Below are 72,089 nucleotides of genomic sequence, written 5' to 3'. Positions count from 1 at the left end.
ATCTGTCCAAGAAAGTCAATGAGGGGCACGAGTCAGCAAGCAAAGCCAAGTTTCAAATCCCAGCAGAGGATCCAATGCATGAACAACTAAGAGAAGTAGCCCGCGCAATCAAAGATTTACAAGCCTAGGACAAAGGCAAAAAGATCTACACTGGTGCAGACTTTTATAACGGCTTAGAAGGGGATGACAATTGAGAGGATCTTCCTCGTAAATTTCTAAAGTTTGATAGGACCGGCAACCCCAAGGCTCATCTGGCTACATTTTTCGCCGAGTGCAACCGATTCAAAAAGAACAACAGAGCTTTATTCCTATGCTTTCTGCGCAGTCTAGAAAAAACTGCAGCAAGATGGTATGCTGAACACATCAACCCGATTGAGCTGCGAGACTTTGACAAAGTCATCAACCTATTCATCGAAAGGTTCCTTTTCAATACCGAGGCTCCACCCACCCTCAACCACTTATTCAACCTGAAGCAAAATGACAATGAGAGGGCAAAATATTTCATTCATAGGTGGAGATCTACCTGCAACAGGATGAAGGATCTGATATCAGAAGGGCATGCACTCTCAATAATTTTGAACAATTTCTCTCAACCTCTGAAGGGTCTGATCTTCACTTCTCCCTCTAAATCATTCATCAAGTTAATAGAGCGAGTTGAATGACTCGAAATGGGATTGAAGAACGGAACCTACCATGGCATCACCTTGGCAGGAGGCAGTCAGAATATGAAAAAGAGAACCAACTTCGCCTTTTCTACCAGTTCCTCCAACAACAAAGGCGACAAAAACAAAAGGGGTGGCAGAAAGAACCACACCAGCATATTAGGCAGAAATGATTGCTCCAGTCAAGAGAATGAGATCAGCAGGAAGAATAGCATCCCTCCCTCGAGCATCCAGTTAGAATCAAAGCCCCGAGGGAAACCAAAGCACGACGGTTGGGGATATGACCGTGAATTTACCCCCTTAGAGCAATCACTTGAGGAAGTTCTTGAGTATATGACAACAAAGGAGATGGTTAAACTTTCCAAGGTAGCAGATCCTCCTGTGACTATGGGAAGGTTCAAAGATTAGTTTTGCAAATTCCAGCGGGCGATGGGTCATGACACCGAGCACTGCTTTGTTTTCAAAAACATCGTCCAAGACTGCATCGATAAAAAGCTTCTGGTGGAAGATGAAGAAGAAGATTAACCATCCTGTTCTAGCCTTTCTGAACCATGCCCAAGTTTTTCTACTTTCTTTCAGTCACCTTATAGGGACAACTCAGTCCCACTCTTTTTGTGACCTTTGGTCAACAAACTTGTAAATATTTCAGTCGTTGTTATCAATATTTCCTATCAATGAAATGTCAATTTTTTTCGTATCTTTCGATATCAAATACTTATCTCCTTTGCCACAATGGGGCATTTATTTTTGAAAATTTGTATTTTCTTCATTGGCTTCTATTAAGCCGCATCAAATTTCTGTTCTTTTTCAAAATCAGGAACAATCCCGACATCATTCATGAGAGAAATGATATTACCTATGAGGGATTTTCAAAATCATAAAATCTTGAAAATTTCTGCAAAATCTTTGTCATGATCACCAAAAAGTTCAAAAATTTTGGTCAAATCTTTGATTTCCCTGTTCCAAAATGGGTTTTAAACCATTATCTTCAAAATCAACCCTCATGATGATCTCTCATGATGATTCCTCTTTTCAAGGATCAGCTCTCGCACTAATCATTCTTCTCGTGGTTCATTTTCTTCTCAAAATGATTTCTCAATTGTCTTTTAAAACATTCTCCTTTCAATTTAAAGATCCCACATGCAGGCATGATCAAATAAATTTTCTTTTCTTGTCTCAAATTTTTATCAATTTTCATTAATCTTTTGTCAATCTTGTCAATTTTTCATCTTTTATTAAATTTTATCAATTTTATTGATTTTCATCAATTTTATTTTGGTCAATTCTATTCTATTCTTTTACCCTTTCAGGTTAAGGGATAAACCTGACCCTCGTTGTCTGAGGTGTTTCCCATTCAGGATAAGGGATAATCCTGAGACCCCTCATAGGAGCGATATTGCTATCTATGAGAATTCTTTTTGCAAAACAATTTTTATCAATCTCTCTTTATTTTTGTAAATTTCTATCAAATTTCTCTTTTAATTTTCCCCAAAATTCTATTCTTTTACCCTTTCAGGTAAAGGGATAAACCTGATGCCTCTTTCTCATGAGGTATTTTCTTTTTCTTTCTTACTCCCCCTCAGGTTAAGGGATAAACCTGACCCTCGTTGTTCGAGGTGTTCTCATTCAGGATAAGGGATAATCCTGAAACCTCTTGTAGGAGCAATAATGCTACCTACGAGAATTCTTTTGCAAATACAAGTTTCATCAATCTTTATTGATTTTCTAAATTTATATCAATTTCTCTTCATTAATTCTCCTTAAATTCTATTCTTTTCCCATTCAGGATAAGAGATAATCCTGAGATCCCCTCACAGAAGCAACAAGGCTACCTGTGAGAATTCTTTTCAAAAGCAAAATTTTCATAAATTTATTTGATTTTTCCCCACTTTTTTTATTCTTTTCCCCTTTCAGGTTAAGGGATAAACCTGAACCTCGACATTCGAGATATTCTTTTTTTCACTCAGGATAAGGGATAATCCTGAGATCACTCATAGGAGCAACAATACTGCTTGTGAGAATTCTTTTTACAAAATAAATCAATTTCCTTAAATTTTCTCCGTTTTTATCAAATTTTCATCAAAATTCTATATCCTTTTGTCTTCTCAAATTTTATTCTTTCTATCTCCCCGTTCAGGATAAGGGGTTAATCCTGAAAATTAGACCGCATACAACTAACTTGCTGATCCATCTAAGCCATAAATCATAAATCATAAATCTTGTCATATCCCTTCTAAATTCAAATCTCAAGTATATCCTAAAAAATCTCTTTCCTCCCTTTTAGGTTGAGGGACAAAACTGAACCTCGGCCTTCAAGGTATTCTTTTCCCTTTCAGGTTAACGGATAAACTTGAATCATCGTTTATTATATCCTAAATTCTCATCAAATGTCCATCAATTTCATCAAATGTCTATCATTTTCAGCCTTTGGGTCACAATTTCATCAATATTCTCTCAATCTCAAGCCTTCGGGTTACAATTTCATCAATGTATATCCTTTTCAAGCCTTCGGGTTACAACTTCAGCAATATATATCAAATTCAAGCCTTCGGGTTACAATTTCATCAAATATCCATCATTCTCAAACCTTTGGGTCACAACTCTATCAATGTCAATCATTCTTACCATATCAAAATCCTGCTTTTGAGCTGGTCGGTCAAACAAATCCTGCTTTCGAGCTGGTACTTCAAAAAAAATCTGCTTTCGAGTTGGTCGGTCAACTAAAATCCTGCTTTCGAGCTGGTTGGTCAAAAAAATCCTACTTTCGAGCTGGTCGGTCAAACAAATCCTGCTTTCGAGCTGGTCGGTCAAACAAATCCTGCTTTCGAGTTGGTCGGTCAAAGAAATCCTGCTTTCGAGCTGGTCGGTCAAACAAATCCTGCTTTCGAGTTGGTCGGTCAAAAAAATCCTGCTTTCAAGCTGGTCGGTCAACAAATCCTGCTTTCGAGCTGGTCGGTCAAAAAAATCCTGCTTTCGAGCTGGTCGGTCAACAAATCCTACTTTCGAGCTGGTCGGTCAAAAAATTCTGCTTTCGTGCTGGTCGGTCAATCAAATCCTGCTTTCGAGCTGGTTGGTCAACAAATCCTGCTTTCGAGCTGGTCAGTAAAAAAATCCTGCTTTCGAGCTGGTCGGTCAATCAAATCCTACTTTCGAGCTGGTCGGTCAATAAAATCCTGCTTTCGAGCTGGTCGGTCAAACAAATCCTGCTTTCGAGTTGGTCGGTCAAACAAATCCTGCTTTCGAGCTGGTCAGTCAAACAAATCCTACTTTCGAGTTGGTCGGTCAAAACAAAAATCTAAATATTTCTTCTCAAGTTCAACTCGAGGTCTCATCAAAATTTATATTAAATGATTATTTCATAAAGGATTCTCGATAACTTTGCCAATTTACTAAAAATATTTGTTGATTCCAATATTCTTACTACACAAAAGAATTACCTCAGATTACCTCTAGTATTCTTTTAAAAAAGGTGAAACTTGTTGCGAAAAAAAGGTAAAATTCAAATCTTTTCCTGTTGATCAACCAAAAGGATGTAAGAAATGTCCTCGATATGATCAGTGAAAGAAATCTTCAATGATATTGAAAAGCCAGAAGTGAATTGATATTAATCATGGCTATGGTGCATGTTTAAAGATGACTATCTGGCAATTAGGCAGTGGAAATATCTTAAGCTATAAAAGAATCCACTCAATCCATGTCTTCACAACCATTTAAGTTGCAATCAAATATCTACAAAAGGGATTTCTCAATTGTCGTCAAGATGAAGACGAATAGGCGAGCTAGACCTCCGGGGCCAAACAAGATTTGCATCATCTCCAAGATGAAGGAGTTTGTGACGGATCCTTCCATGGAAAGTTCAGATCATCGTCGAGATGAAGGCGAATGTGGTGAACCTACCAACAAACCCTAAAAGATATTTGATTTCTGCTATCATCTAAAAACCTTTGAGCCTATATCATCAATATAATGCCTGAGATAAAAGAAGGATCAGAACATCTCCAAGATATGAGTTTGTGACATACCCTTTCCCTGAAAAAGAGAGAAAAGTCAGGACATCTCCAAAATAAAGGATGATGTAAAAGCCCAAAAAAGTTCAATGACTCAAAAAAGAGTGCAAAAGGATCATCATGGGAAAACACCTAGATATCAAACTGCCGAAATTGCCAGAAGTCATATTTCCTCATGCAAAATTCTTTTATTAATGTCTTTTCACTACTTGCTTTTATGAAATTGAGAATATTTCTTCTCTTCTCATGTCAGGGAAATAGATAGCTTCCTTGAAGAAAATCATCAGCGCTAAAATTTTTGAATTTAAGACCGAAAAAGTTAACCTCATTGGAGGAAATACTCTAGGTAAAAGAGGGAATGTCTTTTGCACATACATGCACATTTTCAAGCATTTGAGTCAACTATAATTTTATCTTATTGGCAAAAATTTCTCGCTATTTCAAGAATGAAATAAATATTCAATATCCATTTTGATGCAACTTAGCGTTGATTATATCTTCAGAAGAGTCGCCTCATTCAGTTGAAGTATCTCTCTTGTCTCATCACGGTTTCTTCATTCGAGAATTCCGTATGGTTGTTCCCACTCAGGTTAAGGGTCAAAACCTGTATTTTCTGCGAGAGGTCATCAATTTTAAAAGCTGAGTCAGTCTCAGCAATGAGACACCCAAGGTCGCCCCTTTTCTAGGCTTTAGGGAACCCCATCTTTCTCCTTTCACAAACCCCTTTCGGATTTGTTCGTCCAAACTCTGAAGGTCCCATCATGGTTTCTTCATTCGAGGATTCCATTTGGTCATCCCATTCAGGTTAAGGGTTAAGCCTGAACCTCGGGCATCGAGGTATCTTCCTTTTTCAGGTTTGGGTTAAACCTGAGTCTCGTTTCGACGAGGTTCCTTGTTTTGATGAGGTATTTTCTTTCAGTCCCATCACGGTTCTTCCCATCGAGGAGTCCATGCTTTGTATATCCATCCGGGATAGGATCCTACTTGAGCTTCATCTCGCAAGGCATTTTCCAAAAAGTCTCATCGAGGTCCTCATATATTCCTTTCCCCATCCAAATTATCTTGATATATCTTCGTCCCATCCAGGTTAAGGGCTAAACCTGAGTCATTCCAAAAGGCTGATATTGCCTCACCCATGAGATTTGATCAAAAATTTTACCTTTCATCATTTCGGGATCTTCGCCCAAAGTCCCATCATGATTTCCTCATTTTTCTACTCAATCATATCATTTTCGAGGATTTCGGCTTTCCAAGGCCATTCAGGATAAGGTTTTAAGCCTGAAATCATGTCTTTTCAAAATAATTCTTCCACACCCAATTTAGGTTTCCTAAACTGGGGCATTTTTTTCAAAATTTGGAGTGTTTTCTTTGCCACTAAGCTCGGCTTTCAACCAGCTTAGTAACAAAGAGGGGCATCTGTGAACACCCCAAATTTTTTAAAATCTTTTAAATATTCCCTTTTTGCCCCTGATTTCATTTTCTGAGCAATTGAGTCATTTTTAAATCTAAACTCCAGTTCATTTCTCAAGTTTTACTGAAATTAAATTTATTTTATATATCTGACTAGATTTCGGATCCGAATCCATTGTCAAGATCCAAATCTGAGTCTCGTTGTCCAAATTTTAAATTAAAATTTTACAAAATACAAAAAATAAATTCTAAAATGTTCATATAGTCGATCCAGTATCCACTTGGATTCGAGACTTTATATTCCTCTGTTCGAGGTTCAAAACTTCAAATATTTCTTCAAAACCCCGGAACTAAACCCATTTTTTGAAGAAAATTTCAAAAATAAACCCGAAATATTATAAAACCCTTCTTTTGTAAATATTTCTCAAAAATTATAAAATGTTTTTTTATTTTTCCCTAGTTTCATAGTTTTATTTCAAAAAAGTACCAAAAAATGAAAAATACGAAGAAAAATATATATATATATATATATATATATATATATATATATATATATATATATATATATATATATAATAAGAAAGAGACAAAATCAGTTTTTAAAAACTGTTTTTGAAAAAAAAAATATTTTAATTAAAACCAGTTTTTGCAAAAACTTTTTGAAAAGAACCGGCCTTTGAATTTTTTTTTTTCATAGAAACCACCTTTTAAACAAAAAAAAGTTGTTTTCTAGGGTTACGAAGTCGCCTCCCTCCATTCTCTCTCTCTATCTCCTCCTCCATCGCCCACTCAGAACCTTCTTCAACAAACCTTCCTTCTTCAACCCTCAGATCACCTTCCATCACCAACAACCTCGTTCTCCTCCTCCCTAAGCCCTTCATCGCCAACCAAACCCCTCTTTCTCGACCCTTCCTCTCATTCCTACATAAGCAACGACAGTTCTTCCTTCTTCCCATCGCTTTCACCCCTCCATCCTTCTGTGTATACGATTCTTCTTCATTCCCTCTTCTCCTCCCTCTTATTTTCCCTTTTGCTTTCTTTTCTCCACTATGTATTCGTTCAGCCTCAGCAATACAGGTTAGTCCTGCAATGAAGGGCCAAGGTAAGTGTCGTCTCTTTCATTTTTCTTTTTTTTTGTTTTTGTTGTTTCCTTCACCTTAACGCAATCATCGTGGTGTCGTTTTGTTTATTGCAAAACTGACCTACGTATATGCAATATTAACGGGATACATATTCTGACATCTCTCCATTTCTCCTTTACAGTTTATTCCTGAATCCTTTCTTCTTCCTTTTTTTCGCTTGTTTTGTTTCTTCTTTCCTATCTGTAATGTATTTCGCGTGTAGACTCTTATTTGCATCTGGTTTGTAGTGTTTTGTTTGATCCAGTATTTTATTTACTTGTTTTTTTTTATCTAACGACTCTGTTGCCCTCATTTTCAGTGGTTTCCTGTTTCAATGATGTTTAATAGCATCTTTTTTTTTATTTGCAATACATTCAGATTTCAGTGTCTGTCAACCATTGTTTTCATTGATCCCCTTTCCCTTTATCTTCCTCGGATTCTCCTCTTCACTAGTAGAGCTGATCGTTTGAGAGATCATCCTGATCAGAATTAAAGTGATTAAAATCCAAACTATGTGGAACGGTTGTCGACCAACTGATCGTGATGCTATTGGTGATGGGAGCAATCCATGTGCTTCAAAAATAGAGACTCGGCTGGAGTTTTCTTACTAAACTTACGAAGTATAGTGGAAAAGAGCTCATTATCTTCCTGTCTTGACCTGAACGGGCCTGCAAATCAGCACCTAATCAGTTCAATAGGAAGCATCGAGGAATCAACTTGTGTGCATTCCAATTCATCTAAGTCGATCAGGTAAGAAGCTATTCCTTCATCAGTTCGTTCTTTAGATCAGATCATTCGGTCCAATTTTATCTCTTGTTCGATTTGATTGCTGAAAATTAGTTAATATTTGTTTGATGTAATCTTATTCCATCACCTTTCTTTGCTTAATGGTACATTTAACTCTGATCTTTTGATCTATGTGCAATTAGAAGCCCAGATTAGATTGGGGATTCATAATGTCGTTGATTTCTCTGCTAATTCATTTTTTTAAAATTTCTGATTTCACGATGAAGCTATTTTCTTAGCCTCTGCCATGAAGACTTTCCATCAGAAATCAACAATGTCTGCACCTGATTAGCAAATTGACCTATTCTCTTTTTAATTCCAAGAAACTAAAGTCAGAGGTCGACTTGCTAATTGGTTCTGAGGCTCTCATTATTGGTACTTGTTTATTGGGCGTTAAACTTTCATTGATCTCTCGATTCATAGTCTAGCCCATGCTAATCTCCCTTCTTCAGCCGTATTCTTTTGTTTGTGTCTTATTCTAAGTTTTGATTCCCTTCTTGTGTTTTGATCTTTCTGATAAATAATAGATCCATTGTTTTTATTTCGCCCTCGATTTATCTCCAATCTGTATTATTATTGATTTTAGTAGTTTTGTGTTCTGAAAATAAAAGAGGGGCTGGGTTTGGTTTTCTCTCCATTAGTGTTGTGTTGTATATGTCTGCAAGAAGGTTTTAAGTCTCGATCTCAGTACTTTGTATGTTCGATTTTCCTTCATGATGATCTTTTGCCTATGTGATGGTATGAGGATGGCAGGGACTCTGTGTACAGTGAAGGGAGCCATGAGGATTTCAGATTTGAAGAAAGTGGAATGCTTAAGCCTGAACTGATGGTGATCACATCACTGTGTTGTAGGATATGAGCGTGACGACATTGGAAATTTATTTTCTAGGAAATGATAAAGGATCTTCAACATGAGGTGATGTTGTTTTCCCTCCCAGCATGCTCTGTAGAATTCTGTATAGTTTTTTTTATCACATTGCCTGTTAGTAGCGCAAGATATGATTCCCTCTTTGAGGCTCGCATTCTTAAATGTATGAAATTTGTGGATTGGATTGATATTTGGGTTCAATCCTCCTTTGTGGTTATTGTAAATAACCTTATGAACATGCTCCAGAGATTTGTGGATTGAAGATTTTTCTGTGCTGCGTCTTGATATTTATCAGAAAATTATATTGGCACTGTGGTATTGAGGTTTTCATCATGACAGAGTTGATACAACACTTGTGGAATATGCTTAGAAAATATTGATTAAAAGGATCAACTTCTGGAATGCGTGCAACCAACCACAAATTGATTTCACAGATTCAATCGAAATCTGAACCAATAATGGTGGTGAGAGTGATCATAAATTTGGTACCCATGGAAAGATAAGTTGTTCCCATAAACTCTCTTTTGGAGTTCTGCGAATTACAGCCATGTTAGAATGCTCAATTACACGTAGGACAGACCTTGAGATTTATAACTAGATATGGTCATCCATTTATCCCATTGTTTGGCAAGATAACAGTGATAAGGACTTAGATGAAGACTCTTTTGTGGGCCTGATGAATCACTCCCTCCTACATTTTTGTGCGCTTATAGTAACACTCTCATGCCTCACCAACATCACGGCATGTCATCTCTCTGCACATTCGTACCCTACCCTTCTCCTGGATCCATAGCAGCAACTTGTTGCAATTCACATTATCTTGCCCACCTGCAATACCCATGCCTTCAGCACTTGACACCCATTCCCCTTGCATCTCCTCTACTATTCATCAGCCTAATAACTGATATATATACATCACCTGTGTTTCGGTGAAATATTTCCTGCTTCAACCTATGCTGCAACTGGTGTTACCACAAAAAGGTAGTTGCAATGTCATGATGTGCTGTCAACCATTGTTCTTGTCATGATTTTACTTTTTTTTTTGTTCCTGTGTATGCTTCAAACTTTTAGCTGCAATATACATAAAAATCATATAACCTAGATAAAGTCTTGGTATTTTCAATTTTTTTTCTCCAAACATCACAAATTTACTGAAATATTTTCACAATTTACACTCTTTAAAATTTTATCATATTTGTATATGCTTCCATTTATTTATAGTTCATAAAGATAGATCTACTGAGATTTTCTTGAAAATTTTCTTAAGATAAGATATTTTTTTTTAATTTATTGGGAGATTTTCATCTTATGGAACATAGGACTAAAAGTTTGTTGAGGCTGGAAAGAGCTGGTATTTTGTTTATGCACTGTATAGATGGAAAAGAGCCTAATCTGACATTTTTTTAATATCCAGAATATTTAGTGGGCGTCTTGTTGAAAGCATCACTGACAACCTTTAAAACTTTTCATGCAGGGTCAAACTCGTACACGTAATTTGGACTCTACGTTGGTTGATGTGTATCTTGGATCATTTTGCACTGAAATCTTCTATTAGTAATGCCTTCTTATTAACCAGTCAAAGATTATAGCCTTCTGTGATCATCGCAAAATTTTTCCTCTTTTGTGCATTTCTCTCTTTTCCTTCTCTTTCCCTTTTCTAACCTCTATTCTCCTCCTTTTTGAAGGGAGAAGAAAAAGAAAGAAAAGAGAAAGAAAAGAGAAAAGAAAAAAAGAAAGAGAGAAAAAAAGAGAAAGAAAGAGAAGAGAGAACTCTTTTGCGCGGTCTCACTTGACCTTAATTTGAAAACATTTAGAAATTTAACTCGCCTCCGTTTTGAAAATTTGTGGGAAAAAATGGAGAGACAGGATTCGCTCGTCGGTACGAGGTTCGACCGTTCCTGGCGCCTTTACCAGGGGTAATCGAACCAAGGATCGAATCTATGCCTTTTTGCTTTGCCTAAATATAATCTAAGAATTTATTCTAACTCTAAATGCACAAAGAATCATGCTTGTGCAATGCAAGGATGTATGCTCTTTTGAAAAGAATGTTTTGGAAATTTCCAAGTATTCTGAGACGAACTTGATAATAGAGTAAAGAAATGGTTGAATCTAACTTTAGAACTTGAGATAGATCAGAGAAGTTCTTAGTTTTTAAAGTAAATCAGAGTTTTGGAAGAATAAATGAGAAGGAATGACTTGAAGCTTTAAAATGAAGTTTCAAAGTCAGAAATGGACTTTGAATTTGAACTTTGAATTTAGGAAAGGAAATGAATACTTGAGATGGAATTGAATTTAGATTTTGAAGTTTGAAATTTAGAATGGACTGAGAAAATCAAATGATATTTAAGAATAGAAATGGATTTAAGAGATTCAGATTAGATCCAAAAAAATGGAGTTTGAAATCTAGAATTGGAATTGGATTCGGGATCCTAAACAGAATTTGATCCGAGATTTGGAATCCAAGATGGACTTAGGTTCTGAATTCTAAAATGGAGTGGATCTGAAGTCTAAGATCCAATGTAGAGTTTGGACTCTAGATCCTAAGGAGGAATTGGATCTGAAGTCTGAGATCCAATGTAGAGTTTGGACTCTGGATCTGAAATCTGAGATCCAAAGTGAAACTAAAGTATGAATCCTAAAGAGGAATTGGATCTGAAGTCTAAGATCCAATGTAGAGTTGGGTTCTGGATCCTAGAATGGATTTGGATCTGAAATCTGAGATCCAATGTAGAGTTGGATTTATGGATCATATAAGGAAATTGGATCTGAAGTCTGAGATCCAATGTAGGGTTGGATTTATGGATCCTAAGATGGATTTGGATCTGAAATCTGAGATCCAAAGTGAAACTGAAGTCTGGATCCTAAAGAGGAATTGGATCTGAGGTCTGAGATCCAAGGTGAATATTGAATCCTGGATCCTAAAGAGGAATTGAATCTGAAGCCTGAGATCCAATATGAATATTGAATCCTGGATCCTAAAGAGGAATTGGATCTGAAGCCTGAGATCCAATATGAATATTGAATCCTGGATCCTAAAGAGGATTTGGAGTTAAATTCAGAGGATGAATCAAGAACTTTCAAGTATAAATTGAACTTGAAAAGCGAAATTTAGATTTTGAATATACAAACGAATTTCAAAGTCGAATTAGACCTTGAATTTTTGAAGTTTGAATTTGGAATTTAGAAGATGAATCAAAAATTTGATTTGAACTTGAAAAATGAAATTTAGAATTTGAACCTTGAATATGCAAATGAATTTCAAAGTTTGAATTGGACTTGAATTTTGCATGGAATTTTGAATATAAAATGAATTTTGAATATAAAATGAATTTTGAATTTTCAAAGTCAAATTGGACTCTGAAAATGAGATGGAATTTGATGAAGTAGAATTTGAAGAGAGATATTCAAGATCACTTGGATTTTTGAAAAAGAATTTTGAAAATATGATGCAATTGTATCCTATATGATGAATGAACTTGAAGAATTTGAATTTAGATTTTGGAAAAGCTATCTTATTCTTGGACTGAATTAAAATAAAATTGAAGATATAATACATCCTTGACTATGGTCATTGGATGCATTATACAATAATCTATATTTAAATTCAGGTGAAGAATAAAACACATTTGGTGCTTTTATAGAATTTAAAATGAAATTAACTCTCAATATACCCTGACTATGGTCATTGGTATATATATTGAATCAATTTTAAGTTAAATTCTAATAAAAGGAGAAAATATTTAAGGAAATATGATGAATTTTGAAAATGGATTCAGTGTGGATCCAATGTTATTTCGTAAAAGATAAAAATCCTAAGTCTTGTTTACATCCCGACTATGGCCGTTGATGTAAATCATCAACTTAGGACTAATTTACCTCTTACGAAATGGTGCACGTGCCATTCATGTTCCCATTTGTGAATTTTTGAAAAATAAAGGAGAAAATATGAGAACAAGTGATTCATAATATTTATAATGCTCATTCATTCTATCTAAAATAGGAAATGTAAATTCTCATTAATATTTAACTATTACAATACATGAAATTGAATTTACAGCTTCAAATAATGACCTTTTCCATATATTCTCCTGCAAAACAACTAGATTAGCACCATGTAAATATATAAGGATATGCAAATACACATGCTTATGCCTATTCAAATGGAGGATATATATGCAAAACGCTATTCTCATGTTTAAATCTAAAATTCATATAGAAAGCCCTGCATTAAGGGGAAAATATGCATGTGAATATGATGGAGATTTATATGGCAAAGGCATATGCAATGCTTTGAGCTAAATGAAAAGATGTATATATCTGCCTAAGGTTAAGGAAATCCTATATGGGAAAGGCATATACAATGGGTTAGACTAAATGAAAGTCTATATTTGTCTACCCAAGGCCCTACATATATTTATGGATGAGATGTAATGGACAAAGTGCAAGATATGTTATATACACATGAAATGACATAGTGAACTTGTCGAGGGCAAGAAGGTGGTGACAGTGTGATATGCAAGAGAAGATGCAGCAGTGTATGAATGGTAGATGAAAATAGTGCAGAGAGTAAAGTATATAGGTAGTGATGTGCAGATGTTCATTGGAGGGTAAGCTATGAAGTGGAAGACTATATATATATATATATATATATATATATATATATATTATATATATATAACAAAAAAAAGGAATGACTTGGATACAGGTTGATCCAAACATCACAGTTTTCTCCAATTGATCGAATCTTATTGAGTCACAAAATATGAATGAAGCAAATGGTGATGGACATGATTGCTTCAGCAATACCCAGCATTGCTGAAGGTAAATGAATATTGCAGCAATGCCTGGCATTGCTGCAAGTGTTTGTGGTGTTGGAATACGGAAATGTAGCCAGGTGAGGAAGCTGGGAGTTATTGATGAAGGCAGCTGGGGTGCAGGAGAGTGCAGCTGAAGCTTGCTGTAGGTAGCGGGGTTTGTGCACATGTGGGCAGTAAATAGTGAAGTGAAGATTAATACTGTGAGTTGGTGGGCAATGGATGAAAAATGGTGGCTGGAGATCGGTAATTCGTATGGAAATGTGAATGCTGCACTGAAGGGTACAGGTGTGACAAGAATGTGTTACGAGTGCTGAACAAAGGTGACACAGATGGGGCTTGTTACAGTACTGTTGCAATGTGATGGCAACATACTGAAGATGAAGAAGTGTAACAACGGCTGGAGATTACACTGCAATAGACATACAGTGAAATGCTATGTATCTATGCTTCTGCGTGGCTATGAAGACCAATGAGAAACGCAGATGCTGGGCATATATAAGAAGGGAATTAAGAGTATTGATTATGTTGAATATGCAGGAATTGCTGAAGGCCGACACAGAATATACGGGGAAGACATTGTACCATGGCAGTGAACATGTATGCAAGATAATGAAAGGCAATTGCTATTGGAAAGTAAAATACTGTATAAGTGACGTTGAGCTAGATTGTCATACACTTAGGTGTGAAAGAAGAAAAAACAAATGAAGGTCCGCAAGAAATTAGACATCACAACAAAATATAAGCATAGATAATCAAGGAATTTAGGCAGCAAATGAAAATGCACATGAATGTTAAACAGAGAATACCCAAAGCTATATAATTTTTTTTTTTTTTTTTTATGATTCATACTCACATCTGAGTGACATTTGCATGTTACTTTCCTCCAGGCTGCTGTGTAAAAGGCTGATTACTTCAGCAATGTATCTGCTAGGGATTTCAATTGCTTCTGGGCATTCAATTGCTTAGAGACAGAAAGAGAATCAGCTGCTGCTATTTTCAGCAATGACGTTGCTCCTTTCTTGGCCATACATTCTTGGGTCCATGGCCCATCAAAGATTGAACTGCAACCTTGTAGAGGATGAATGAAGTGGAGAATCGCAGACCCTTCAGAAAAAAAAAAACCTCGATGCCTTTGGTGAAGGATGGATGCCTGCTTATATAGGCAACGAGAGAAGGGGGGGGGGGGTCGTTCAGGATGGGCTGGACCAAATCGTCCGGTGGATCGATGAATCACTTCTGTAATAGATGCCTTGGATGGAGACTTGATGCTGAAATCAAAGAATCTTTTACAGTTGATTATTCCTTCCGCCAATGGGGAGGACCAGGAAGAGGAAACGATGGGAAGGGACGAGGAAAGAAGGTTTTGCAGAGGGATTGTGGGTGTCGATAATGGATGCCAATGGGTTAACCCTCGATCCCTTCTCCCCTCCCTTTGCGCCTTTTTTATAGAGAGAGGAGGAAAAGTCTGGAAGAAAGGAGGTTCTTGTTGGAGATTGACGGGTGAGGACGAGGCGAGGGCGATCGATGGCCATGGGATGGAGAAAGCTGAAGGATAATTCGAGAAGGGGATTCTATTGGGAATCAAGGGTCATCCGTGGAAGGTGATGATCGGAGGGTCGACCCCTTTTGGAAGGATCGAGAAGAAGCTTCCATTAGAGATGAAGGGTGGCGAAAGGGGAAGACCTGCGATGTTGAAGCGATGGAGAAGGGTAAATGAAGATCGGAGGGTTCGAGCACATGGGGGTCTGTGGGTGGATGGAGGGAGAAGGCCAGAGAGGGTTTCGGTGATGGTTCTGGAAGGAAGGGAGGTTTTCAAAAACTTATTTTTTTTCTTTTTTCTATTATTATTTTTTTTGTTCTTTTCTTCATTTTCTGATTTTTTTGTTATTTTTGGAAATAAGATTCTAAACCTAAGCAGTATGAGAGATGAAACTAATTTTTTTTTTTTTTTTGCATTTTTTTTTAAAATTTTACAAAAGAGAAGTTTTTGAAAGTTTGGGTTTGATTTCTTCAGAAAATGGGTTTTGGACCCAAGTTTTCGAGAAAATATTCGAGTTTTAAACCTCGAATTGAGAAATACAATTCGATGGATCCAAACGGATACCGGAAGAAGTGTCTGAGCTTTTCAAAAGTTATTTTGGTAATTTTTAGAAATTGATTAAAAAATTGGATAATGAAGCTCAGATTTGGATTTTGATCTAGATCCGGATCCGAAATTGAGTCAGATATGTAAAATAAATTTTAATTTCAGAAAAATTCGAGAAATAAAATGGAATTTAGATTAGAAACTGACTCAATTACCCAGAAAATGGAGGAAAAGGGCCAAAAGGAGATATTTACAACATTTTGAAAAATTTGGGGTGTTCACAGATGCCTCTCTTTGCTACTAAGCCGGTTGGAAGCCGAGCTTAGTGGCAAAGAAACACTCCAAATTTTGAAAAATGCCCAGTCAGCCGATCTGAGCTGGGTGTGGAAGAATTATTTCAAAAACATGGCTTTTCAGGCTTAAAACCTTATCCTGAACGGTCCTAGGGAGACGAAATCCTCGACAATGATATGAAATAAAAGAGGAAATCGTGATGGGACTTTGGGCGAAGATCCCAAAATGGTGAAAGGTAAGAATTTTGATCAAGTCTCATGGGTGAGACGAGATCTACCTTTTGGAATGACTCAGGTTTAGCCCTTAACTTGGATGGGACGAAGATAGATCAAGATAATTTGGATGGGGAAAGGAAACATGAACGGACCTCGATGGGACATTTTGAGAGAAATGCCTCAAGGACAATCATTTCCTGGATGGATGTACAAAGAGCACAGATTCCTTTATGGGGAAAACCATGATGGGATGGGAAGGATTACCTCGTCTAAATGAGGCTCAGGTTTAACCCAAACCTGAAAGGAAGGTACCTCGCGGAGCGAGGTTCAGGCTTCACCCTTATCCTGAGAGGGACGACCATACAGAATCTTTGAGTGAAGAAATCGTGATGGGACAACAAATGCATCGCCGAAGCGAGATTCAGGTTTAACCCTTGACCTGAGTGGGAGACGATGCGAAATCTTCGAATGGAGAAACCGTGATGGGACTAGAAAGGATATATAGTCGAAAATGGGACTCAGGTTTAACCCTAACCTGAACGAAAGGTACCTCGCGAAGTGAGGTTCAGGCTTAACCCTTAACCTGAAAGGGATGACCATACAAAATTCTCGGATGAAGAAACCATGATGGGACCTTCAGAATTTGGACGAACAAATCCGGAAGGGGTTTGCGAGAAGAAAAAGAACAAGGGATTTCTTAAAGCTTGGAAAGGGGATGATCTTGGGTGCCTCATTGCTGAGACTAAAAATCAGCTTTCTAAAACAGACGACCTCTCGCAGAAGGTTTGGGTGATACCTCAAGGAGCGAGGTAACAAGTTTAATCCTTAGCCTGAATGGATACAGAATCCTCGAGAAGCGAGGAAAACTGCGATGGGCCTCTAGACTTTGCACAACAAGTCCACGAGGGGTTTTTGCAAAAGAATGAAAATGGGGGTTCCTAAAGCTTGAAAAGGGGTTGTTCTTGGGCGCCTCATTGCTGAGACTGAAAATAGTTTTTGACAATAACAAATCTTTTGTAAAAAGTTCAGGTTTAACCCTTATCCTGAGCGGGAACTGTCTATGGCGGGACAGTGGGGAACACAGGAAAGTATGCAAATCTGAGAGCGCTCAGATCAGGCGGAAAGGAAAGGACTTTTCAGTCCTAAGGAGGGATGACGTCAGGATACGTCAAAACGACCATCAAGTTCACACTTTATGTTGGGATAAGAGAAAATATTGCCAATAAGATGCCAAAATTGTAGTTGATTCAGAATTATTGAATTGTGCTCATGTGTGGAAATATCGCCTATTTCTACCTAGAGTATTAGCTCCAATTGAGCTAACTCTGTAGAATCAAGAATCAAATTCAAATTTGTTGCTGTTGAGTTTCTTCGAGGAAGATATCAATTTCCTTGATATAAACAGAGAGGAAATATTTTTAGTTTCATAAAAGCGATTGAGTGAAAATATATTGATAAAGAATTTCACATAGATAAAGATGATTCTTGACAGTTTCGGGCAGTTTGATATCCTGGGCATTTCCCATGATGATCTGTTTGCACTCTTTTGAACCATGGATCTTTTCTGGGTTCTTTTACATCCTCCTTCATTTTGGAGATGTCCTGACTTTTCTCTCTTTTTCAAGGAAGGGTACGTCACAAACTCCTTCATCTTGGAGATGCTCCGATCCTTTTTTTTCTTTCTCAGGAATTATGACATTGGTTCTTGGGTTGAAATCTCTAAATGGTAGCAGAAATCAAACATCTTTTAGGGTTTGTTGGTAGGTTCATCGCATCCGCCTTCATCTCGACGGTGATCCGAACTTTCCCTGGAAGGATCCGTCACAAACTCCGTCATCTTGGAGATGTTTCAAATCTACTTTGGCCCCAGGGGTTCACTCGCTTAATTCGCCTTCATCTTGACGACAATTGAGAGATCCCTTTTGCAGATATTTGATTGCAGCTCAGATGACTGAGGATATATGGATTGGGTAGGTTCTTTTTACTGCCCAGGATATTTCCACTGTCTTACTGCCAAAGAATGATCTTTAAGAATGTGCCATAGCTATGATCAATATCAGTTCACTTATGGCCTTTCAACATCATTGAATTTTCCTTTGCCGGTCATATCGAAGATTTTTCTTCATCCTCTTGGTTGACCAACAGAAAAAGCTTGAATTTAGTTGTTATCTCGCAAAATTTTTACTTTTGCAAATCAAACTGACCTTTGAAAAAGATTTTGAAAATAATTCGCCTCCGTTTTTAAAATGCGGGAAAATTCCGAAGAATGGGACTCGCCTGTCGGTACGAGGTTCAACCGTTCCTGCCACCTTTAACAGGGGTAATTGAACCAAGGATCAATCTTATGCTCTACTCTATTCAACTTGTCTAAATTATATTCTAATTTCTAAATGCACATAGAATCAGGCATGTGCTATGAATTTTCAAAAAAATGCACATTTGAAAACATGATGTTTGCTTTGAATGATTGAAATATTTAGAAAATGTAAATCTTGGAAATGATATCACATGAGAAATCGTGAAATGGAATTTGAAATGTACTTCTGAGAGAAGTAAAAATCGATTTCTGGGGAAATCTTGACATTTGGTGAAAATCGATTCTGAGAGAACTTGGTTTTTCTGAATTCCAACTTTGAACTTGAAAATATAACTTGAAATTTCGAATTTTGAACTTGAGAAACACTTGAAACATACTTTGAGATTTTCATATTCTGAGAAAATCGATTTCTCCATATGACTTAGAAAATTTTGAGAAAACTGATTTTTCTGAATTGAAATTTGAATTGAAATTGGCAAATGCATGAAATGACTGAATATGGATTTGAGAAATACTTTTTGTATTTTTGAGAAATGCAGTGCATTTTTGAAGTTAGCCTAAGAGTGTAGGCTGAATGTGGCTAATGTGAAGATCATAAATCTGGGTATCATTCATATTCTGACTATGGCCATAAATATGAATTCCACCAAGTTTATAAACTTCATAAAAGCTAGTGTATGTGCCATTCGTGTAGACCATAGTGAATTCATAAAAATATGCATGAATCATCATCCATCACACATTAACATTATAAAAATAAACTATATGCAATGCAACCTAAGCTAAGTAGGAAATGTAAATTCTTATTCCAAAATTTAATTACAAATTACATCACTATTGAAATTTAAATACATGAAAAATAAAGTCTTCAATGTACCTGCAAAACTAGAAAACTTGGTTAATCAAAATATGTTGGCTTTTCTAGATTTATCCAACAATATCAGGAAATTGTGGGATTTTGCTAGATATAAGCCTTTTTGCCATGATTCCCTTAAATATAAATGATAAAGTATGAAATAAAATTGAATAAATAAGGAAGATAAAATATGAAATTTCGAAATTGGGGTCCAAATGACCAAAATACCCCTAATAACAAGACTATGGCCTTGAAATTAGGGTTTTTAGAAAGATATTTTGATAAAATGCAAGTTTTGAAATTTGAATGGAATAAACTCAAACCAAATATGCTATGACATGATTAAAAATATGAAATTAGGGTTAAGGATTTCGAAATTTAGGTCAAATGACCAAATTGCCCCCGATAGCAAGACTATGGCCTTGAAATCAGGGTTTTTAGAAAGAGATTTTGGTAAAAATTTAGGTTTTATGCACTAAATGAAATCAAATGAGCACAAAATTAAACCTAAAGCATCCTAATATGATTATGAACATGATTAAACCCTAAAAATATATGCCTATGCACGAAAATCCAACAATATCACAAAAACTGTGATTTTAGCAGTGTTTTTGGATCTTTCAGGAACCTGGTTTTGCAATTTGCTCAATTCAGCCATCAAATGGATTCCAAAATCCATAAAAATTTGTACCTGCACTTGTTATAACCCTAATATCGATTTGGAATTATAAAAAAAAAATTTGACATTAAATTAATCCGAAAATTGCATTAAACCCTAAAATATGCTATTTTTGACCTAATTCACCAACCAGTCTCAGTCCAAGACCTGAACAAGGGGTCAAATCTCCATGGAAATTTATGAAATTTTACAAAGACTAACTAAGAAGAAAAACAGAGATTTCCCAATTTACAGATCGGAAAAATCATCTACGGTTAAGGAAAAAACCTTCCGACAATCTGGGCTAAAATATATCACTCTTAACAGGGATTAAAACAGCTATTCCAGATTTAAAATACAGACATAAATAGCAAACCTAAACAAAAATCTATGAAATTTTAGTGGTGAACAGTAGACAGAAAAATAAAAATACTCACTTTTTACAGATCTAAAATCAAATATGTGGTTTGGGATTTATGACTAACACAATTCTGATTAGGGTTTTGGTAAACCCTAACGAGCTTTAAATTTAAAAACAGATTCTCTAAAAGGGGAAAAATACTAAACTGTAATAAAAAAATCTGAACATTTCACAGCAGACAGATATACTCAATGTGAATCCATATCACTTTACAGATCTAAAATCGGATATAAGATGAGAGAAATATCATAACAGCAAGTTACCTTCTTGATTTTAACCACGATTTTAAAGCTTTAAAAACCCGATTTGATGTCTGATTTTTTTGACAGGGTTCCCGAGATCCAAAACCTCTGATTTTTCTACAGTAACTCAATAACTCATGCATGCATCACATATAAAAAAATCAGAAATAAACAATGAGTGCTTCAATCCTAAATAACATCATCTTTACTGTTCTAAATCTAGAACACACAGAAATTTAAGAATCTTGAAAAACCATACATTAACTAATGTAAATAAATAAAATAAACCATAAACAGTAAAAAAAACTTATTTCTATGCTATAGAACGTAAAACAAACATGAATAAACCATGAAAATAAATTAAAAACAGGGAATCAATGGCTGGAATTTGATATCACCTTTAAAACATAGATTTAACCCATTAAAAAGGGTAAATCATATATTTTATTGGTTAATAATGCAAAGAATCATGTTAAAATCAATTCTAATGGATTAAAATCTCTGTAAATTATCCAAAACAGGGTTAGATCACCTTCTTGGATTGTTCTTGCTGATTCTTGATGGTTCTTGAGGTTGAATCCATGGTTTAATCCATGAAGAGGATGATACCAATGGCTAAATCATGTTTAAAACAATGAAAAACATTAAATAAAAACTAAAAATTAGAGAAAATAGTTACCTTGAGGTTGCTGCAATGGAGGAAGGGCTGGAGAGGAGAGAGAAGCTCCAAGAAGTTCCAAGAGGAGAGAGATGGAAAAATCAACCCCCTATGGGTCTCTATTTATAGAATTTTTTTAGGTTTTGAAAATTGACAATTTTGAAAATTTTGGACTCTTCTAAGGGGGGCGATTTTGGGGTGGAGTTACCTATCTACCCCTAGTCTAAATTATCCTAAATAATTCCTAATTAACCCCTAGCCTATCCTAGAAAATCCCCAAATGTGGTGCCACTTGGCATTTTCTCACATTGGGTTTTTAAAACACCTTTAAAAACCTTTAAAAACACTAGTTTTAAAAACTAACTTTTAAAAATGAGTTTTTCAAAATGGTTTTGACTCTTCTAAACCTCTAACACTAACCAAGACATCAACTAACCCTAGTCTAGCCCTGACTGACTCGAATATGGCACCACCCCGAGTGGGCCCTACTTGAGTTTTTACAAAAAGATGATTTTAAAACTTGAAATTGAAGGATTTTTCAAAAGATTTTCAAAAGTAAACTTTGGAATTAAAATTTTTGAAATGACATAAGGTTATAACTGAGTTAGAATTCTTCTGGATATGGTGCCAACTTAGTGGGCCCACATCGAATTTTGAACATTTTTGAAATAAACACTGAAAATGGCTTTGAAAAGGGGTTAAAATCAGTATTTGAAATTCAAGATCTTTGAAAATAGGGTCTCAAGCGAACTGGAACTCTGGGTTAAAGTCCTGAACTCTTAGGACTCTGAGATTTTAGATTTTAAAAGCCAAATGAAAGAATTTTCAAAAGATTTTATCAAGAAATGATGAAATAAGTCAGAAAACACAATCAGGGTTAGACTCCCAACTCGACCGAACTCTAAAATAGAGTCCTGAACTAACTGGACTCTGTGAAATGACCTAAATTTCGAAAACCAACGAAAAAGATTGAGAATGGAAGTAAAACAGACTTAAAAACCAAACTTCTGACCGGATTAGGACTCTGAGACAGAGTCCTGATCGGACTGAAACTTTCAAAAATTTGAGAAATTTGATGAATAGAGGCATTCAGAAGCGACACCATCTAAATGTGTCTCATCTGTGAATTGAAATCGATTAAAGTTTGAATTTGAAAGGAATCCAGATTGTTTTCTGAGAAAATATTTCGAAATACAAAGTCCTGGGGTTGGAAAATGACAGAGTATTGAATAAAAAACCAGGTTTTGAAATTGATTTTGAAATAAAGCTTTAAAATTCAAATCTGGATTGAATGTTTTGAAATAGGAGTGCTGGATCTCGAAAATGAGATGCAATGTCATACAATGCTATGCAGAATGCATGCAATGACATGCAATGATCTGTGATGACTTATGAAATGGACAAACACTGGATGAATGTAAAAATTTGGTGTGTTTACAGATGCCCCTCTTTGCTGCTAAGCCGGTTGAAAGCCGAGCTTAGTGGCAAAGAAAACATACCAAATTTGGACTATAAAAATGCCCCAGTTAGATGAATCAGACTGGGTATAAAAGAATTAGTTCAAAGGATGATGATAGATATGAAATGAAGAATAAGGAGAAAATTTTACTTCGAAAAGAAGTGAGATTCAAGTTTTGCCCTTAACCTGGATGGGACAGGAAATACCTCGTATGAAACGAGGCTCAGGCTTACCCCTTAACCTGAAAGGGGACGATACCTCGTGAAAAAACGAGGCTCAGGCTTAACCCTCAACCTGAAAGGGGACGATACCTCATGGAAAAACGAGGCTCAGGCTTAACCCTTAACCTGAAAGGGGACGATACCTCGTGGAAAAACGAGGCTCAGGCTTAACCCTTAACCTGAAAGGGGACGATACCTCGTGGAAAAACGAGGCTCAGGCTTAACCCTTAACCTGAAAGGGGACGATATACGGAATCCTCAAATGAAGAAACCATGATGGGACCTTCGAATTCTGCACAATAAATCCGAGAGGGGTTTGCAAAAGGAAGAAAGGGGGTTCCCTAAAGCTTGAAAAGGGATTGATCTCGGATGTCTCATTGCTAAGACTGAATGGCTTTTAAGACAGATGACCTTTTGCGGAAAATTCAGGTTTAACCCTTAACCTGAATGGGAACTGTCTATGGTGGGACAGTGGGGAGCACAGGGAAGTGTGCGAATCTGAGAACCCAGGCACTCAGATCAAAACAAGAAGGGAAGGATCTTGGACAACTCCCATCATCCGATCCTAAAAGGGATAACAACAATGCCTGGATACATCAAAATAAACATCAAGTTCTCACTTCATGTCAGGATAACTTAAAAAGATTGCCAATAAGACAAAAAATTGTAGTTAATTCAAGAATGATAAGCACATATATATATGAAAAATATTCCCTCTTTTCTACCTGAAGTATTACCTCCGACTGGGCTTAACTCCGTAGAATCAAGATTCGATATCAAATTACTTGCAATTGACTTTCCTTCAAGGAGGCTATCAATTTCATTGATATGGACGGAAAAGAATGTATTCTTGATATTGCGAGAGCTATTAGCGAAAGGATATTGATAAAAGAATTTCACAAAATTAAAGAAGATTCTTGATAGATTCGACAGTCTGATATCCTGGGATTCTTTTCTCATGATGATCTTTCTGCACTCTTTTTTGACAGAATTGGAGCTCTCTTGGATTTTTTGGGAATTACATCATCCTTCATTTTGGAGATGTCCTAGCTTTTTCTCTCTTTATTTTTTTGGAAGGGTACGTCACAAACTCCTTCATCTCAGAGATGTTCCGATCCTTCTTTTCTCTCAGGGATTATATTGACGGTTATTGGCTCATTGGTTGGGAATCTCTTGATGATAGCAGAAATTAAATATCTTTTAGGGTTTGTCGGTAGGCTCATCACACTCGCCTTCATCTCGACGGTGATCTGAACTTTCCCTGGAAGGATCCGTCACAAACTCCGTCATCTTGGAGATGATCCAAATCTTCTTTAGCCCTGGGGGTCGACTCGTCTAATTCGCCTTCATCTTGACGACAGTTGAGAGATCCCTTTTGCAGATATTTAATTGCAGCTTAGGTGATTGAGGAGATATGGAGATTGAGTGGATTTTTCTGTATCACCCAGGATATTTTGACTGCTTATTTTCCAAGAATGGTCTTTAAAAATATGCCATTGACTGCGATCAATATCAATCACTTCTGGCTTTGCAACAACATTGAATTTTCTTTGCTGGCCATATCGCGGATTTATTCTTCATCCTTTTGGTTGGCCAATAGAAAGATTTTGAATTTTGAATCCTTTTTCACAAAAGCTTTGTCCTTTCGGAAGTAATACTAAAGGTATTCTGAGGTACAATTTTATGCAGTAAAGATTTTGAGATCAACAACTATTTTTCATGACAAATTGGCAAAATATTCCTGAAATCCTTGGTGAAAGAAATCACTTGAGATCTAAATGACACATCCGTGGCTAGATTCTTTTTTCCTTTCCCCAAAGGAGAGACTCAGGCTTAACCCTTACCTGAACGGGTAACAAAAGATACTCCTCTCTTCCCTGAAGAGGAGGTATTTGCAAAACGAACTTTCGAAGAGAAATAGAGTTTTCGTCAAAACTCCCTATTTCTAGGCTTCTCTTATGGAAAGGGGGCCGCTAACAAAGATTGAAAGGATATCATAGAGGAACGAGTCCATCACACTCTCCCTGGAAAAAGGGTCCTCGATGATGGGGGTGGCCTAACAAAAGACATTTAGGGTTACAAGGAGGACGAGCTTCCGTCAAAACTCTCCCTGGAAAAAGGGTTCCTTGTGTGACAATAAAGATTGTTTTGCAAACTGTTCGTGAATCATGAGTCCCTTCAAACTCTCCCTAGAAAAAGAGGTTCAACAAACGTACAATAAAGACATGCGAAAAAGAATGAGCTCTTTCGAACTCTCCCTGGAAAAAGGGTCCCTCGCAAGAGAAGATGATTGAAATTGGTATTGGGTGACCCAAAAGGGTCGAAATTGGGAATGACATGGGTTTGATGGGGATTCAGCCTAAGAACGACATTGGTTCAATTAAGAACGACATTGGTTCAATTAAGAACGACATTGGTTCAATTAAGAACGACATTGGTTCAGTAGGAACGACATGGGTTCGATAGGTATTCAGCCTACGAACGACATTGGTTCAATTAAGAACAACATTGGTTCACTGGGAACGACATGGGTTCAATAGGGATTCAGCCTAAGAACAACATTGGTTCAATTTAGAACGGCATTGGTTTCGCAGGGGTTCGACCTACGAACTATCAATTCCATAGGAATTCAACTTAAGGATCATAGCTTAAGAAGGAATGATTCCAACTTGTGAGCTTTGAATAGACCAGGTGCTAAACTGGGTTTGAGGGAAGATCGAAATTCAAGTCTCTAAGGAAAACTAGATGAATTGGATTTTGAAGGAGGGTTCGGGTCGGAACTCAGATCTTCTAGACCAATTGCCAAATTTGCAGGAAAGTTTGAGTAGAAGTTCGAACTTTTAAAGGAAAACCAAGCGAATTGGATTTGAAAGAAAATTCAAGTCGGAACTTTGATTTTCTAGACCAATTCTGAATTGGATTTGGAAGAAGATTCGAATCGGAACTCGACTCTTCTAGACCAATTCTAGAATCTAGAGGAAAGAAAATTATACGAATTGGATTTGTAAGAAAATTCAAGTCGGGACTTGGATTTTCTAGACCAATTCTGAATTGGATTTGGAAGAAGATTCGAATCGGAACTCGACTCTTCTAGACCAATTCAAGAATCTAGAGAAAAGAAAATTATACGAATTGGATTTGTAAGAAAATTCAAGTCGGGACTTGGATTTTCTAGACCAATTCTGAATTGGATTTGGAAGAAGATTCGAATCGGAACTCGACTCTTCTAGACCAATTCAAGAATCTAGAGAAAAGGAAATTATACGAATTGGATTTGTAAGAAAATTCAAGTCGGGACTTGAATTTTCTAAACCAATTCTGAATTGGATTTGAAAGAAGATTCGAATCGGAACTCGACTCTTCTAGACCAATTCAAGAATCTAGAGAAAAGAAAATTATACGAATTGGATTTGTAAGAAAATTCAAGTCGGGACTTGGATTTTCTAGACCAATTCTGAATTGGATTTGGAAGAAGATTCGAATCGGAACTCGACTCTTCTAGACCAATTCTAGAATCTAGAGGAAAGAAAATTATACGAATTGGATTTGTAAGAAAATTCAAGTCGGGACTTGGATTTTCTAGACCAATTCTGAATTGGATTTGGAAGAAGATTCGAATCGGAACTCGACTCTTCTAGACCAATTCAAGAATCTAGAGAAAAGAAAATTATACGAATTGGATTTGTAAGAAAATTCAAGTCGGGACTTGGATTTTCTAGACCAATTCTGAATTGGATTTGGAAGAAGATTTGAATCGAAACTCGACTCTTCTAGACCAATTCTAGAATCTAGAGGAAAGAAAATTATACAAATTGGATTTGTAAGAAAATTCAAGTCGGGACTTGGATTTTCTAGACCAATTCTGAATTGGATTTGGAAGAAGATTCGAATCGGAACTCGACTCTTCTAAACCAATTCAAGAATCTAGAGAAAAGGAAATTATACGAATTGGATTTGTAAGAAAATTCAAGTCGGGACTTGGATTTTCTAGACCAATTCTGAATTGGATTTGGAAGAAGATTCGAATCGGAACTCGACTCTTCTAGACCAATTCAAGAATCTAGAGAAAATGAAATTATACGAATTGGATTTGTAAGAAAATTCAAGTCGGGACTTGGATTTTCTAGACCAATTCTGAATTGGATTTGGAAGAAGATTCGAATCGGAACTCGACTCTTCTAGACCAATTCAAGAATCTAGAGAAAAGAAAATTATACGAATTGGATTTGTAAGAAAATTCAAGTCGGGACTTGGATTTTCTAGACCAATTCTGAATTGGATTTGGAAGAAGATTCGAATCGGAAGTCGACTCTTCTAGACCAATTCAAGACATTTAAAGGAAAGAAAAGTTGATAAGTATAAAGATGACATTTGGGACTAGTTCAACTAGTACGAGCATCAGATTTTGGAAGAGTACCAATATGAGCACTTGGTTTTAAAAGGTTACCAGTACGAGCACTGGGTTTTAAAAGGTTACCAGTACGAGCACTGGGTTTTAAAAAGATTACCAGTACGAGCACTGGTATTTAAAAGATTACCAGTACGAGCACTGGGTTTTAAAAGATTACCAGTAAGGGCACTGGGTTTTAAAAGGTTACCAGTACGAGCGCTGGATTTTGGAAGGTTACCAGTACGAGCACTGGATTTTGAAAGATTACCAGTACGAGCACTGGATTTTTAAAGGATACCCGTTCGAGCACTGGACTTTAAAAGGCTACCAGTACGAGCACTGGATTTTGGAAGGATACCAGCATGAGCACTGGATTTTTAAAAAAGTACCCGCACGAACGCTGGGCTTTGAAAAAGTCTGACCCGTGAATACTGAATTTAAAGGGTTCGACCAGTAAAAACCAGATTCAGGAAGTTCGACCAGTGAATACTGGATTCAGGAAGTTCGACCAGTAAAAACCGGATTTAGGAAGTTCGACCAGTGAATACTGGATTCAGGAAGTTCGACCAGTGAATACTGGATTCAGGAAGTTCGACCAGTAAAAACTGGATTCAAGAAGTTCGACCAGTAAAAACCGGATTTAGGAAGTTCGACGAGTAAAAACCGGATTTAGGAAGTTCGACCAGTGAAAATTGGATTCAAGAAGTTCGACCAGTAAAAACCGGATTTAGGAAGTTCGACCAGTAAAAACCGGATTTAGGAAGTTCGACCAGTAAAAACCGGATTTAGGAAGTTTGACCAGTGAAAACTGGATTTAAGAAGTTCGACCAGTGAAAACTGGATTTAAGAAGTTCGACCAGCGAAAACTGGATTTAGGAAGTTCGACCAGTGAAAACTGGATTTAAGAAGTTCGACCAGTAAAAACCGGATTTAAGAAGTTCGACCAGTGAAAACTGGATTTAGGAAGTTCGACCAGTGAAAACTGGATTTAGGAAGTTCGACCAGTAAAAACCGGATTTAAGAAGTTCGACCAGTGAAAACTGGATTTAGAAATTTCGCTTCACCCGAAGGTTGACCGGTAAAAATGGTTTTGATAAAAACTCGGCACGCAGGACAAACTTGAAAAAGGTTGGTGTTTAGAAAGCGCTTGATGATTGTAATGTGAGATTTTCAATCTTTTACCCTCACGCTGACCTAGACAAATGTCGGGGTCTCAGGATTTATCCCTTATCCTGAATGGGTAATCGATGCAAATGCAAATTGATGCAGATGAATGCGAATGAATGTATGCAAATGCACATGAATGTAAATGGGTGCACATGCGTGCACAAGTGCGTGAAATGAGAGATTTGTTTATCCTGCCTGCATACATATAGTTTTGAAGATAAAATGAAAATTTTAAAAATGCCCCAGTGTAACTGGGAAAGAAGAATTTGAACAAAAGGATAAATGATTGATGTTTGAGGAGCGCTCTCTGAAGGTGACACGACAATTGGCTTTTGATTGATTCAGAAGAGACTCTGAAGAGGTCATTCCTCATAAAAGAACATTTTGCCGAAGAGAATAAAAAAATGGCACCGAGCTTGCGAGAAAAACTGACAACTTTATTGATGTATTGAAGGAAAGGTAACAAATAGAGGAAAGACAGACGAGATTATATCATCCCTTTGAAATAATAAAAGCAAGATGATAAATTAGGAAAGTGCTAGTGTTATCAATTTTTTGAATGATTGGGGAGAAACATGATCAGGATGAATGGTCCTCCTTTTCATCTCCAACGAGAATATTCTTGTCAATGACGTCTTGGATAATATTTTTAAGGACAAAACAATGCTCGGTATCGTGACCCATTGCCCGATGAAATTTGCAGAACTGATCTTTAAACCTTCCCATGGTCACAGGAGGATTTGCTATCTTGGGGAGTCTAACCTTCCCTTTGGCTATCATGTATTCCAGAACTTGCTCCAGTGGCTGTTCTAAGGGAGTAAAATTGCGATCGTACCCCCAACCATCATGCTTTGGTTTTCCTTGGAATTTTAATTCGAATTGGACACTTGAGGAAGACTTGTCATCTCGCTTGTCCATTTTATCCTTCCGACTTGCGAGGTCATTTTTCTCTGAGTTTGGATTTCCTGAGCCTCCAGTATGATTTTTTCTACCTCCTCTTTTGTTTTGTCCATTGCTACTTCTGGTAGAATTGGTAGAAAATGTGGAGTGAGCCTTCAGAGACCCGACTGTATCTTTTGTGTGCATGTATTCCAAGAAACTCTTGAGTATTTGATCTAACGGGGCCATCTTGTGGTCCTGGTTTGGATCATCACGCTGCATCTCTTGTCGAGTACTTGATTTTTGCTGAGACTTGGATAAGACAGTTGACCAATACTCTTTCTCATTTTCAATAAAGAGATTCTTGTCGATATGATCTTGGACGATATTTTTAAAGACGAAATAATGTTCAATATCGTGCCCCGTTGTTTGGTGGAATTTGCAGAAGCGGTCTTTCCATTTCCCTAGGGCGACCAGAGGATTAACAATTCTTGGAAGCTTAACCATTCCTTTGCTCAGCATGTATTCAAGGACCTCTTCGAGGGGCTGATCTAGAGGAGTGAATTCGCGATCGTAACCCCAACCGTCATGCTTTTTCTTCTCTTTCTGTTGACTCAATTTTTCACTCTGCTTTAAATATTTCTCTTTCTGACTTGTATGATTGCCCTTGTTATCCTTACACCCCTCGCGGTGGGCCTTAACAGAATTTGTCTTTTTTGAATCTTGATTATTCCTGACGGGAGTGATGCTCTTGTAGAAATCTTTGCTCCTGAAGACCTTCTTGCCCTTGTCGCGGGCTTGCAAATCTTTAATCTTCTTTGTCATTTCCTTCAGCTGTATTTGGAACGGATCATCCATTGCTTGATTTTTCCCTTTATAGGTTGTCCCTTGCCTATGAGGGGATCTTTGAAGTGCTTGCCAGACTTCATACTCTTTATCAGTGCCGCCTACTGATTCTGACTCATCAGATGTATCCTTGTGTTGGATATATTTCTTGGATAGTTTTAAAACTTTCTTGGCTGACCGGCCTTTTGCCATCTGCTTGACCTGGATCTTTTCTGTACTAGCTTCAGCTTGTTCTGTCAACATTTTGGTCATCATCTCTTTGAACATAGCATATATCTAAGGATCAACATCATCCTCTGCTTGCTGACCTTGACTTCTGACTGATCGGGGTGAGTCCATTTCCTCTTCTGAAGTGACTGAATATGCAACGCCTTTAACTGATGAGGTTTTCTTTTCGGACCTTGTCTGACCCATCGAGTATCACAAATGCTCTCCTGAATGTTACTGATGCTCTCTGCAAGGTAGAACTGATGATTAGGCTTTTGAAGAAAATTTGGTTGAAGGAAAATATTTGTTGAGAATTTTGGTAGACAATTGAAAGAGTATCCCATTACTAGGGATTGAGTCGTCGCTGGAATTACGACAATTGTGCTGCTATTCTTTGCAAAATAAACAACTGGAAATATGCCTTGTTACCTAGGCGAGGTCGTCAAACCAAGATGAGATGTAAAATAAAGGAATTTTATTGAGGGGAAAAACATGATTTTATCAATAATACTCTTGACAGAGGGGAGGGGGACAAACAATTTTCCACCACTCTGGATAATCAGAGGACACTCGAGGACCAGGAAAAATAGTAAGATTGACAAAGGAATCCCAGCCATGTCTGGCAGAATGGTATGCTCCGGACCACTGATCTGATGCGAGGTTGAATTCTGGCAGAACCCCTGCTAGTGGATGAATCTCTACGCGCTTCTGCCTCTGAGAGAACTGCCTGACACACCGCTCTGGATGATAGTATGCGCAGAAGAAGGGGCCAAGTAGTCTGAATCGCTTGCCATAAGCATAAGTGTATCTGGGAGGTGATTCCTGACGATCAAAGTAATCCCATACGACCTCTTCCTTCTGAAGGTTGTCGATCAAGAACCGGTATCGCGCAACTGGAAGAAGCTTTTCACCATTGTATCTGAAGGAACTGGCTCGGACTGGCACATGCCGGAGGAACCAAGACTGCAAGGCATAGGTGCACCCTTCGACTAGGATCGACTCTCCGAGTGCGAAACGAGTCAACCCTCGGTATAGAAAGGTCAGTGCGGCCATGGCTATTGAGAGGCGGCTGGTCTGTCCACTTCCCCATCTCCTTAGAAGCTGAACTATTCTGATATCCATGTAATTTCGTCCGTCGGGAAAGAAAGCCAATCCCACCGTGCACAGAACCATCGCATGCTGAATTCTCTCTCAAGCTGTCCTAGACAACGAACTGACTTCCACAAATGTCCCATGTTGTCTGTAGATTTCGAGCAGATCCACATATTCATTTCCATCTTCTTCAATCAGAGGCCAAGACTTGCGTCCTGTCATGCGGGCTAAGGCATCCTTAGGGTCCAGACCCTTAACATTAATCAGAAACTGTTTCTCCAATGGATCTCTAGGCTGACCGGCTGGCTCGGGCAATCCCATAATCTCTGAAAATTCATCCATCAGTACTGTCATCTCGCCCCACGGGAACCAGAAGGTAGAAGTGCTCGGATTCCACCGTTCTGCTAGTGCATGAATCAAGTTGCCGTTGACTGTCTGCTTTCCCACTGCGGATGCCAGTTCCAATCCACACTCGTCTAGATGGTCCGGAAACATACGAGAGAAGTTCTTGAACCATGAATAATACCACCGGGGAAAGAAGGATCCAGTGCTGAGGACTCGTTGTTCGGGAAGACGTTGTCGCACCTCGTAGGAGATGTGACCCTCAGGGAAGACTGAATCAAGTTGACTGGATGCCATCAGACTGGAAGACATGGAAATTGGAATAAGATTTGAGAAAAATACAGGAATTTTGAGAAAAATGCAGGCAGGATAAAAATAAAGCAGGAAATTCGAGATCTAGAAGACAGGAAAGATGGGAAATCACCTGGAGTTTTGAAGAAAATGGAGGAATTTTATGAAAATCGTCCAGGGTTTAATGAAATATAAGGAAGTACTTTATAAAATGAAGTGTTTTGAAAATCGTCCAGGATTTAAAACATGGACAGTACATGGACATGGACTGGGGAATTTTGAAAAATCGTCCAGTATTTTTAGAAAATATGACTATAACATATTCAATCACATTCTGCACAAACAAGTATGCACATACAACACTCCCTAAAAGCTGACTCTAGATGCACAAATTTTGAAATGGCTGTAGGACCTTAATCCTAACTCTAAGGTTCAGATCAACTGTATCCAATCCAGTTATGCCTATATACTCAAGCTAAGGCTTGATGTATGTGGCATAAAATCAATTTCTCCGGTTCTAGGTTCAAGTTTTCCAACATTCTTGAGCACCTGCCGATATACGTTGGACTATGGCCCTTGGTACGTGGCAGGGGGTTTTTCACCCAAATAAGTGGCCCAGTTGTGAGGCTCTGTCCCGAACTATGGTTCTGGAAGAGAGCCCATCAACGTGAAGACCGGGACAATATAGGTGGGGTGATTTTTGAAAAACATGAGCACATGCAATCAAACAGAAGGCTCTAAGTCCTAAAGAGATAGAATTTTGAAATATTTGAAGAAGCAAACATTGTTTTCATACAATTCCTAAATTGAGGAGTGTTGTATTAGGCCTAAGTCTATGTGAGCATGAATAATTCTCCTCAATATGGTCCTACCAAACCATACCTAGTCTATACGCATTCCATGTCAGCTGGGTTCAAGTCTAGGCTCCTAGGTTCACATGATATCATAAAGCAAAGCTGACATTCCATGGAAATCGATTTTGACAATTTGAACTAAGTAGAACATTAAATTGATCAGGCGAAGACAGGTCCCATCTCGGTTGCCAAACCTGTTATCATCGCAAAATTTTTACTTTTGCAAATCAAACTGACCTTTGAAAAAGATTTTGAAAATAATTCGCCTCCGTTTTTAAAATGCGGGAAAATTCCGAAGAATGGGACTCGCCTGTCGGTACGAGGTTCAACCGTTCCTGCCACCTTTAACAGGGGTAATTGAACCAAGGATCAATCTTATGCTCTACTCTATTCAACTTGTCTAAATTATATTCTAATTTCTAAATGCACATAGAATCAGGCATGTGCTATGAATTTTCAAAAAAATGCACATTTGAAAACATGATGTTTGCTTTGAATGATTGAAATATTTAGAAAATGTAAATCTTGGAAATGATATCACATGAGAAATCGTGAAATGGAATTTGAAATGTACTTCTGAGAGAAGTAAAAATCGATTTCTGGGGAAATCTTGACATTTGGTGAAAATCGATTCTGAGAGAACTTGGTTTTTCTGAATTCCAACTTTGAACTTGAAAATATAACTTGAAATTTCGAATTTTGAACTTGAGAAACACTTGAAACATACTTTGAGATTTTCATATTCTGAGAAAATCGATTTCTCCATATGACTTAGAAAATTTTGAGAAAACTGATTTTTCTGAATTGAAATTTGAATTGAAATTGGCAAATGCATGAAATGACTGAATATGGATTTGAGAAATACTTTTTGTATTTTTGAGAAATGCAGTGCATTTTTGAAGTTAGCCTAAGAGTGTAGGCTGAATGTGGCTAATGTGAAGATCATAAATCTGGGTATCATTCATATTCTGACTATGGCCATAAATATGAATTCCACCAAGTTTATAAACTTCATAAAAGCTAGTGTATGTGCCATTCGTGTAGACCATAGTGAATTCATAAAAATATGCATGAATCATCATCCATCACACATTAACATTATAAAAATAAACTATATGCAATGCAACCTAAGCTAAGTAGGAAATGTAAATTCTTATTCCAAAATTTAATTACAAATTACATCACTATTGAAATTTAAATACATGAAAAATAAAGTCTTCAATGTACCTGCAAAACTAGAAAACTTGGTTAATAAAAATATGTTGGCATTTCTAGATTTATCCAACAATATCAGGAAATTGTGGGATTTTGCTAGATATAAGCCTTTTTGCCATGATTCCCTTAAATATAAATGATAAAGTATGAAATAAAATTGAATAAATAAGGAAGATAAAATATGAAATTTCGAAATTGGGGTCCAAATGACCAAAATACCCCTAATAACAAGACTATGGCCTTGAAATTAGGGTTTTTAGAAAGATATTTTGATAAAATGCAAGTTTTGAAATTTGAATGGAATAAACTCAAACCAAATATGCTATGACATGATTAAAAATATGAAATTAGGGTTAGGGATTTCGAAATTTAGGTCAAATGACCAAATTGCCCCCGATAGCAAGACTATGGCCTTGAAATCAGGGTTTTTAGAAAGAGATTTTGGTAAAAATTTAGGTTTTATGCACTAAATGAAATCAAATGAGCACAAAATTAAACCTAAAGCATCCTAATATGATTATGAACATGATTAAACCCTAAAAATATATGCCTATGCACGAAAATCCAACAATATCACAAAAACTATGATTTTAGCAGTGTTTTTGGATCTTTCAGGAACCCGGTTTTGCAATTTGCTCAATTCAGCCATCAAATGGATTCCAAAATCCATAAAAATTTGTACCTGCACTTTTTATAACCCTAATATCGATTTGGAATTATAAAAAAAAAATTTTGACATTAAATTAATCCGAAAATTGCATTAAACCCTAAAATATGCTATTTTTGACCTAATTCACCAACCAGTCTCAGTCCAAGACCTGAACAAGGGGTCAAATCTCCATGGAAATTTATGAAATTTTACAAAGACTAACTAAGAAGAAAAACAGAGATTTCCCAATTTACAGATCGGAAAAATCATCTATGGTTAGGGAAAAAACCTTCCGACAATCTGGGCTAAAATATATCACTCTTAACAGGGATTAAAACAGCTATTCCAGATTGAAAATACAGACATAAATAGCAAACCTAAACAAAAATCTATGAAATTTTAGTGGTGAACAGTAGATAGAAAAATCACAATACTCATATTTTACAGATCTAAAATCGGATCTGTGGTTTGGGATTTATGACTAACACAATTCTGATTAGGGTTTTGGTAAACCCTAACGAGCTTTAAATTTAAAAACAGATTCTCTAAAAGGGGAAAAATACTAAACAGTGATCAAAAAATCTGAAAATTTCACAGCAGACAGATATACTCAATGTGAATCCATATCACTTTACAGATCTAAAATCGGATATAAGATGAGAGAAATATCATAACAGCAAGTTACCTTCTTGATTTTAACCACGATTTTAAAGCTTTAAAAACCCGATTTGATGTCTGATTTTTTTGACAGGGTTCCCGAGATCCAAAACCTCTGATTTTTCTACAGTAACTCAATAACGCATGCATGCATCACATATAAAAAAATCAGAAATAAACAATGAGTGCTTCAATCCGAAATAACATCATATTTACTGTTCTAAATCTAGAACACACAAAAATTTAAGAAACTTGAAAAACCATGCATTAACTAATGTAAATAAATAAAATAAACCATAAACAGTAAAAAAAACTTATTTCTATGCTATAGAACGTAAAACAAACATGAATAAACCATGAAAATAAATTAAAAACAGGGAATCAATGGCTGGAATTTGATATCACCTTTAAAACATAGATTTAACCCATTAAAAAGGGTAAATCATATATTTTATTGGTTAATAATGCAAAGAATCATGTTAAAATCAATTCTAATGGATTAAAATCTCTGTAAATTATCCAAAACAGGGTTAGATCACCTTCTTGGATTGTTCTTGCTGATTCTTGATGGTTCTTGAGGTTGAATCCATGGTTTAATCCATGAAGAGGATGATACCAATGGCTAAATCATGTTTAAAACAATGAAAAACATTAATAAAAATTAAAAATTAGAGAAAATAGTTACCTTGAGGTTGCTGCAATGGAGGAAGGGCTGGAGAGGAGAGAGAAGCTCCAAGAAGTTCCAAGAGGAGAGAGATGGAAAAATCGACCCCCTATGGGTCTCTATTTATAGATTTTTTTTAGGTTTTGAAAATTGACAATTTTGAAAATTTTGGACTCTTCTAAGGGGGGCGATTTTGGGGTGGAGTTACCTATCTACCCCTAGTCTAAATTATCCTAAATAATTCCTAATTAACCCCTAGCCTATCCTAGAAAATCCCCAAATGTGGTGCCACTTGGCATTTTCTCACATTGGGTTTTTAAAACACCTTTAAAAACCTTTAAAAATACTAGTTTTAAAAACTAACTTTCAAAAATGAGTTTTTCAAAATGGTTTTGACTCTTCTAAACCTCTAACACTAACCAAGACATCAACTAACCCTAGTCTAGCCCTGACTGACTCGAATATGGCACCACCCCGAGTGGGACCTACTTGAGTTTTTACAAAAAGATGATTTTAAAACTTGAAATTGAAGGATTTTTCAAAAGATTTTCAAAAGTAAACTTTGGAATTAAAATTTTTGAAATGGCATAAGGTTATAACTGAGTTAGAATTCCTCTAGATATGGTGCCAACTGAGCGGGCCCACATCGAATTTTGAACATTTTTGAAATAAACACTGAAAATGGCTTTAAAAAGGGCTTAAAATCAGTATTTGAAATTCAAGATCTTTGAAAATAGGGTCTCAAGCGAACTGAAACTCCGGGTTAGAGTCCTGAACTCTTAGGACTCTGAGATTTTAGATTTTAAAAGCCAAATGAAAGAATTTTCAAAAGATTTTATCAAGAAATGATGAAATAAGTCAGAAAACACAGTCAGGGTTAGACTCCCAACTCGAACGAACTCTAAAATAGAGTCCTGAACTAACTGGACTCTGTGAAATGACCTAAATTTCAAAAACCAACGAAAAAGATTGAGAATGGAAGTAAAACAGACTTAAAAACCAAACTTCTGACCGGATTAGGACTCTGAGACAGAGTCCTGATCGGACTGAAACTTTCAAAAATTTGAGAAATTTGATGAATAGAGGCATTCAGAAGCGACACCATCTAAATGGGTCTCATCTGTGAATTGAAATCGATTAAAGTTTGAATTTGAAAGGAATCCAGATTGTTTTCTGAGAAAATATTTCGAAATACAAAGTCCTGTTGTTGGAAAATGACAGAGTATTGAATAAAAACCCAGGTTTTGAAATTGATTTTGAAATAAAGCTTTAAAATTCAAATCTGGATTGAATGTTTTGAAATAGGAGTGCTGGATCTCGAAAATGAGATGCAATGTCATACAATGCTATGCAGAATGCGTGCAATGACATGCAATGATCTGTGATGACTTATGAAATGGACAAACACTGGATGAAGGTAAAAATTTGGTGTGTTTACATTAGTTCTTATTTCACAAAAGTCTTACTCTTTTGGAAATAATACTAAAGGTAGCCTGAGATAATTCTTTTATGTGATGAAAATTTTGAGATCAACAATGACTTTTTGATAGCAAATTGGCAAAAGTATTCTATAAATCCCTGATGAAAGAAAATCGCTTGATATCGAGTCGACACGTCCGTGACAAAATTCTCCTCTCTTTTACCCCAAAAAGAGAGACTCAGGCTTAAGCCCTTACCTGAATGGAAAGTTGGAAATACTCCTCTCTTCTCTGAAAGAGGAGGTATTTGCAAAACGGAACTTTCGAAGAGAAATTAAGTTTTCGTCAAAACTCCCTATCTCTAGGCTTCTCTTATGGAAAGGCGGCCGAAAACAAAGTTGAGAAAGCATCACAGAGGAACGAGTCCATCATACTCTCCCTAGAAGAGGGTCCTCTGTGAAGGGGTTGGCCAAAGATGATAAAACAGGGGTCACAAAAGAAACGAGCTTCCGTCGAAGCTCTCCCTGGAAAGAGGGTTATCTTGTGTAAAGTTGGTTGTTGTTTTGCAAACTGTTCGCGAAGAAAACGAGTCCCTTCAAACTCTCCCTAGAATAGGGTTCTTGCGAACGGAAGATGGTTGTATGCGAAAGGAACGACCTCCCTCGAACTCTCCCTGAAGAGGGTCCTTCGCAAGAAAAGATTGATTTTTGATAAAATGATAAACCAAAGGTTGAAATTTGAGAATTTAGAGCTTGAGTTGTGGCTTGGTTAGTACAAAGACTGAAACTGGGGGGGGCTAACTGATCAGTCAGCCAAACACTAGCACAAGCGCTAGATGCTCCAGTACGAGCGCTGGATTTCAAAAAAGAATGCCCCAGTACGAGCGCTGAGTTTTCGAAAAAAAATGCACACCAGTACGAGCACTGGGTTTTTCAAAAGGAGGATTTGAAAAATGAGACCGACATTCGAAGATACTTGAGAATTGAGCGAGAATGATTGCCGGTGTTTCAGGATTATCCCTTATCCTGAAGGGGAAGTTCAAGGAGGAACTTTGGGAAAACAAGGATATACAAAAGCGAAAATCCAAGTCGGAATTCGGTTTTTCAAATATAAGAAATGAGTGAAAATCGAGTTTGAAAACTCGGATTCTCAACCCAACAATTTTTTCCAACACGAGCATTGGATTCAAAAGAGAGTTCAAGTGGGAACTTGAGACTTCAGATGATATATAAAAGGAAAAACCCGAGTCGGAACCCGGATCTTTAAAACAATGATAAAAATGGGGAATCCGAGTTTTGGAAAAACTCGAATCTTCAAGGGTACGATCGGTTCCAACACGAGCGTCGAATCCGATAGGAAGTCCGAGTCGGAACTCGAAACTTCAAATGATATATAAAAAGGAAAAACCCGAGTCGGAACCCGGATCTTTAAAAATAATGATAAAAATGGAATAACCCGAGTTTTGAAAAACTCGAATCTTCAAGGGTACGATCGGTTCCAACACGAGCGTTGAATCCGATAGGAAGTCCGAGTCGGAACTCGAAACTTCAAATGATATATAAAAAGGAAAAACCCGAGTCGGAACCCGGATCTTTAAAATAAAAATGATAAAAATGGAATAACCCGAGTTTTGAAAAACTCGAATCTTCAAGGGTACGATCGGTTCCAACACGAGCGTTGAATCCGATAGGAAGTCCGATTCGGAACTTGAAACTTCAAACGATATATAAAAAGGAAAAACCCGAGTCGGAACCCGGATCTTTAAAATAAAAATGAAAACAAAAACAAAACAAAAACCTGAGTCGGAACTCAGACAGGAAAGAGATAATATCTACACAAGAGTCGGATTTTAGAAGGATTGACAAAATGTATGACTAGATTCCGATAATGAAGAGGAGAGATTTATTCGAGATCCTTGACCCAAGATGGCCTAAGATTCAAATCTATTTATGATGGCTTCAGGATTTTCCTTTATCCTGAATAAAATCTGATGTGAATTGAGGAATTTATGAGAAATAATTCAGGTTTATCCCTTAACCTGAGAGAGAAAAGAATAGGATTTAAATGAAGAGAAATTGATATAAATTTGGAAAATCAATAAAGCTTGATGAAACTTGTGTTTACAAAAAGAATTCTCGTAGGTAACATTATTGCTCCTACGAGGGTTTTCAGGATTATCCCTTATTCTGAATGGGAACAAGGATAGAATTTAATGAAAATTTAATGAAAAGAAATTGACATAAATCGAGAAAATCAATAAAGATTGACAAAACTTGTATTTACAAAAGAATCCTCATAGGTTAGCGTTATTGCTCCTACGAGGGGTCTCAGGATTTTCCCTTATCCTGAATGGGAACACCTCGGACAACGAGGGTCAGGTTTATCCCTTAACCTGAGCAGAAACACCTCGGACAATCGAGGGTCAGGTTTATCCCTTAACCTGAAAGGGCCGAAAAGAATATTTAGAAAATACCTCATGGGAAAGAGGCATCAGGTTTATCCCTTAACCTGAAAGGGTTAAAGAATAAAAATTGATAGGATTTAATGAAATTGATGAAAACTTGACAAAAATTTGAGAAAAATAATAAACTGACGAAAATTTGATTAAATTGAAGATGAAATGAATGCAACTAATAAAGATAACAAGATTAACTGAAAAATTGAGAAGATTTTTTGAAAAAGAGTTTGTCTGATCCTGCCTGCATATGACGAAGGGAGATAAGTATAGATCAAAATAAAAAGCCCCAGTATCATGGAGAAAATGTGAGAATGTAATAGAAGATCATTGCTTTATTGAAGAAGACATTTTGAAGAGTACAAAAGGCTCAGAATGAACAATTTAGGTGAAAAATCTCTTCAAATGTAAAGCATTAATAGGATCTGGCAGCTCCACTCCATCTGCGTTGATCAGACGATAGGAATTACGAGGCAACGCTTCCTTAACCACATAAGGGCCTTCCCAATTGGGTGACCACTTGCCCTTCGGTCGATGCTTGAAATGAGCTGTTGATCTGAGCACAAGATCATTAACTCGAAACCTTCTCTCAATAACTGACTTGGCGTAATGCCGAGCTATCCTCTGACGATAAGCTTGAGCGTGCTCTGCTGCCTTGAGTCTTTTCTCGTCTAATAGATCAAGTTGCACCAATCTCTACTGCTGATACTGATCAAGCGGAAGTTCAATTAGCGACGCAAACTTGAGTGCGGGCTTCTGAACGTGTAGAGGTAATACTACCTTCGTCCCATAGACAAGCTCTGAAGGCGTAGCATTGGTTGGGGTTCGAATGGTGGTTCGGTACGCCCAAAGTGCGTCGTGCATCTTCTCGTGCCAATCACGGCCCGTCTCCACAATTCTTTCCAGAATGCAGATCAAAATCTTGTTGGTGGCCTCTGCTTGGCCGTTTCCTTGGGGATAGTAAGGAGCTGAGAAATGGTGATGAATCCTGAATTTCGAGCAGAAAATCTTCATCTTCTCATTCTTGAAATAACTGCCATTATCTGACACAATATCATGTGGGACGTCGAAGCAGCAAAGAAGATTTTTATGAATAAACGAAACCACGTGTCGGCCTTCTACTATTCGCAGAGTTACAACCTCGACCCATTTGGTGAAGTATTCTGTAGCCGCGAGGAAGTATTTGTGGCCATTAGATGCAAAAGGAGTGATCGGACCCACCACGTCGAAGGCCCACATTGAGAAGGGCCAAGGAGAGACCACGGATTGCAAGTATGCGGCTGGCACATGAATGGAAGGTGCGTGCATTTGACATTTGACGTACTTCCTTACGAATTGATGGCAATCCTGCTGCATAGTTTTCCAGTAATATCCTGCGCGGATAATCTGCTTGACGAGTGTTTGGTAGCCGACGTGGCCACCACAAATTCCCTCGTGTGCCTCTTGGACAACTTCCATGGCTTCGTCCTTATCTAAGCATCTAGCATACTCAGAGCTGAACCCACGACGGTAGAGAGTATTGGCAAGGATGAAATAGCGGACTGACATGCGTTGAATTGCACGTTGCTCCCTTCTTGGTATGTCTGGTGGGAATTCACCAGTTTCGATAAAGCTTTTGATGTCTTGATACCAAGGCTTTTCCTTCTGAGCGGCCTGGTTCACTTGCTCAATTAGAATATAGGCAGGTTGATCAAGTCTGCCGATCTCGAAGGAACGACAGGACTCACTATCCTTGAAAGACAGAATAGAGCCTAAACAGGCTAGGCCATCTGCTATGTGATTGTATTCCCTCTTGACATGATTGAGCTGAAATTCTTCAAAGTCGCCTATGAGAGCCAAGGCGATCTTCTGATAGGGAATTAACTTTGAGTCTTTTACTTGCCATTCTACATTAACTTGGTTAACAACAAGCAAGGAATCGCCAAAGGCATGTACTCTCTTGACATCAAAGTCTTGCAAAATCTTGAGGCCTTATATTAGAGCTTCATACTCAGCCATGTTGTGAGTACATTGGAAATTGAGCTTGAGGGAATAAGGGAGCATCTCCTTTTCAGGAGTGATCAACAAGATCCCAATCCCTATACCAGACATATTTCTGGCTCCATCAAAGAATAGAGTCCAGACTGGAGATTCCTGAATACTGCAAATTTGATCGTCAGGAAAATCATCTTCCGCCTTGATTTCTTCTGTCAACGGGAAATCTGCCAACTGATCTACGATGGACTGACCCTTGATTGATTTTTGAGAAACGTACTCCAAATCATACTGCATCAGGAAGACTTGCCATTTCGCGACCCGTCCAGTAAGGAAAGGCTGCTCAAGGATGTACATGAGAGGGTTAAGTCTTGACAGAATTTTGATCTCTGAGGCCATCAGATAATGCCTCAGCTTCTGGCACATCCATACTAAAGCTAGACATGTCTTTTCCATCTGAGAATATCTCTTCTCATAATCGATGAAAGTCTTGCTGATGTAGTAGATGGCATGCTCTATCCGGCTGCCTTTCTCATACTGCGCAAGAAATCTGCCACAAGCATTGTGGTTGACGGAAATATATAAAAGGAGTGGTTTTCTGAGTTCTGGTGGCTTCAGAACAGGTGGATTGAGAAGATACTGCTTGATGTGTTCAAATGAGAGCTGGCATTCTGGTCCCCATTCAAATTTCACTTTTTTTCTCAGCAAGTGATTGAAGGGTTCGCATCTCATGGCCAAATTAGAGATAAAACACCGAATTGACTGAATACGACCTTGAAGGCTTCGCAGCTCTTTAAGATTGGTGGGAGGCGGCATATCAATGATCGCCTTTGCCTTGGCAGGATCCACCTCTATGCCTTTTCTGCTGATCATGTAGCCAAGCAGCTTGCCTGACTCTACTCCGAAGACGCATTTCTGTGGGTTGAGCCTCAACTTGTAGAGAATAAGTCTTTCGAAGACCTGGCCGAGAGCATCAAGATGATCCTCTCCTTCTTTGGACTTGACCAGGATGTCATCCACATAGGCATCCATGTTCTTGTGCATCTGATTATGAAAGATCACTGCCATAGCCCTCTGATAGGTTGCCCCGGCATTCTTGAGTCCAAACGGCATGACTGTATAGCAAAAGGTACCCCAAGGCGTGGTGAAGGAAGTTTTGGATTGGTCACGAGCGACCAATTTGATTTGGTTGTAGCCCGAGTATCCATCCATAAAGAAGAACATGGCATGGCCTACCGTGCTATCGATCAGAAGATCGATGTTGGGGAGTGGATAATCATCCTTTGGGGTGGCTTTGTTCAGATCTCTGAAGTCAATACAAATCTGAACTTTGCCATTCTTTTTGGGGACTGCCACAATGTTTGCCAACCAGTCTGGATACTCAATGGTCCGAATGAATCCTGCCTTTAACAACTCCTCAAGTCCTTCTTTAACTTGTGGTGCTACTCGAGGATCCATTTTTCTGAGTTTCTGCTTGATTGGTTTGCAATCTGGCTTCAACACAAGGCGATGCTCGACTAGTTTGGGGTCTAAGCCTGGCATATCCTCATAAGTCCAAGCGAAGACTTCCTGATGCTGCTTAAGGAAGTAAATGAGTCTTTCCTTCTCATCTAAACTTAGACTGGAACCAATTTTGAGGATTCTTGGATCGTCTTCCGAACAAATATTGACATCCTCTGTCGGATCCTGAACCAACGACGATGGTTCATCCTGCTTCTGAACACTGGTAAATTCTGGCAATTCTTGAATTGCTGGATCGAACTCTGCTATTTCTCTGATCTGCCCTATCACTTTGCTGACTTCTGTTCCTGCCTTCGCCTTGCATGTTCTGGCCGGTTTATTTTGAAAAAGGTTGGTATTGATAACGAGCCATTTGACCAATTTAGGAGCCATGATTCCGGCAATCCTGACAGTGAAAAGAAGGCCTTTGAGAAAAACGTAAAATGTTCGAAAAATAGCCTTTTGTACAGAAACAGAGAATGACAACATAGACAAGAATATAAGCAAAGAATTCGTGTACACCAAGATGAATAGAGCAAACAAACTCTTCATTGATTAAGTAAACTTTTGATATTTACAAGCGATTGTTGAAGAAAAGAAAGAAATTGGGGCGGATCTTGCCCTTACAAGATGACAGAAAGGAAAGAAAACAAAAAACACTGGCATTGTTTTCATCACTGGGCTCCCTTGACGAAGATGGTCTTTCTGCCGGATGACTGACCTGTGAAACCCAAGCCTATGCCGGTGACATGCTGAGCGGGGATGATCGGCTCCAGAATGCCGTCTTCATCTTTGCCCAGGCCCCTGAAGGGCTGATACCCGTGCTTCATCAGAAGATCAAACCCCTTCTTAGCTTTTGAAAACTGAGGAAACAGAGGGTTATCTTTGAATGAAGTGCAATTGAGGCATCCTCCTAGCTTGAAGAAGCGAGGTCCCTGCCACTGAACTACTGCGGTGACATTTTCTGTCGGCTGGACTTCTTTCAATTTCAGCATATCCAGGCTTTCACTCAGATTGATCTCGTCGACTTCCCTGATGCTGGGGATGTCGGCGGTGAAAGTAGGACGGGAAATCATCGGCTGCGGGAGTCGTTCTTCCGGGTCCTCTCCTAGGACCGTAGTGATCATGCCTCCCTTCGACCACTTGATGCATTGGTGCAAGGTTGATGGAACAACATTGGCATTGTGAATCCAAGTGCGTCTAGGCAATAGATTGTATGTTGGCGGTACATTGACCACATGGAAGAGTACAGTATGCACCGAATAGTTGATGAAGATCTCGAGAAATATCTTCCCCTTGGCTGTCTGCCCATGGTTATCAAAACCGTAGATCGTGATCGGATCCGAGGTATATTCCTCTTCTTTTAGGCCCAATGCCTTGGCCGTCATCTCAGGACAGATATTGAGGCTGCTGCCTCCATCAACGAGCACATGAGGGACTGTCATTCCCCTGGTTCGCACGACTATGTAAAGTGCATTGTTGTGGAATGAATGAGGTTTTGGCAAATCCTCATCCGAAAAGGTGATTGGCGCATTCGTCATTGCTTGATTGACGATCTGAGCCATGTCTTGCGGTGTTGTGCTAAGTTTGACTTTGATCTTTCTGAGCAGATCTTCTAGCACTTGCTGGTGCTCAGGTGAAGCGTGGGTCAGGTCTAAAATAGAAACATTGGATAAAGCAGTGATCGACTTCTTAACTGACCCTGAAGCTTCTTCTTTCTTCGAAGCTACCTTGATAAAGCGCTTCGAGATTCTGGGGACCATCTTGTCAATTTCTGTCGTTGCCTTTGTTGGCTCCTGGCCTGGTTTCTTACTGCTGGAGAATGCAGTAATTCCCACCCTCTTGGCGGAAGACTGCGCTTGATGGAGGACGAGGACCTGATGCTGATCCTGGATGTCTTGGCTGGAACATGGCTAGATACTGCCTTGGAGAGAGAATGCCTGCTCCGTGATGATCGAAGCTGAATGTTTAGGAAATGGCTTGGACAAGATTTCTGGCTGCTGCTCATCCTCGTCCTCAATTAGCATGTTTTTGTCAATATAATCCTGAATGATGTTCTTGAGGACAAAACAGTGTTCGGTGTCGTGTCCAACAGTCCGATGGAATTTACAAAATTTATCAGTCCATTTACCCATAGCGATGGGAGGATCTGCCACCTTGGGAAGTTTGATCATTTCTTTCGACATCATATATTCTAAGATGTCTTCGCGGAACTGTTCTAAAGCTGAAAACTCTCGATCATAACTCCAACCCTCGTGCTTTGGCTTATCTGACTGCTTTGCTTCAGGCTGAGGCACTGATTGAACAGGCTGTGGCTTAAAAAATTTTCCTTTCTGGGCTGTAGAGTTTGTTCTTTCGGCCCTGGGATGCCCTGAGTTCTTGCTGCGGCTCTTCTTGTTCTTCTTTCTGCCGGAACTGCTGCTGCCCTGATTTGTCAATTCTGTGGCATAGGCGACGTGCACCTTTTTCTTTTGGTCAGGATTTCCTCTGACAAAAGGATATCCTTCGTACAGACCATTGTCTAGGCCGATCTCGAGCCACTCGGCTCTCTTAATCAATTTGATGAATGACTTGGCAGGCGAAGTGGAAATGAGGTTCCTCAGAGGCTGGGCGAAATTATTCAGAATAATCTGCAGAGCGTGCTCCTTTGGGATGGGAACCTTCATTCTGTTACAGGTGCTTCTCCACCTGTGGATGAATTCGCTGGCTTTCTCATTCTCCATCTGTTTTAAATTATACAGATGATTGAGGGTTGGTGAGGCTTCAACATTGAACATGAAGCGCTCTATGAACAAATTCACAACTTTATCGAACTCGCTTAGTTCGATAGGATTAATATGGTCTGCATACCACCTGGCTGCTACCCCTTCTAAGCTGCGAGGAAAGCAAATGAATAATGCTCGATTGTCTTTCCTGAAAAGGCCGCATTCGGCATAAAAGGTGGCCAAATGAGCCTTGGGGTTGCTGGTTCCATCAAATTTAAGGAACTTCCGAGGGAGATTTTTCAGATTGTCATCCCTGTCCAGACCATGATAAAAATCTTTGTCAGAGTAGGTCTGCTTGCCCTTGCTTTTAGCCTGGATATCCTTGATGGCCCGATTCATTTCTTTCATCTGCTCTTGCATCGGGTCATTAGCCGGAATAGGTTTATTCACAGACTCGGGCTCTGCGGCGGTCTTCGCAAACTGCGGTGGAGGATTCTGATAAACAAGCTGCTCTTCCTCTTCCGATTCTTCAACTGATTCCGTTTCTTCAGAAGTGGTGTCGGGCTGTACTTTCTTTCTAATAATCCTGACTGGTTTCTTCATAGCCTTCTTCTTTGGCTTGCTTTTTGAAGCAACTTCTTTCTGACTGGCCTCCGCCTGTTCTGACATCATTTTGGTCATCATTCTTTTGAACATGTTATACATGGCAGGATCTATATCATCTGCTTGATTCTGATTATGTCCCCTGACCGATTTGGGAGAATCCATCCCTTCGGCCTCACTGTTGCTGTGTCGAGGAACTGTTTCTTTTCCTGCCCTTGTTACAACCATCTTGCCAATGCCAGTGATTTCCTGTGAAGGTGAAAGGAATGGTTAGGGTTCGGAGGAGTTTTTGAAAGTGCGATTTTTGAGAAAAGACATGAAAGAAGGAATTGATAGACAATTTAGATAAGTTATCCCATCACCAGGGATTGGGTTATCACAAATTTTTGCAATGATTGTGTCACCTTTTTTGTGGCAACAAAATGCGCCTTATGACCTAGGCGAGGTCGTCTATCATGACGAGAGATAATCGAAGAAAGAATATACAAAATGGGTCTCATCACTGGGGATGAAACAATAAGATTTGGCCATAAAAAGCTTTTTACCAGAACAAAAGTTTGCATTTTCATTAATGACAAAATCTAAATACAAAGAGAAGGTGGGCAGACAGTTTGCCACCATTCTCGATACTCTGATGATACACTAGGACCGGGAAATATGGACAAAGGAATAAAGGAGTCCCAAGTGTATTTAGCGACGTGGTATGCTCCAGACCACTGATCCGACCGTAGATCGAACTCTGGCATGCGGCCTGTCGGAAAGCGGGTATTGACACGAATCTGCCGCTGCGAGAACTGTCGAAGACCTCTCTGGCTGATAGTCGACACAGAAGAAAGGGCCGAGCAATCTGTAGCGCTTGTCACAAGCATAGGTGTATCGAGGAACAGTCTCTCTTCTGTCGAAGAAGTCCCAAACGATTTCCTCCTGATGCAGTTTCTCGATCAAAGCTCGACACTGAATGGCTGACTTCGGCTGCTTACTACTGAATCTGAAAGAACTGGCTTTTGACGGCACATGTCGCAGGAACCACGACTGTAAGGCATACGTGCATCCTTCTACCAAAATGGTATCTCCGAGGGCAAAACGAGCTAAACCTCTGTAGAGAAAGGCTAGAGCTGCCATGGATACTAAAAGCTGACGGGTCTGCTTGCTTCCCCATCTTCGAAAAAGTTGGGCGACTCTGACATCGATGAAATTCTGACCATCCTGAAAGAATGCCAGCCCTACTGTGCATAGGACCATGGCATGCTGAATTCTCTCTTTCGCTGCTCGAGATAAGGTATCGACTTCTTCGTAGGCCCCATATTTGTGATAGAGTTTGAACAAATCGATGAACTGACTTCCGTTGATCGCCGTGAGAGGCCAGGATCTGCTCCCTGTAGCTCTGGCCAATGCTTCTCGAATATCTATCCCTTTGACATTGATCAAGAACTGCTGCTCGACCGGGTCGTCTGGCTGACCGGCTGGCTCTGGCAACCCCATGATGTCACTGAATTCGTCCATTAGCAAAGTCATCTCTCCCCATGGAAACCAGAATGTGCAGGTACGTGGATTCCACCGCTCTGCCATAGCTTGGATTAGACTGCCGTTGATGGTTCGCTTGCCCACTGCCGATGCCATCTCCAATCCACAATCATCCAAGTGGTCTGGGAACATACGCGAGAAGGCGTTGAACCAAGAATAGTACCACCGAGGGAAGAAGGTACGAGACTGGATGACCCGATGATCTGGGGTTCCATCCCTTATTTGATAGAAGACATTATCCCAAGGAAAGATAGCATCGGGAGATTCGGATGTCATCAGAGTGATACTGAGACAAAAAGAGGAAGAGAATCAGATAGAATGCAGGACTTACGGACATATTTTGATGAAAGAAGAGGATAGACACAATTCCTGGAAATTTTTGAAAGACCAAGGGGCTTAGGAAAAGATTTTCCAGGGCTTTTAAGAAAAAATTTTGACACACAAAAAAAGAAAGAATGTAGGTAAAGGAAAAATATACACCTGGTGTTTTTTTTTAAAAAAAAAAAAATAGAGGAAAATTTTTAATAGTATACACCTAGGGTTTTGAAAAAAAAGGTTCGACATATATAAGAGAATACAATAAAAAACTACACAATCATAGCTGCACAAACAAGGATGCGCACACATCACTCCTCTAAAGGCTGACTCTATATGCAATATTTGAAATAGCTTGTAGGACCTTAATCCTAATTCTATGGTTCAGATCATCTGATTCCAATCAAGGTATGCCGATATACTCAAGCCGAAGCTCGAAGTACGTGGCATATAAGATATCTCTCTGGTTCTAAGGTAAGGCTTCCCAACATCCTTGAGCACCTACCGATATACCTCGGACTATGGCCCTTAGGTACGTGGTAGGGGGGCGCGAACCCAAATAAGTGGTCCAGTTGTGAGGCTCTCTCCCGAACTATGGTCCAGTGAGACAGCCTAGCAACGTGAAGGCCGGGACAATATAGGTAGGGATGTTTTCAAAATATGATCAACATGCAATAAAATCAGAAGGCTCTAATGCAAGTCCTAAAGAGATAGATTTAAATAAAGAGAAGCACACACTTGCATAAATTGTTTTGCATTCAATCCCTAAAATTGAGGAGAGTTGTATTTAAGACCTAAGTCTAATGTGAACATGGAATAATCTCCTCAATATGGTCCTACCAAACCATACTTAGATCCTATATGCAATGATGTCAGCTTAGGACAGAGTCTAAGCTCCTAAGGTTTGCATGAAAATGAAGCTGACATATGAAGAATAAAGACTTAGATTATATTAGGGCAAAGCAAAGGCATAGATCCAACCGGACAAAGACGGGTCCCATCACGGTCACCAAAACAGTGATCATCGCAAAAATTTTCCTCTTTTGTGCATTTCTCTCTTTTCCTTCTCTTTCCCTTTTCTAACCTCTATTCTCCTCCTTTTTGAAGGGAGAAGAAAAAGAAAGAAAAGAGAAAGAAAAGAGAAAAGAAAAAAAGAAAGAGAGAAGAGAAAAGAAGAGAAAGAAAGAGAAGAGAGAACTCTTTTGCGCGGTCTCACTTGACCTTAATTTGAAAACATTTAGAAATTTAACTCGCCTCCGTTTTGAAAATTTGTGGAAAAAATGGAGAGACGGGATTCGCTCGTCGGTACGAGGTTCGACCGTTCCTGGCGCCTTTACCAGGGCTAATCGAACCAAGGATCGAATCTATGCCTTTTTGCTTTGCCTAAATATAATCTAAGAATTTATTCTAACTCTAAATGCACAAAGAATCATGCTTGTGCAATGTAAGGATGTATGCTCTTTTGAAAAGAATGTTTTGGAAATTTCCAAGTATTTGGAGATGAACTTGATAATAGAGTGAAGAAATGGTTGAATCTAACTTTAGAACTTGAGATAGATCAGAGAAGTTCTAAGTTTTTAAAGTAAATCAGAGTTTTGGAAGAATAAATGAGAATGAATGACTTGAAGCTTTAAAATGAAGTTTCAAAGTCAGAAATGGACTTTGAATTTGAACTTTGAATTTAGGAAAGAAAATGAATACTTGAGATGGAATTAAATTTAGATTTTGAAGTTTGAAATTTAGAATAGACTGAGAAAATCAAATAATATTTAAGAATAGAAATGGATTTAAGAGATTCAGATTAGATCCGAAAAAATGGAGTTTGAAATCTAGAATTGGAATTGGATTCCGGATCCTAAACAGAATGGGATCCGAGATTTGGAATCCAAGATGGACTTAGGTTCTGGATCCAAAAATGGAGTGGATTTGAAGTCTAAGATCCAATGTAGAGTTTGGACTCTGGATCCTAAGGAGGAATTAGATCTGAAGTTTGAGATCCAATGTAGAGTTTGGACTCTGGATCCTAAGATGGATTTGGATCTGAAATCTGAGATCCAAAGTGAAACTGAAGTCTGGATCCTAAAGAGGAATTGGATCTGAAGTCTAAGATCCAATGTAGAGTTGGGTTCTGGATCCTAGAATGGATTTGGATCTGAAATCTGAGATCCAATGTAGAGTTGGATTTATGGATCCTATAAGGAAATTGGATCTGAAGTCTGAGATCCAATGTAGGATTGAATTTATGGATCCTAAGATGGATTTGGATCTGAAATCTGAGATCCAAAGTGAAACTGAAGTCTGGATCCTAAAGAGGAATTGGATCTGAGGTCTGAGATCCAAGGTGAATATTGAATCCTGGATCCTAAAGAGGAATTGGATCTGAAGCCTGAGATCCAATATGAATATTGAATCCTAGATCCTAAAGAGGAATTGGATCTGAAGCCTGAGATCCAATATGAATATTGAATCCTGGATCCTAAAGAGGATTTGGAGTTAAATTCAGAGGATGAATCAAGAACTTCGAAGTTTAAATTGAACTTGAAAAGCGAAATTTAGATTTTGAATATACAAACGAATTTCAAAGTCGAATTAGACCTTGAATTTTTGAAGTTTGAATTTGGAATTTAGAAGATGAATCAAGAATTTGATTTGAACTTGGAAAATGAAATTTAGAATTTGAACCTTGAATATGCAAATGAATTTCAAAGTTTGAATTGGACTTGAATTTTGCATGGAATTTTGAATATAAAATGAATTTTGAATTTTCAAAGTCAAATTGGACTCTGAAAATGAGATGGAATTTGATGAAGTAGAATTTGAAGAGAGATATTCAAGATCACTTGGATTTTTGAAAAAGAATTTTGAAAATATGATGCAATTCTATCCTATATGATGAATGAACTTGAAGAATTTGAATTTAGATTTTGGAAAAGCTATCTTATTCTTGGATTGAATTAAAATAAGATTGAAGATATAATACATCCTTGACTATGGTCATTGGATGCATTATACAATAATCTATATTTAAATTCAGGTGAAGAATAAAACACATTTGGTGCTTTTATAGAATTTAAAATGAAATTAACTCTCAATATACCCTGACTATGGCCATTAGTATATATATTGAATCAATTTTAAGTTAAATTCTAATAAAAGGAGAAAATATTTAAGGAAATATGATGAATTTTGAAAATGGATCCAGTGTGGATCCAATGTTATTTCGTAAAAGATAAAAATCCTAAGTCTTGTTTACATCCCGACTATGGTCGTTGATGTAAATCATTAACTTAGGACTAATTTACCTCTTACGAAATGGTGCACGTGCCATTCATGTTCCCATTTGTGAATTTTTGAAAAATAAAGGAGAAAATATGAGAACAAGTGGTTCATAATATTTATAATGCTCATTCATTATATCTAAAACAGGAAATGTAAATTCTCATTAATATCTAACTATTACAATACATGAAATTGAATTTACAGCTTCAAATAATGACCTTTTCCATATATTCTCCTGCAAAACAACTAGATTAGCACCATGTAAATATATAAGGATATGCAAATACACATGATTATGCCTATTCTAATGGAGGATATATATGCAAAACGCTATTCTCTTGTTTAAATCTAAAATTCATATAGAAAGCCCTGCATTAAGGGGAAAATATGCATGTGAATATGATGGAGATTTATATGGCAAAGGCATATGCAATGCTTTGAGCTAAATGAAAAGATGTATATATCTGCCTAAGGTTAAGGAAATCCTATATGGGAAAGGCATATACAATGGGTTAGACTAAATGAAAGTCTATATTTGTCTACCCAAGGCCCTACATATATTTATGGATGAGATGTAATGGACAAAGTGCAAGATATGTTATATACACATGAAATGACATAGTGAACTTGTGGAGGGCAAGAAGGTGGTGACAGTGTGATATGCAAGAGAAGATGCAGCAGTGTATGAATGGTAGATGAAAATAGTGCAGAGAGTAAAGTATATAGGTAGTGATGTGCAGATGTTCATTAGAGGGTAAGCTCTGAAGTGGAAGACTATATATATATATATATATATATATATATATATATATATATATATATATATATATATATATATAAAACAAAAAAAAGGAATGACTTGGATACAGGTTGATCCAAACATCACAGTTTTCTTCAATTGACCGAATCTTATTGAGTCACAAAATATGAATGAAGCAAATGGTGATGGACATGATTGCTTCAGCAATACCTAGCATTGCTGAAGGTAAATGAATATTGCAGCAATGCCTGGCATTGCTGCAAGTGTTTGTGGTGTTGGAATATGGAAATGTAGCCAGGTGAGGAAGCTGGGAGTTATTGATGAAGGCAGCTGGGGTGCAGGAGAGTGCAGCTGAAGCTTGCTGTAGGTAGCGGGGTTTGTGCACATGTGGGCAGTAAATAGTGAAGTGAAGATTAATACTGTGAGTTGGTGGGCAATGGATGAAAAATGGTGGCTGGAGATCGGTAATTCGTATGGAAATGTGAATGCTGCACTGAAGGGTACAGGTGTGACAAGAATGTGTTACGAGTGCTGAACAAAGGTGACACAGATGGGGCTTGTTACAGTACTGTTGCAATGTGATGGCAACATACTGAAGATGAAGAAGTGTAACAACGGCTGGAGATTACACTGCAATAGACATACAGTGAAATGCTATGTATCTATGCTTCTGCGTGGCTATGAAGACCAATGAGAAACACAGATGCTGGGCATATATAAGAAGGGAATTAAGAGTATTGATTATGTTGAATATGCAGGAATTGTTGAAGGCCGACATAGGATATACGGGGAAGACATTGTACCATGGCAGTGAACATGTATGCAAGATAATGAAAGGCAATTGCTATTGGAAAGTAAAATACTGTATAAGTGACGTTGAGCTAGATTGTCATACACTCAGGTGTGAAAGAAGAAAAAAAAAATGAAGGTCCGCAAGAAATTAGACATCACAACAAAATATAAGCATAGATAATCAATGAATTTATGCAGCAAATGAAAATGCACATGAATGTTAAACAGAGAATACCCAAAGGTATATAATTTTATTTTATTTATTTTTTTTTATGATTCATACTCACATCTGAGTGACATTTGCATGTTACTTTCCTCCAGGCTGCTGTGTAAAAGGCTGATTACTTCAGCAATGTATCTGCTAGGGATTTCAATTGCTTCTGGGCATTCAATTGCTTAGAGACAGAAAGAGAATCAGCTATTTTCAGCAATGACGTTGCTCCTTTCTTGGCCATACATTCTTGGGTCCATGGCCCATCAAAGATTTAACTGCAACCTTGTAGAGGATGAATGAAGTGGAGAATCGCAGACCCTTCAGAAAAAAAAACCTCGATGCCTTTGGTGAAGGATGGATGCCTGCTTATATAGGCAACGAGAGAAGGGGGGGGGGGGGGTTCGTTCAGGATGGGCTGGACCAAATCGTCCGGTGGATCGATGAATTGCTTCTGTAATAGATGCCTTGGATGGAGACTTGATGCTGAAATCAATGAATCTTTTACAGTTGATTATTCCTTCCGCCAATGGGGAGGACCAGGAAGAGGAAACGATGGGAAGGGACGAGGGAAGAAGGTTTTGCAGAGGGATTGTGGGTGTCGATAATGGATGCCAATGGGTTAACCCTCGATCCCTTCTCCCCTCCCTTTGCGCCTCTTTTATAGAGAGAGGAGGAAAAGTCTGGAAGAAAGGAGGTTCTTGTTGGAGATTGACGGGTGAGGACGAGGCGAGGGCGATCGATGGCCATGGGATGGAGGACGCTGAAGGATAATTCGAGAAGGGGATTCTGTTGGGAATCAAGTGTCATCCGTGGAAGGTGATGATCGGAGGGTCGACCCCTTTTGGAAGGATCGAGAAGAAGCTTTTGTTAGAGATGAAGGGTGGCAAAAGGGGAAGATCTGCGATGTTGAAGCGATGGAGAAGGGTAAATGAAGATCGGAGGGTTCGAGCACATGGGGGTCTGTGGGTGGATGGAGGGAGAAGGCCAGAGAGGGTTTCGGTGATGGTTCTGGAAGGAAGGGAGGTTTTCAAAAACTTATTTTTTTTCTTTTTTCTATTATTATTTTTTTTGTTCTTTTCTTCATTTTCTGATTTTTTTGTTATTTTTGGAAATAAGATTCTAAACCTAAGTAGTATGAGAGATGAAATTAAATTTATTTTTTTTTTTGCATTTTTTTTAAAATTTTACAAAAGAGAAGTTTTTGAAAGTTTGGGTTTGATTTCTTCAGAAAATGGGTTTTGGACCCAAGTTTTCGAGAAAATATTCGAGTTTTAAACCTCGAATTGAGAAATACAATTCGATGGATCCAAACGGATACCGGACGAAGTGTCTGAGCTTTTTAAAAGTTATTTTGGTAATTTTTAGAAATTGATTAAAAAATTGGATAATGAAGCTCAGATTTGGATTTTGATCTAGATCCGGATCCGAAATTGAGTCAGATATGTAAAATGAATTTTAATTTCAGAAAAATTTGAGAAATAAAATGGAATTTAGATTAGAAACTGACTCAATTACCCAGAAAATGCGGGAAAAGGGCAAAAAGGAGATATTTACAACATTTTTGAAAAATTTGGGGTGTTCACACCTTCGCAACCTTAGAGAATTTGATTTGTAAATGGAGGTTTATATGCTACTCAGTTCATAGTATGTTAAAAGGGTTGGGTGTTGTTGTCACCTATCTGAAAACATGTTCAATCTTAGCTGATGATTTTGGATCAACAAGTGTTGTGATTGATGTTATTTCCCCTAGTGATAAGCAAAATCTGTTTTCATGACTATTTGTGTGTAGCTATGTGTACAACTAAAACTATAATATTCTGCTAATCTGCAGTCTTCTATTTATTTGTGTTAAGGTTATTTTTCATACTAATCTTGAAAGGGAGGTCAATTTCTGCTTCTACTATTTTTGTACTTTTGTAGTTCACCTCACAGTTACTTGCCGTGACAGAATCATATTCTTTTCAAATTTACACATACAAGCCATTGGTTCTAGACTTGGGTACAACCATATTTGTCTGTGATATGCCACCTTGCTACAACTTCATTATAAACATTCATAGTACATTCCTTTCACAACATTACCCATCTACTGCCTTCCACTTATATTTACTGGCACATGAACTTTCTCAGGTAGGTTCTTATTTTTTTTTAGCTTAGGGATTAACATACCCAGGCCTTCAATAGTAATGTATGTTTTTCTCACTAGTTTAAGCATATTATACATCTTCACCTCAATTTTTCTGTCAACTTAGTATGATACCCACGCGGTTCATATATACATGCTCCCATTTGACTCTTAGACATATACATACCAGTTTCTCAACATAACATTTCTCTCCTACATTGCTCGTGCTAATTTGGCAATTTGCAGTAGGCAAAAAAGGTCATTTTGCTTTCTTAATCTAGGAATTTGGATTTAAATTCATTCCAATAATGTAATAGTTAAATTACAATGAGAATTTATCTTTTTATGTACTAGATTAGAATGTATGAGCATGCATCACTTGTTTTCATATCATTTTCCTCTTTTATTTCAAAAATCCACCAATGGGAAACACAAATGACACGTGCACTATTTTATAAAAGGTAATTAATCCTAAGCTGATGATTTACATCAATGGCCATAGTCAGGATGTAAACAAAACTTAGGATTTTTATCTTTTATAAATAACACTGGACCCACACTGGATCCTCTTCAAAAATCATCATATTTTTAAATATTCTTCTTTTATAAGAGTTTAACTTAAAATTAACTCAAAATATATATCAATGGCCATAGTCAAGATATATTGAGAATTGATTTCATTTTAAACTCTATAAAAGCACCAAAATGTATTTTTCTCTTCATTTGAATCTAGATATGATTATTATATAATACATTCAATGACCATAGTCAGGAGTGTATTATATCATTAATCTTATTTACATTCATTTAAAGAGTGAAATATGATTTTCAAAATCCAATTTCAAATTATTTAAATTCATTCATCATTTAGGATAGAATTGCATCATATTTCAAAAATTTCCTTTCAGGAACCCAAGTGATTTTAAATATCGTCTCTTCAAGTTTCTATTTCAAAATTCGAAATTCTTTCTCATTTTCAAAATTCCAATTCGATTTCAAAGTCCTAATTAACTTTGAAATTTTCAATTCATGTTATATTCAAATTTCCATTTCCAAATCAAAATCCAAATTTCAAAGTTCAATTCAACTTTAAAGTCATCTCCCAAGTTTATTTTCTCATCTTCAAATTCAAAATCAAAGTTTGAGATTGATTCTGAATCTCAAAACTTGACTCTTCCTAAATTTCAAATTCAATCTGGGTTTTCAAAACCCAGACTCATCTTCAAAAGTCCCAGTTGGACTTTCAAAGTCCAAATCCAAAAGTTAGAACCCAATCCCAACTTGGATCTAGATTTCCAAATACAATCTCCATTTTGGATCTCAGACTTCATATCCAAAATTCATTCTAGGATCCAGAATCCAATTCCATCTTGGATCTCAGACTTTAGATCCAAAATCCATTTAGGGTTCAGAATCCAATTCCATCTTGGATTCCAGATTTTTCCAAAATCCATTCTAGGATCCAGAATCCAATTCCATCTTGGATCTCATACTTCAGATCCAAAATCCCATTTAGGATCCAGAATTCAACGTCATTATTGGATCTCAGACTTCAGATCCAAAATCCCATTTAGGATCCAGAATTCAACTTCATCATTGGATCTCAGACTTCAAATCCAAAATCCCATTTAGGATCTAGAATTCAACTTCATCATTGGATCTCATATTTCAGATCCAATTCCTATTTAGGACTCTAAATCCAGAATTCAATTTCATCTTGGATCTCAACTCCATTTAGGATCCAGACTTTGGATTCAAATTCCATCCTGAATTCCAAATTTCAAATCAAATTCTATCTCTAAATCTAATTCCATTTTTTCATTCCAAATTTAAAAATCCAAGTTTATCTTGATTCTCAAAATTCCAAAAACCAATTCTATTTCTCAAATTCTATTCGGATTTCTCAAAATCTCATTCTGATTTCAAACTTCAAAACTAGAATTCAGTTCCATTTCAAATATTCATTTCCTCTCCTAAATCCAAGTTCAAAATTCAAATTCAAAATCCATTTCTGACTTTGAAATTTCCTTTCTTTTCCTTTTATCTCAGCTTTAAATCATTCTTTCTCAAAATCAAGATTTATTCTTCCAACTCTGATTATTTCAAAGACTTAGAACTTCATATATCTTTCCTGATTTATCTCAAGTTCTAAGTTAAAGACCATTTTTCTTCACTCTATTACAAAATTCACCTCAGAAACACTTGGAGATTTCAAAAAATCATTTTTTTCAAAAAGAGCATACATCCTTGCATTGCACAAGCATAATTCTTCGTGTATTTAGATTTAGAATAAGTTCTTAGATAATATTTAGGCAAAGCAAAAGGCATAAATTTGATCCTTGGTTCGATTACCCCTGGTAAAGGCACCAGGAACAGTCGAACCTCGTACGGACGAGCGAATCCCGTCTCTCCATTTTCTTGCAAAATATTTTAAAACGGAGGCAAGTAATTTTTCTAAATATTTTCAAATCAAGGTCAAGTGAGACCCGCAAAAGTGTTCCTCTTTCTCTTCTCTTCTTCTTTTCTCTTCTCTCTTCTTTTTCTTTCTTTTATTTTCTCCCTTCAAAAAGGAGGAAATAGAGTTTGGAAAGGAAAAGAGAAGGAAGAGAGAGAAAGATACAAGAGAGGAAAAATTTTGTGATGATCACACATTCATATACAAAAAATTATAGCTTTACATGCATCCTTCTATGTTGCAATTCATGACCTTTATAGCCTCCTTAATCCATTCAAATACAGTTAGTGTATACAGATCTATAGGTCGTATCCATATTTTTATGCCCAAAGTTACAGGGCGTGTATTGAAGCATTTCACATCTTGTTCAAGTTCATTCTGTCTAAGATTGTCTACAAATAATTCATATTGTTCTATGAAGCAAAATATTGTTAAACATGAATACAGGGTTTTCTTCAGTGTGGCATGCATAGATTCTGCTCTTTGTGTACTTAGCATACTTGCACAAAAGTATTGTCTTCCATATGCCAATGCCCACTTCTCTTTTTTTTGCATATAAATTTTGTAACAACAGACAGTCTTCAAGGTCGTACATCTGAATCATTTCTTCTCAATCAGACATAAAGCTGACATCGTCTATGCTTTCAAGTACACAACTTGTAAACTTTTTGTCAAACCTTGTCTTCTGATTAAATATGTGTCCTATGTTCTTTGTTGTAATTTGAAAGATATGCCACAAACATAGGCGATTATATGCATTTGGCCACACATGAGACACTACAACATCAATTGCGTGATCACCATCTGTAAGTACAACTTCAGGTTGCTTCCCATTCATTGCATGTGTAAATACTCAGAACAACCACATGAAGCTTTCCTTGGTCAGGTTATATAAAAAAAGCATCGCCTAATATACAACTATGTGAGTGATGGTTCACTCTGACGAACTGTGCAAATGGCCACTGTTTAGTATTAATCTTCATTGTCGTACAAAAAACAAGCACATCATTGAAGCATTCATAATCTACTCTTGACTTTGAATCGGCCCAAAACATATTCACAACATATCTATCTTCATTCAGTTGCATTGCACTAAAGAAACCAAGGTCAATGCTTGATTTCTTCTGTAAGTAATCAACCAAAGAACATATTTCTCCATTCTTCATGTCATCTGTCCTCTTCCCTCTCAAGTGGTTTTTTAGATCCATAGGTGTGAATGGTACATTCTCGCGACCACCATCTATGTGCACGTATAAATTTTATGTCTTCCTTGGTGCAATGTCGGCGCTATCAGTTATTTCAGCAATTACAGCATGCGCTTCAGTTACTTTATGACGTGACCTTAACATAGGAGTCATAAATGAAGCAAATAAATCATGGTTATGATCACTGATTAAAGTACGAACTACATATTTTCCATTCGAAGGTCTTCTTAACATCATTCTCGCTGAACATCTACATCTTGAATCTAACTTGCTCCTTGTTGGATTTCCACTTGACTTCTTCGAACCTTTCTTAGAACAAACTTATGTCTTTCTCACCATAACACCCTGTGCATTTTTTGATCAAGAATATCATCTAACACTGAAGCCAAATTTTAAGGCATAATCATTGTAAAATTTATATGCAGCTTCATCATTATTAAACTACATTTCTTCTACGGGAACATAGTCAGGTGTACTATCATATACATTCTCAATGCCTGCACCTTTATCAAGTGTAGTGTCACGATCGTCTACCTCATTATCGAATTGCATTTCTTCTGCTAGAACATTCAAGTCAAGAGTGAATCCAATGCTTGCACCCTTCTTATCATGTGCATCATTAGTATGCATGTTCAATTCTTCATGTGCATCATTAGTACAGATGTTCACTTCTCCATAACTTTCCAATGATTGAGATAGATCATCTTCATTACAACCAGATGATAAATTCACCACTGTTATAAGCAAGATATCAATTTGTGTTAGACACCACACATATTTACTATGATTTATTCAAGATGCATATAACAACGGATACCGATAAGGTTAAGCATGTCAAAGAAATGATTAAATGAATCACAATATAAAAACAACAATGATTTGTTATTTACTTATACTATGCATCGAGTTGTTATTTACCATGCCAATAGAAGAAACAATTTGTCGTATATGTATGCTAATGATAGTGATTCACGTGACAGCGATTTAATTATATCTACGACACTGTGAAGCGATTTCAATAGAAATCGCTAAATGAGCAGCGATTTGAATACAAAAATTGCCACCACAAGCACACAACAATGTCTTTCCGCATGCATACATTTTAAAATTCTTTCTACAAATATCTTACAAATCGATACTAGAAAATACATACTATCTTACAAATCGATATACATATCGCATAATATATTATAAATCGATACGGCAATTTAGCATAATAGCTTACGAATCGACACTATAAAACATATAGTATCTTACCAATCGATATACATATCACAAAATATATTACAAATTGATACAAAAATTCAGCATAATAGCTTACAAATCGATATTAACAAGCAAAACAATATCTCACAAATCGGTAGTATGTTACTACAACCGCGATTTACGATACATTGCATATACTGAGTGAATGGACGATACCGGATGGGGTAGAGGCCCTTCCTCGCATCTGTAAACAAGCATTCTTGTCAACAGGTCCCAGCATCTTACAAATATCATTAAGTTTCTAACCGTCGAAAGGACAAGATCCACCTAAAATAACAAAACAACGCTTTAATGGCATTCACGATGACATACGTTCTTCAACAATAGCATGATTGATGGTTCGTTCATTTTATAAAATGATTTTTGAAAAGATTTTTAATTGAAAGCACGTGAAATCTAGACAACAACAAAAAATGGCTCCCACGAGTGGTGGAGTTCAGGTCGATCTCAGGGAACAGAGGATACTTCGTATTCAAACACGCAACTAAACTATGCTTTATTGCCAAAATAGAAAATACGAGAAAATAAACTACTTAACTATTACATAAATGTTACCTTGCACAGAGGGTTTAAAATGGTTTTATTACAAACCCAAAATTAAATTTCTAATTCTAAAAGAAAAGCAAAAATATCTTCTGCGCTCATTCCTTGTGTCGTGTATCGAAGGCGTGCCACCACATATCTCGCTCGCTTGCCTTCACTCCATGCTTTCCTGCAAAATATGAACAACACAAAGTAGCAACACAAGACAAATAACACTTACACTAAAATATATATAAAATATGTAAAAAGTAATTGCGCGAGAAATAAATATAAGATGCACTAATGCAACTTAGATGCTAAATGTAGAGAATATGCAATTGCGCTAAAAATGCGATGCAATGTAGATGAGAAATATGAAATGGCAAAAAGTAAAATAGCAAATATGAAATGACATGTAGTGGAAAAAGAGAATAACAAATAGTGGGAAAATAAGAAACAAACAGTAAACTAAGAATTAGCTAATGAATGCAAAATAAAAAATTAATGGCAACAAATTGAAATGCATATGAAATAGCCTACAGGTAAATGATATGCAGATGATGCAGCTGCACAAAAAAAAAAAAGATGATGATGAGATGCATGGATGAAATGCAACATTAGTAAAACAAACAGAATGTGAAAGTGCACTAGGATCGAGGCAACGAGCACTAGAGGGGGGGTGAATAGTGCTTTTAAAACTTTCTGCGGAATATTGAATGATTTTGCAAATCTCAAAGCAAACACACAAAGAACACAAGATTTTATCCTGGTTCGGTCAAACCCGACCTACATCCAGTCCCCAAGCAAAACCCGCTTGAGATTTTCCACTATCAACCTTGTAAACTACAAGATCACACAGACCATAACCGGTCCCACTTTCAGTAACAATCCCACTGAAAGCAAACAACTCCTTTACACCAAGGAGTCCTTCTTTTTACAGAAAAGAAATAACAACTTACAATACAACCTATGAGCCTTCCTTTTGAATGCAAATGAGATGCAATTGGCTTTTGAGGTTGTTGAAACACTCTACTCACGAATTCACTATCTCTCAAAGTGATTTGAGTGAAAAACTGAAGTGAAAATATCACGTGAGTGAGAAAACAAATACTTGAATGAATAGGAGTGAAAAGCAAGATTCAAATCGATTGAATTGTTGTTTTTTGAGTGTAAAATGCACTCATATTTATAGTTAAAAGATTCCATACGTTGAGAGTATGAAAGGGTGTCAAAACGGTCCATTTCGAACGATCAAAACGTTTGAAAAATGAAAAGACACGCCTTTTTGAAGTTTCAGGAAAACGAAAAAATTAGTCGACTGAAACATCAGTTAGTCGACTAATAGTTAGTTATTAGTAGACTGACAGTTATCGTCGGTCGACTGATCTGTTAATCGAGCCGTTTGAAAATCTGAACTTTTGAAACTTAGTCGACTGGAGAAAAGTTAGTCGACTGATAATATCATCAGTAGACTGAAAAACCTTTTAGTCGACTGCTGCTAAAACTTCTGAAAAACAAACATTCTGTTCGGTCGACTGATAAAAAGCATTAGTCGACTACTGCTAAATTTTTCAGAAAACACATGTTCTGTTCAGTCGACTGATAAAACCATCGGTCGACTAATTTGACAAGAATGATTTTTTAGAAAATATGGCGCGAAAGGATTAGTCGACTGATAAGTCTATTGGTCGACTAATAAACATGAAAATTTAAGAAAAGAGTTTTCTAAAAAGATTTTCAAAAGAGTTTCTTTTAGAAAAGTTTTTCTAAAGACTTTTAAGGTGAAATGCAACCTAATTATGCACTCTAAGTAAGGCTCTTACAAGAATCTAAGACTTTTAATGAATTAAACATTTGCACACTAGTCTTCAAGGATTCTTCACTGAATTCTTCAATTTCTTCATAGCCTTAGCTGAAATGCAGTTGATTCTACTTGCTCATCATCAAAACCTTGTACTTGAAGTATCATGTATGGCTTCATTGTCGTAACAGAATGCTCTTCAATGCTGAGCAGGTAATGAGCAGATGAACCGTGAATAAAATGTGCAGGTGAGATGTGTTTTATGCTTTGTTGCAGAGATGTGATGCACAGGAGTGATGTTGATGATGATGATGTGCAACACAAATGTAGTGAATGAAAATCAGAAATAAAAAATGCAAATGAGGATGAAACAGAAGATAAAATGCATATGTCGATGGACTATTCAATGTAGATGCAGAGGAGATGAAGATGCTTATGCTAATGAAATGCTCATGATGCAGAGGATGCATAGCACAGAAAAAAAAAATGGAATGCAATGCTGAGAAACAAACTGCATTGCAGAAATGAATTTGAACACGCTGGATGCACAATTTGATGATTGATGATCAGCACATGATGAAATAATAAAATCAATACAGTTGGATGCAATACAGAAGATTCACAGAATGATGCGTGGAACAGGAAATGGAATAAATAAACAACAATTGCAAAGCAGCAAATGAGATGATGCGATGAATGAATGATCGATGCTATGAGGCGGATTATGGATCGAATCTGTTGCAATTGCAGATTACAGGATGCTTATGCTATAAGGAAGCAAATGAAAAAAAATGCAATGAAGATGAAATGCTTATGAAATTGTGCAACGTGAATGAAACAAGAAATCGTGCAACGTGAATGAAATAGGAAATCAATGCAAATGCTAATGAAAATATGAAATACTATGAACATGAGGAACTGTTGATGCCTAGTGACAGACAATACAGAATGATGAAATCGTTGAAATAAACACACAGAGCATGCACAAATCCATAGATGGGTATGACGAAATGTAAGACCCGAGGATTTTCTGAGAAATTATCCAATAGAAGATGAAATTTCATAATGTAATTATCTATATATTTGTACATAAATATGTATATATGTGTGTGCACATTCGTATATAGATATATATACATGTAAATATATATGTCAGAAACCCTAGAATGGATGTATATATATATATATATATATATATATATATATATATATATATATATATATATATATATGTGTGTGTGTGTGTGTGTGTGTGTGTGTGTGTGTGTGTGTGTGTGTTTGTGTGTGTGTGTGTGTGTGTGTGTGTACATCATATGGATATTACATTGAGTTCCTACATTTTATTCAAAATACATAGAATTACTTGAATTGCTCCATCGAGAATTTTAAATGCCTAAACCCAAGGTATTTTAAGAAATTCCGACAATAATTGAAGTTTTAGAAAAATTTAATACATGATGAAATTTTAGAAATGCCTATATATATATATATAAATACAAAACCCTAGAAAGAATACATATGTTCATATAAGTCGAGAATAATTTTAAACCCATTTCATTTTAGATATTTTGGATAAGAGAAGTGGTTTTTTAGAAAAAAGCTTGACTTTTTTTGAGAATTTAGAAAGATGTTTTCAAAACATAAGTGTAATTCCATAAAAAATGATGAAATGAATAAAATAATGAAGGTTAGTGGGGTCATTCATGAATAGTTCATGAATAGTGCCTTGGAGGGACAATATTGAAAGATTTTCAAATTAATTCAAATGAAATAAGCTTATTGGGGTATTTTTGGCCTGGAGGGTTTATTTACAAAAGTGCCACCGCCTAGAAGGGTGTGACACTTAAGTGAATAAACCATAACCCTCCATTTTCAAGATTAAAACACCAGCGTTGGATCATAACCCTAACTTATAAAACCTTGAGAAAGAGAGAGAAACCTCATTTCTCTCCTCTTTTTCTATTTCTCCTCTCTCTCTCCCTTTCTCCAAAATTATGGGCATTTCCTCCTTTCTCAACATTTTGGCATAGGGGTGGGTACCGATTGGGACTCCCCTCTACCCTCTAAACTTAAGAGGAACCGTTTCCTCCATTGGCATGCATCGAAGGTGAGTCGTTCCATTCCTTCTATTTTCAAGTTAGATGAAATATTGAATGCATGTTTCGGTTAAAGCATGAAGCCTTCCACCCTACATGCATTTGATACAATGCATAGGGAAGACAGATTAGTTGATGTTTTAACATTTCTTAAAATTGTTCTACTTCACTTTTCATTTCTATGCTCACACACGCACCATGTATCTCTTGCATGCACCGGTTTTCCCTGATTCCAGAATTTGTCAGAGGTAACTCCAAATAACCGATCGTATCTCCCTAGATATTGGTTGGTTTTTTAAGTTATTAGTCATTCTGAAAAGCTAAGACACAGGCCTCTAACTTTGTAGTTAAAGAGTTGGCCTGATTCAGTACGCAAGGTCCTCAAAAATCCATATCAAAAATATAGTTTTTGTATACACTGGTTCTTCTTGATTTTCTGAGTTATCAGAGACAACTCTGATAATTCGACTATATCTCCCTGGATATATGTCGGTTTTTTATGTTCATAGTCATTCTGGAAAGCCAAGACACAGTCCTCTAACTTTGTAGCTAAAGTATTGGAATGATGCTTTCTACAAAGTCTTTTAAAATTCCTATCAAAAATATAGTTTTTGTATGCATTGGTTCTTCCCAATTTTTCGAGATGTCAGAGATAGCTCTGATAAATCGAATGTATCGCCCTGGATACAGGTCGGTTTTGCAGTGTTATTGGTCATTCTGAAAAGCCAAGACACAAGCCTATAACTTTGTAGTTAAAGGCTTGGCCTAATTCGGTCTAAAAGGTCCTCTAAAATCCTTGTCACAAATATAGTTTTTTTGCGTGCACTGGTTCTTTCTGATTTTTTGAGTTGTCAGAGACAACTCTGATAAATCGACTGTATCTCTCTGAATACAGGTCGGTTTTTAATGTTCTTAGACATTTTGGAAAGCTCAGACACAACCTCTAACTTTGTAGTTGAGGACTTAGCCTGATTTGGTCCACAACGTTCTTAAAAATCTCTGTCAAACTGTCATCTAGTTGGATTTTTGTCAAGCCATGTTCAGTTCAGAGCGACTGGGATAGTGTTCCAAATTTTTGGGATTTATCCCTGCTCTCTCCATGAAAATTTGATTTGTTTGTTTCTGCTGAAAGTTAAGAGGTAACTCTACAACTTTTATGTTCACCATCGTGGCTGAATCTTCATCTAAGCATCTCAAAAATGTTGATTTTTGGGCTGTTGTAGGAAATTATGGATTTTGTTTTAGCAGGTGTATATATTCTATTTTAGATCTCTCTCATTTTTGGCTGAGTGGGTGAGCCCAGACCAGCCGGTCAATGAGCTGACCAGGCTGTGTATGTGCCAACCGCATTTTGGTAGAGGCATCTCATGAAACCTCCTCATAGGTGGCAGTAGCTCATTGCGTTATTTTCTAGCCATCGTGGTTGTGACAAGTAGTCATTTACGTCAAAGCTAGCATGTATGTCTAACCGAAAATGCCTTATTCAAATTGTTGCAAAATGTAGCGTGTCAATATATTTTCGCAATGTTATTATTATCGCACATCATGACACGTGCATGGGAATCCTTCATTAAATTGCATATGAATGATGGCACTATGTGTTGTGATTATGTGAATCACATTTTTCGCTTAAGGGCACCTAATGAGATGTGTAACGGCATATGATATTGCACGTAAAATGTAAATGCTCATATTGTCGTAACTTGTGAAAGTACATATTTGCTTACGTATTGTTAGTTGTTGATGAATGACACTTCGCACTCGCACATATTTTTAAGAATGCAATTACAAATTGTATGCGACGTGCCTAGATGCTACAAATTTAGATAATTGTATGTGTGCAAAGATTATGAAAAATATGTTATATGCCTTCACACTTGCACTTTGGCACATCATGATACATGTCTTGACAATCACAACACATCGAGCCCCATCGCACAACCCGTCAATCACCTGTATCCCCATAAAACGGGGTCAGACCTCTTGCGAGGTGGTGAGATAAACCATTCACAATATACAATTTTCAAGAAAGCATGAACATGATAACAATTATGGCATGAATCAAAAGTATGTAACAAAACTATGACTAACATGATGGAACTGTTAGAAACATGCAAGCAAAGTATATGTGCATGTGAGCATACATGTGCATCGTGCGACAAGTACGATAACTAGTTAAAGTAGCAATACAAAGCTATTTGCATCATGATGAGACATTTAGAAGCATCTAACTAAGGTAAGGCGTCTCTAGAAATGTATCACAAGGTATGTAATAGTATTCTCTTTCTCACTCCTTCGGTACATGAAAGAAACTCGCATATGTAACAGATTCAATCTACATTCTTAAAGGCAAACTATTTCATGAAATGGGCAACCAGGCAGTTATCATAATTATGCTTATCTAGCAACATTCCCTCCTTCCGAGGTACTTAGGCCCATCTGGCCTTATGTTTCCCACAGACCTATATATCATTCTAAGATTAGTATATAATTTGATAAAAATAATAAGAACACTTTTATCACTGGAAAATTCTGAATAGCTCTTACTTGGTCCATAATATCGAATGGAAAATGAAGGACCCAGGCATTAACAAAATTTTGGTGCTTTACGAGATCCTACCAAAGGTGTTGGAGGTCATAACAACATTTGTTATAATTAAAAAAAAAAGTAAAGGATCATCCTGTGTTTGATAGGAAACATTGTGCCTTGACTGAGATGCATCTGGGACAGAGCTTGCAGATGATATCTCTTCTTGCTGCTCAACCTTGAAACCCATTAGCTCGGATAGCCTCGATTTGATTACCTTTGGGAATTGCACTACCTCATCCGGCTCACCTTGTTTTTGTGCGGGATTTACTACCTCCCACAGTCTGTCCTTTTCATGTAGTCCCCAGGTCTTAGAGAGCCATTTAACCATCACGAATATCACTAACATTTCCTCTGTAGACAAACTTTCATGGATAGAGGAAAAAGAGATTATCAGAATTCAGCTCAATAATCCCTCGATTTCTTCCCCAATTGATACATGGAAAACTATCAATTAAGGCAAATCTTTCCAGCAAATAAAGTGCGTAATGAACCAAAGACATCCGAGTTTGGTAATCGGATACATTAAAAAAGAGATAGAACTCATGTAAATGACGTGCTATTCTTGGATTAACGCAGGTGAGATGCTATTCTAGGATGAAGAATGGATGATGAGGTTTAGTGGTGAGCACTAAATGCCGTGAGAGGTAGAGCCCCTCTGAACCTACCAATGAAAATTAGTGGATCTACCGTGAATTATGCCCAATTCATGATGAGGTATGAGTGGATTGAATTGTACCTTCATAGCACACGCTATCTCCTGAACAAGGCATCAGAACTTATGCCACCATGACTAACGGGATGCAGAGGGCTAATGGCGCTATAACAAAGAAAAGGGGTGGACAGAATGTGATCTATGTAAAGCAGAAACCAGGCAGATACTTAGAAGAACTTAATGCTATACTGATAAATGGATATGGAGGTTGATTATATAGATGCAATGCAATTATCAATAATGAACCAAAAAATCAAACGTTAGTCAGAAATCAAGATGGACACGGGAAATTGAAAATTGCAAACAGAGATCAAAATACAATGGACGACTGAAATGAAAGCAGGAAAATAACTATTAAGAAAAGAGATCATGATACAATTAGGAAATCAAATTTTAGAATAGAAATTGAGATGTAAATGGACAATCAAAAATCAACAAGAAGATCAGAAATAAAAGAGGAAGATTAAAATGAAACAAGACGTCAATGAGATTCAAAGATAAAGCGTAATGCTAGCCGATCATCCAAAGTAGTGTTGGAGAACTAACTATAAAATGGTGGAAAATAAAACAGAATGTATATCGAGATTGTAATACACAGAGCGATGATGAGGGCATCGACGTGTGTAAACTGCTAAAATTCGATAATGAGAAAAAGAGAAAACAGTAGAAGAAAAGAGGAATAGTAAAAAATAAAAAAAAAAATAAAAAAAAATTGTTGGAACTAGAGAGTTCCTTTGATATCGCACGCAGATGGGTCAATTTTGCTATATGCAGACCGATCCCACCCTATTGCTTATATATATATATATATAAAGAAGAACGGAATTGTAAAACAAAGGGATGCTATGAGAGAAAGGCAAAATTTCTATCAAGAATCATAAAGGAAAAGGGGCGATCACTTACCTGTAACGACAGGAATTCTAAAGGGGGAAGTTGTGGCTCCTTCAATAGCTTAAAGGGGAGGTTCTCAGGGAGAGAAGGAAGAGAAGGGTGGAGGGGTGAAGGCGATCTGAAGGGTTCCTCGAGGAGAGGGATTGGATGGATCCAGAGGAAAGCCTGAAAAAAAAGTGTGATGGTGGGGTGAAGCGCGGTAAAGGAGAAGGACCCCGATGGTTTAGCTTTATAGGAGAAGGCCGTTAGAAATTTTTCTAAACGGGATCTTCGTGATTTTCAAAATTTTTCAAAAGGGGCTCCTTTACAAGGTTTTCTTCAAAAGAGGTTTAGTTATGAAAATTTTTCAGAAATAAGGCCTATCTACAAGTTTTTCTAGAAAATGGTGTAGGAAGCTATATTTTTTGAATTTTTTTTTTACAGAAATTCCAAAGATATGAGGAAAATACGGGGGGTTTTAGAAAATGGGATCCAAAATGAGGTTTTTGAAAAGATTTTTATAAGATATTGGTTTTGAAATTGCAAGTTTTTCTGAAATGGGATTTTTGTGAAAATTACATGATTTATTTCAGAAAATGACCCCCGAAATGGATTTTGATCCAAGATTTTGAGAAAATATGGATTTTGGATCCCGTATTGAGATTGGATTTAGATAAAATATCTGAGAAAGTACCATGAATTGATTTTTTAAATTTTTGAACAATAAGAGATCCGGGATCAGAATTGGATCCGGATATCCGATTTGGATCAGAAATTGGGTCAGATAGAGAAATTGAATCTGGATTCCAGTGAATCCGAGAAATGAATGAAAATTTTGATTAAAATTGACCCGATTATTCAGAAGATGGAGTCAGGGGCAAAAAGGGAATTTTTGGATTTTTTTTGGAAAATTTAGGGTATTCACACCTTTTCAGACTCAGGATCATATAACTCCATGCTCAAAGCAAGATATTCGAGTACAACATCAAGTTTTAGTGCTACACCAAGTGCCACCCAGCAACAAGAAAATGGACCTCATTTCAACCTTTGCTAAGTTGAAAGTATCTGCAGAGCCTGCAAGGGCATACCCTGAGGTAGCAAGAGGGATTCCCGGATTTCTTAAACAGTTCATCAAGTCCATGCTAGAAAAAGGAGAGACATCGACTCAAAAGCCACTGACCGCTTTATCCAATGTCTCAATTCTAGACTTAGCCCAAGCTTCCACCAAACACCAACAAGTACTGGACGACCTGCTAAGAAAAATCAAAGTGAAGCCCAATACAACACCAGAAGACATGGTCCAAATTGTCAATCAGGCCATGACTAATGTGTCGATTACATTTTCAGATGAGGATTTGTCAAAGCCTCACACATTCTACAATAACGCGTTGTATATCGTCGTCTGAACAAGAGGGATGATTGTACCTCATGTACAAGTCGATGGAGGCAGTAGCCTCAACATATGTCCTGAGATGACCGCCGAGGCACTTGGCATTAAGGAAGAGGAGTACATTTTGGATCCTATAACTATCTATGGATTTGAAAACCATGGCCAAACAGCCAAAGAAAAGATCTTCATGGGGATCTTTATCAATTACTCAGTACATTCAGTCCTCTTCCATGTGGTTAATGTACCTCCCACCTACAATCTGCTGCTCGGAAGGACCTGAATCCACAATTCGAATATAGTACCTTCTACTCTACACCAATGCATCAAGTGGTCGAAAGGAGGAATGATCACAACTGTACTGGGAGAAGATCCAGAAGAAAGGCTCCCACAACCTATGATTCTCATGCCTAGCTTCACTACAAACATCCCTAGCATCAGGGAGAAAGAAGAAATCAATCTCGGGAAGAGTCCAGAGATACTTCAAGTGTCAGCACCATCATTGCACACTGTAGCTACGACACGATAGAGAGGTCCTCAATTCTTCAAAATCGGAGGTCGGCTTGACTACAGTACTCTCAGGGATCACCCGTTGTTTCTCCAGTTCATGAAAGCAAAGAAAGGATTTGATCTGCTTCTAAAACATGGGTACCAACCTTTTAAAGGCTTGGGCAAACATGAAGACGGTCGAATTAAACCAGCAATCCCGGAGCATCATCCTCACAGAACAGGACTAGGATTTTCTGGCAGACGATCACAGAAGAATATTGTTTTTATCAAAGGGGCACATTGAGAACAATAGTTGTCATTTCGTTTCCATTCTTTTTCATGTCTTACTCTACCAATGTCCTTGACCAATTCAATTCAATAAAATCTCAAGTTTTCATCATTTATCTGGATGCCATCTGTCTCTTCATTTCTGGTTTTTACAACTTGATTGTCATTTCATTGTTGTTCCAAGTTATCTTCCCAATAAAAAAGCATTTTTTCTTATGATGGGCGATTTTCCTGAATACAATTTCTTCTCAAACTTTTAGAATGTCTTCCCAAATAATTAAGAAGCTCATTCTCAACCCAAAGGCTTTTCCAAGACCAGCAGTGATTCATCAAGTCAAAGCAAGCACATAAGATGGTAAAGTTACAAAGCAGTCATATGAGTTTGCAGAGTTC

This window comes from Nuphar pumila, chromosome 6 (genome assembly GCF_984573655.1).
Source record: "Nuphar pumila chromosome 6, dmNupPumi1.hap1.1, whole genome shotgun sequence".
NCBI lineage: Eukaryota > Viridiplantae > Streptophyta > Magnoliopsida > Nymphaeales > Nymphaeaceae > Nuphar > Nuphar pumila.
This window is presented reverse-complemented; position numbering follows the sequence as displayed.